The following is a 71,733-nucleotide window of genomic DNA, read 5'->3' as shown; positions in this document are numbered from 1 at the left end:
CGTCTAGAACTGGTTCTGGACGGTTTTGGGTAAAACCGTCCATAAAATTTTGGACGGTTTTGCCCAAAACCGTCCAGAATTTGTCTTTCCTTTTTTTTTTTTTTTTTTTTTTTTTTTTTTTTTCTTTTTTAAATTATAATTATAATTATTATTTTAATATAATTATTGTTCTTATTTTTATGTCCGGTGCAGTGGAGCTTCGTCTACCGGCGTAAATCAGCTCCGGTTCCACCGGAAACCCATCGGAAAAACAAGCTTCCACTGGTCCTTCTTCGACTTCTTCGGTCACTGCCGGAAATCCATCGGTCAAACCCAAGAATCACAAAACAAAGGAAAATTAATTCCCAAAAAAATCCCAAAAATCCCACTGCCACCGTTCCATCAGCTTCTTCTCCAATCCACCACACCCATGCTCTCGTACTACCCATCAGACATTAATTCCAAACCCAAAACAAACACAATCCAAAAAAAAAGAAAAAACAAAGAGAGGGGAAGAGAGAACTGGGCGGAAATCCATGTATTCCGGCCGGATCTCTCTCTGCATTCCGGCCCCAGATCCGGCCTAGCGTGGATTTTGGTTGGATCCGGCCGGATCTGTCAAACCCACGCACATAAACCGGCGTCAGTTTGACAGATCCGACCGGATCTGGCTGAAAACTAATTCTCTCCAGCCGCACATCCAGTCACCGACTCCGGCCATGTCCAGATCCTGTCGTCCCGCTCCCATCGCCTGTTTCAGTCGCCGGACGGAGAGAGAAGAAGAAGAACGAGAGGGAGAGGGAGAGATGAGCACACGAGAGAGAGAGAGAGATTTTTTTTTTTTTTTTTTATATGAAGGGCCGGATCTGATCGAGTCTTTCTTTTAAAATAAAGAAAAAAAAAAAAAAAAAAAAAAGAACCAAAAAAGAAGTTCAGAGACGGTTTTAGGAAAACGTCTAGAAATTTCCATAGTTTAAGAGACGGTTTTAGGAAAACCGTCTCAAAATTTTAAGACGGTTTTTTTAAAACCGTCTGAAAAAAATAATAAAAAAAAAATAATTCAGACGGTTGTTTTTAAAAACCGTCTGAAAAAAAAAAAACAAAAAAAAAATTCAGACGTTTTTTTTAAAACCGTCGGTAAATTTACAGACGGTTTTTTTAAAACCGTCTGAAAATTAAAATTTCTAGACGGTTTTTCCAAAACGTCTAAAAATTTACAGACGGTTTAATTAAAACCGTCGTAATTTTTTATTTTACAGACGGTTTTCAAAAAACCGTCAGTAACTTTTATTTTTCTAGACGGTTTTAAAAACCGTCTAAAAAAAAACCGTCAATAAATGTTAATTTTTTAGTAGTGCGCTCAGAATTAAAGTTGTCGATTTCAAAAAGGAATCTTTTTTTGTTTATATAAACAATAAAAACTTTTAAAATGATAAAAACAATACATAAAACAAAAAATCTAACCTATCATGGGAGTCTTGGACGACTCTTCATTTTGGAAAGAGAGGGTTGGATACCCATTGGGCATTAGTGCAAACTGGACCCCATTTTTGCTTGTTCACCTTTATTTTGTAGATTCAAAAAAATAAATAAAAATAAAAAATAAAAATCTAATGCTCTGTAAGCTATCTCATGATGGTGACACGTCAATGGCTTTTATACAGGTGGAATAATGAGCTGGCACAGAATTAGGCTAGAGTTGATTAGTAGTTAGCATTCTGTTAGTTGGCGGGTGTATAAATAAGAAGACTTGTATTCTGTTAATTCATTATGGAACTTGTAGGTTCATTTGTGAACTTGGAGGCATTTGACTCCTCGAATTGCCAAGGGTTTGAATATAATTGTTCTTCATCTTTCTCCTTTAATCTTCCTCTCTCAAATCTCTCTCAATTTTTCTCATTTCTCTCATAAAATCAGTAACAGTTATTCGGAACGGTTACAATTGATATTAGAGCATCGATCTATACTTTTCGCTATGTTGATTTGATCAATCCAGATGACTCAAACGAATCTGTAACAGTTCCTTAAACTGTTATGGAATTTAACAAGAAATATGGAAATTGAAGTAGATTTGAGAGGGAAGAGATGAACAATTGAAAGAGAAAATCAAGTAGTAATGATAATCGCAAATTCGAGATTGCCGGTCTCCAAAGTTCTAAGAACTCACAATCGCAAATCACTCATCTAGGGGTGTGCAGCGGTTCGGTAGGCAGTTAAATAGGCTAAGTCGGTTCGGTTAACCGACTTGGTCGGTTAAGTCGGTTAATTCACCGACATTTAACCGATAAGGAATATTTTCGAAGTTTTTGGTTAACTCGGTTAACTCAATTAAGGCGGTCGGTTAAGACGTCGGTTAACGATCGGTTAAGGCGATCGATTAATCGGTTTAGGTCAATATTATGCCTTAAAATGGGCCTTTTGGTCCTTCTTAATTTGGGTCTCATTTTTTAATGGGTCAAAATAATTTTAAGGCCTTTATTTGTCAGTATTTGCTAGTAGCCCAAGCTGTCCAACAGGCCTAGCACCATCACACCACTAGTCCATGGTCCACCACAAGCCAATGCCAGTGGCCTATTCAAAATTTCAAATGAAAATGAAAATTATTGAATATTCTTATACTTTGTCAACCTTGAATCATTTTTACATAATTTTTTTAAAAAATAATAATACATAAAAACAGAAAAAAAAAAAAAAAAAAAAAAAAAAAAAAAAAACTGGAAAAGTGGAAAACACAACATAATTACATAAAAAATCCATTTCAGCAAAAAATAAAATGGAATGGAGAGGGGTTAGGTAAGGAGAAAGTGATGAATATATTTATTTTTATTTTATTTTTTTAAAAAAAGAATTGAAACGACGTCGTTTCGGTTAGGCGGTTCGGTTAACTGGTCGGCTAATTGTCGGTTCGGTAATTCGGTTAACCGCTTAACCGACCGCCTACCGAATTGACTAGTTTTCGGTTAAAAGATTCTCTTCCGACTACCGAACCAAATTTTGTCGGTTAAGTCGGTAGGCGGTAATCGGTTAATCTGCACACCCCTACTTGACTCATTTGATATCCCTTTACAACTAGACTTATGGGCTTATATACACAATTGGGATGGGCCCCATCCAGCCCTTTACTAAACTTAGCCCATCTATTATTAATAGAATTATTACGATACCCACCCCTTTTAAGCACCTTGCCCGCAAGGTGCGGCTAGAAAAAAAGAAAAAAAAGAAAAAGTAACCCATTATTATTGGCCCGAGTCTGCACACATTGGCCGAACATCTTCAAAGCCAGCCCATTGGAACTTCTTCCAATAATCCTTCATGACATAAAATCTGCCATGCGTGAGAAAAGCACCAGCGCCTTGGGCCAATTTTTTTATTTATGTTGTAAGCCTTGGATCACTTGCAAGTTGCTGCCAGCTGCAACATGATTTGCAAGTGGTCACCAACTGTTCCGCAACATCCTTCAACTTCAGCCTTTTGATGACACGTAGCATCTTCTACCTGTTAGAAATTAATCAATATATTATTTAATCTAACATGCGCAGCGGAAAACGAATAAACAGGATTCAGGCTTACCTCTAGCCATGTTTGCTCAAGCGTCTCCACGATCCATCTGAAGAACAATAAAATGTTATTTGAGGGATCTTCTAACCTATGCCTATGACCGAATTGCCGTACTGATGGTGTACACAGGCTGTTTATTTATAGGCTAGGTCAGGGACCCTCAAATATGGTAAGTACCGTATTGTTCCTCCCATCAAGGAAACAATATTATTAATTGATTTTAAATCAATTAATCGATTCCATTACGGTAATTTAATTAATTAAATTACCTAACCGTAATACCGTATATACTATTTATTTATTAAATTATTAATAAATACTTCCTTATGTGGCATATAGGCCATATATGGAGATAAAATCTTACATTCTCCCACTTGGCCTTTATGACACATGACTTTATGGCATTAGGTTCCTTAGTTTGGCCAATCACTTATGGAATCCTCCCACTCAGATAAGAAATGTTTCACACGAATCATGGCGGTAAAACCATTATAAAATTAGGTCGTCCCTTCCATGTATCACGATGTAAAACACTCCTTACATGAGTACCTTATGGATAATCAAGCTTTATGAATGAACTTCCTATAAGTCATTCGGGTCCAACTTTATTTATCCTCATGGATAAAATAACAAAATGTGCACAAAAAATCTTTATTACAATAACTTTATGTCTATAGACCAAAAAGAGACAAACCAAGCGAAAATGAATTAATGAGTCTCATATATTCCGCATGACTTTATTCTTTCTTTACCGGTAAACTTTAAGTCATGGGATCCGCAATCATTAATTCAGCACTTATATGCTCAATAGACCCTTTATGTCTCTTAATGTTATATCTCGTACTGAGATACTTGATGTCGATTTACTTCTGCTTCTACTCTTTATTCTTATAAAAGAAGATTATAGTAGAATTACCGCAGAGTATCTTTATGGTCTAACTGTAAAAATCGACAAGATTGAGACTTTCAACAAATGTCTCAACCATCATGCCTGTGTACTAAATTCATAGCACGCTAGACTTTTAGCTTTCTTGGTAGACGTAGCAACTATAGTCTGCATACTGCATCTCTAGGATATATCCTTCAATAAAAAGATATATACCCTAAAGTAGACTTTCTACTATCTACACAATCAGCAGAACTCAAATCTGAACAACTAACCACTTTCAAATGGAAAGTGTATCCTTAGGTTAAGTTGTATTTCTTGGTTCCTTGCATATACCCCAAGACTTTATTTGCAGCACTTTATTGACTCAATATACTTATTGTCAGTCATATGGTTATGTATAATGCAGACTTTTAAAACTTTTCATCTGTCCTTATTCCAATACCTTTGGGACATTAATCTTTATTTGATTGGTCCCTCTTAATTGCTACTGAAGGTACATAATCCTTCATTCTAAATTTTCCCAAAATTTTTTCAATGTAGGGCTTTCGAGACAATGTTAATATTCTTTATGTCTCTGTGAATCTCTATGTCAAAAGACATAAGAGGTTTCACCCAAATCCTTCATTTCAAAGTTTTGTGAACTTTATGTAGCAAACCTGAATCACCACTAGCAAAAATAATATCTACATATTGGACTAGAAAGATTACTGTACTCCCACTGACCTTAAGGTATATATACTAATCAACAAGGTTTTTCTATAAACAATAACCTTGTAAAAAGTATCTTACCATTGAGAGATCTATCACAGCCCATAAATAGAATTCTTTAATTTGCAAGCTTTCTGACTGTTATTTTTAAAACCTTTTGATTGTTTCATGTAAACCTCGTCTTTAAGATCCCCATTCAGAAAAGTCGTTTTCGCATCCACTTGATGTAGCTCTGGATCAAAAATGAGCTACTAATGCTACGATCATCTTGATGAACCATCCTTAGACACTGGAGAGAATGTTTCACTATAATCAATGCCTTCCTTATGAGTAAAACCATTGGCTACGAGTCTAGCTAGACTGTTGAGCAATGGATTTAACTCTTACTTCATGGCACTGAATCTCAATGTGGAGTTTTCTCCACTCATAGCATGTGAAAACAAACTTGGATCATCTTTATGTCCAATGTCAACATCAGACTCTGGGAGATATACAACATGATCACTAAGACTTGTTGATCTCCTTATTCTATAGGATTTTCTTAATTCTACTTCCTCTGCATTTTTGCAATGGGAGAATAGACTTTTGAACCTGTTCTGTATGAGTTGGTTGTTCCATAACTGATTGTGGCTCAGGATAATTAATCTGATTTTCCCTGAATACAATCAATCATCCTCTATTAGGAGGAGATTTGGCCAACTCTAGTGCTTCCTCAAATTCCAATTTATGTGAATGAGCACTCCCACTAGGTTCTGCATCCTCTAGAAATTTTATAATCAACAACCCTAGGATTATATGAAGGATAATAAAACATTAAAACCCTTTAAAGTTTACTAGATAGCTTATAAAAGATCCGCTGGTTGTCCTTGAATCTAATTTTCTAAGGCGAGGATTATAAATCCTCTCTTTAGCAAGGCAACCCCATATGTGTAAATAATTTAAACTAAGCTTCCATCTATTTCATACTTTAAAAAATGTATCTTAAGGACAACCTTAGATGGAATCCTGTTTAACATATACACAACGGTCTTCAAAGCTTTACTCTAAAAGGGTAATAACAGATTAGTATTACTAATCATTTCCTTTTGTGTGTACCTACCTTAATACTCTATGCCTACATTAGATCTTCTGATCTTCATATTGTTTATCTTCTTCTTCCTTATAGGTATTAAAAGCATTCAATACCTCAGCTTTAATATTTGGAAGATAGAGATACATAAACTTTATATGGTCATCACTAAAAGAGATAAAAAATATCTCTGACCATTTAGGCAGTGAGTATGAAAAGGTCAACACCTTTCAATGTACATGATCTCAAGAATCTCAAAATGCTCTCTTTGGCACCTCTAGTGGTCTTGTTGGTTTGCTTTCCCTTATGCAGCCCACACAAGAACCAAAGTCAGTAAATTACCGACTTTTATTTACTGTATGGAGATATATTTCAATCTCCAAAGCCATAACCAAAGCATTTTAAATTCTCAAAGACTCTACTTTACGTCAACATCACTATGCAGAAATAAACAAATAATTTTGTTTAAAAAATTTGGACGTAGGTCAATTTTAAATAGACTTTAAATAAACCCCAACCAATATTCCACCAAAAATAAGAAAAATTTCAAGTTTAAAATAAAATTGAAATTTTTAATAAGCCAAACTAGAAAATGGATTTCAAAAAAGATTATGGAATATAAATCATTTTTGAGGTCAAAATTATAACTGAATTTTAAAATTAACCTATAGATCCCAATAAGCTCAAATTATAAACACGTGTTATTCATTTTAAAAAGACTCTGCAATTGTGTTGACAACATGGATTGTTAAACCATAATCAATCCACAATATATTTGAATGAGTCACTAAAAGAGATTCACGACATACTAGATTTATGAGATTATCTTTATTTTAAGTCATTTCTTATACTTCATGCAATCTTTCTTTATATGCCCTTAATTTTCCTTATTGCATGAGAAATAGGTATCTTGATTGCCATAATACTTTATTGGCACTTTATTCTCATGCTTTAAGTGTTGGACATGATTGCATTTATTGGTCCTTCCCTTAACATGAGTAATCATGTGAACACTTTATAAATTCTCTCATATCCTTGAACACACATGGTTAGAAGTTTATTTACTAACCATTTATCCTTACGTGTGTTACAAGATAAAAATTCTACACTTAGAAGAGAAAATTCAAAAAAATTGAAATAGACCAATAATGACTTAAAAAATCTCAATCTTTAGGGACTTAAGCTAAACTACAATATCCTTCATTCCCATACTGGAATTAGAAACGCTCAAATGAAAAAGTATATTAATCTTTTTCCAGTCAGAAAAATATTACCATAATGTATTGGAATATAAAACCACCAAAGTAGAGTAATATAAACAGCTGCAATAACCAAGAAAATAAAAAATAAAAATACTTTAATGCTATGAAGTAACTTTATTTCAAATTGGCCAATGCCAATTTAAATAGCCAATTTAAATAGTAAATAGTAAATTTCAACCTACCTGTGGGCAAAGGTTGCATCACGCATGAAATTTACTCTTTATTAACAAGACTAAAGCAAATTTAAATATTAATAAATAAAATTATTCGTACCTTTGGGCAACCGAAAGAAATTTTACTTTTAATACTAAATTTGTTATCTCATTCTAATTAAGCCATAAAAATAAAAACTTCCCTTTGGGGATAAGTAATTAAATTTATGAATTAACTACAAGACGATGTTAATTTTTCTATATGAAGTTCATGTGTATGATCCTTATGCAATTATTACAAAATTATGATGCTTTGGCTCTCCCAAAATCATAATAATCACGCTGTAATTCATGAACATCTAATAAATCTTTATGAGGTTCATGCGTGTAATCCTGATGTAATTATCATACAAAAATGGGATGCTTTGGCTCTCCCATAATTATTATGATAATTACGTGTGTGTAATCTTGATGCAATTATTATTCAAAAATTGGGATGCTTTGGCTCTCCCAAAATCATAATAATAATTGCGACTTCATTAACATCTAACAACTTTATAGATGCCCTCTCAATAGCCCCAGGAATATAACAAACCAATACCTAAATGGGGTAAACAGCATTTTTCAAGGTGCAAGCAGATGAGCTCCCAGGAAAGTGAGGGGGGTCACACCGGACACACTTAAATCCCAAGACTTTCCTTGCCAGAACTTTCCTCGACATTGCATTCTTAGATATTACTGTAAACACACCAGTATCTATGGTATTGTTGATTATTCTTAGGTCTAGGCATCAAACAATTTAAATATTTAAACAATATAAATTCAATAATCAAAAAATATTCCTCAATACATGTATTAAATAAACAATAATTTTAATACACAGTACTGTAAATAATAAAGAGAATAAAACTTCAATATGAGGACATAATAAAACACATGGCCTAATGGTTTAGTAAGTGGCCAAGGCCCTTTACACCTGGTGAACCCAGGTTCTAAACACCATAAGGCCTAAATTCCCCTTTTAAAAAAGAACTTGATGGGTTACTAAAAAAGGGTTGCTGTATTGGGTTAACCCACTTAATTTTGGGTTGGGTATCTGTATTGGGCTGACCAAAATAAATCAGCCCACTTGATGGGCCCCTTTTTTTTTTTTTTTTTAATTGCAAATACTGCAATTGGGCTGACCCATTTGGGTCGGCCCAGTGCCCAGTCCAACCCGAAAAAATAACCCGACCCGACCTGGATTTTTCTCAAAATTTGGAACCCTAAATTTGAACCCAGCCGCCACCCCTCCTCCACCCCTGCCGCCGCCCCCTTTTTTTTTCTGCGGCCGCATAAGAGGCCGCCGCCCTGACAACCACGGCGACCCTTGTGGGTCGCCGTGAACTGAAGAAGCAGCGGCCAAAGGGCCGCTGCTGTCTGGGACAGCGGGAACGGCGACCCAAAGGTCGCCGTTTACCGCAGAGGCAGCGGCCAAGGGGCCGCTGCCCGGGTGCTGGAACGGCGACCCAAGGGTCGCCGTTTTCTGCAGAAGCAGCGGCCGAAAGGCCGCTGCTTGTAGCACCGGAACGGCGACCCCAGGGTCGCCGTTTACCCAGAAGCAGCGGCCAAGGGGCCGCTGCTTAGGTGCTGGTAGGCGTTGACGCTAGCACTTTCCGGTGAGGAGGCGCCGCCCATTAGCAGCTTCAGTGATCCTCCCTTATGCAGTGATTCACTGCTGGATCCTTCATGTTGGATTCTCATTGGGATTCTCGGCGAAGGCAGAAGGTCTCACAAGGGCACAACAGTAAATTTCATATATATATATATTTTTTTTTTTTTCAAGTGTCGGGTCACTTTCCAGAATATGTGAAAAGAACAAAAAATTGCTTTACTGTTATTTTCATAAAACCTTTTAGGCAAACTTTGTTTCACTTAGAGCAAATAACATATTTAAAATGATACCGATGTGCTTTTCAACCATATGTGAACAAAAACTTATATTCACAAATATTATTGATTCAACAAGAATTTAATGCTAAGCAAAATAGCACAGAGGTTGCTCTGATACCACATGTTAGAAATTAATCAACATATTATTTAATCTAACATGCGCAGCGGAAAACGAATAAACAGGATTCAGGCTTACCTCTAGCCATGTTTGCTCAAGCGTCTCCACGATCCATCTGAAGAACAATAAAATGTTATTTGAGGGATCTTCTAACCTATGCCTATGACCGAATTGCCGTACTGATGGTGTACACAGGCTGTTTATTTATAGGCTAGGTCAGGGACCCTCAAATATGGTAAGTACCGTATTGTTCCTCCCATCAAGGAAACAATATTATTAATTGATTTTAAATCAATTAATCGATTCCATTACGGTAATTTAATTAATTAAATTACCTAACCGTAATACCGTATATACTATTTATTTATTAAATTATTAATAAATACTTCCTTATGTGGCATATAGGCCATATATGGAGATAAAATCTTACACTACCAACTTCCTATCTATTAAGGGTGCGTTTGGGATTGCGATTTCGTAGAGAAAAAGAGCGATTTTAAACCAAATCGCAGAAAATGAACTGTTTGGAAACTGCGTTTTTAAAGAATTGCGATTTGAAAATGCAGAAAAGTGCTTATTCAAATCGCAGGCAATGTGATGCTTTTTTGAAAATGCAGTATTTTAAAAGGTTAAACTACGATTTTAAAGAACAAACTGTGATTTTGCCAAACATTTAACTGCGTTTTTAAAAATCATTTTTTTAAATCGCACATTTTAAAATCGCTATTTTTGAAATCGCAAACCCAAACGGACCCTAAGCAGACAGCCTCTTCACTTCAACATTTCTATTCTTTAGCTTTTACTCGTTAATAAAGCCAAAACCGAACTCTTACACGACGTTGTAAGAGTTGGATGCATCCTCGGCTTCTACTTGGACCTTTGCCGCAGCTTCCAACTCGTCCTCTTCAGCCTCTTCTTCCACTTGTTTCCAACGCCACCTGTGCTTCAATCCAGCAACATCCACCTCATCTTCCTTCCAGTATGGGGGCACAAAGGAACACAAGGTGTGATTTGAGATTTTCATCACGTTCACACAAGGTCCTGCACAAAGTCCATGTTGATGTGGTATTTTCCGAATTTGCTTTCCAATTTTCGTGTGTTTGAGTTTGAACTTCAAATCTGCCCTTTCATCACACCAGTTCTCTGCAGCTGGATAAAGATCTACAGGATCTGGAAATTTCTTCTCCACGAGAGATGCTGAGACGTGCGGTTGAGGAATCACAATCGGTTCTATTTCGTCGTTGCTCTGCTCTGCTTCTCCTTCCTTGCTATTTTCTAGGTCTTCTACCGTCTCAGGATTTGAGAATCAGACTTGAATAGCTTTAAGCAATTCAATCCAAGTAGAAAAACCATTGCTAGCTCGTAATGCTCTAAACCAATCAGAGCTGTATCTTCCATATGGAATCCAGTTATTGTGAATCTTGCTCGATCGGGAAGATCGTAGAAGTCACAAAATTCTGATGCTTTGGAACACCAGACGTCGGGATCGCTTCCATTAAACCTCAGAAACTCGAGGCATAAAGGCTGAGGCTCCGGTTCCTTGAATTTGCACATCTCCTGCATCTGTTTGAGCCGATCCGATTACTTTTTAAAAAATGCTCCGTTGATCGACGCATCTCATCCTGATGCTTTCATAAATTCAGGAACATCGCTTCCTGATTCTTCCGAAGTCTTTCCTGAATTTCAGCAACCTCCAGTTGCAACGTTGACAATCCTTCTTGTAATTCACGGATTTCATCCGATCTAGTCTTTGTCATTGTAACTGAACAAAAATCAGTGAAAAATGCAGTAGATCGAATGCTCTGATACCAATTGTAACAGTTCCCTAAACTGTTATGGAATTTAACAAGAAATATGGAAATGGAAGTAGATTTGAGCGGGAAAAGATGAACAATTGAAAGAGGAAATCAAGTAGTAATGATAATGGCAAATTCGAGATTGCCGGTCTCCAAAGTTCTAAGAACTTACAACCACAAATCACTCATCAGATATCCCTTTACAACTAAATTTATGGGCTTATATACACATGACCCTACTTACAATTGGGATGGGCCAAGCCCATTACTAAACCCAGCCCATCTATTATTAATAGAACTATTATATGTTTCGTTTGTTTTGACGTAAAATGATTTCTGTTATAAAATGGTTTCAAGGTAAAATGGATTCAAGAAAGTCATTTTTCAGAAAAATTTTTTTTGCTGAAAGCATTTTTCGGTGTTTGGTACATACGAAAAATCATAATTTTTTTTTTTTTTTAAATATTTTCATTCAATCATATTAACCTATAAAAATCAATTTTTATTCATAACATATAAATATTAATATAAAATAATATAAAAATCAACGGTAACGAGATTTTGTCACTGACCGACAGGATTCTGGCTACTATAGCTAGAATTCGAGATAAAGGTCGAAATTCTAACAAATTCGTTTGAATTCGGGTTGGCCGGATTCTAGGGAAAGTGGCCGAATTCCAAAAAATGTGGTCGGATTCTAAAAAATGGCTGGAATCTAGCACAAAACGGTCGAAAGCCAACAGTTTTGGCCGAAATCCTTCCAGAACGGTTGGAATTCTGCACAGAACGGTCGGATCCCAGCTAGTGGGCCGAAATCTGGTCGTTCTGGCAAGCTGTTGGAATCTGGCCGTTTTGGCCAGATTTGGCCATTCTAGCAGATCCGGCCAGCCCGTCGGAATCCAGCCGTTCTTGCCATATTTCGACCAAATTGCTGGAATACTACCAGTTGGGTCGCCGGAATCTAGGTTGACCAAATTTCGACGACAATGGCGGGATGTTGTCGAATTTCGGCACCGGCCAAATTTCGGTGGTGGTCGACTGCGTCATTTAAAAGAGGATCGAATGCACCTCCAAAATTTACTAAGCAATTTTGGTCAAACATAAATTATTTTTCGGATGACTATTATTTTTGTCCCCACCAAACACCGAAAAATACTGAAATCATTTTACGTCGAAACAAACAGAGCATAAATTTTGAAAGAATAAAAGCTCATGGCCCAAATGCACAGAAAATTTGAGAGCCTATGTTTTTCAAAAATGTTTCAGTTTTGGGTTTTCCGGATTAGCATAAAAAGGAGACGTTTCCGCAAGCAAAGAGTGAGAGAAAAAGAAAAAAAAGAAAAAAAAGAAAAAAAAAGGGGGGGGGGGGGGGGGGGGGGGGGGGCTGTTTGGCTGTGTAACGGAGTGAAGTAACAGAAAAGTCACAAAATTTTACCAAACGACAAGATGTGGGTAAACAACGAGAGTTTTGGTTTTACGAGTGAGTTTTGTTTTTTTATTTATTTATTTATTTATAATTTTTTATTTAAAAAAAGGTGTGAGTTTTGACTTTAAATTTCACAATGCACGAGAGAGGAGAAAAAGAGCACACAAGTCGAGTTAATGGAGTTATAATCAATTTTATTGAATGAAGCAAAGCAGTTTCGAAGGAAATATAAAGACTTATCTGATTTGAAGTGGACTTATCTGATTTGAAGTGGAAAATTGAATGTTTGTATTACGAGTTTACAGTCATATGGAAAAATATCTTATTTATCTAATAAGAATATTATTTCTATTAAGATTCTATTAGTAGATAATAATAGAAAATAAAAAAATAGTATGTCCTCTCTAAGTAGTTGTGTATTATTTTTATTATTATCTTTATTAATAATTGCTAGTGATATGATAGTCATAGAATACATCTCTATGTATTAGCGATAGGATATATCTCTATGAGATATGAGAGTAGTTTGTGTCTATCACATTTCTTTGTAACTTTATATAAATTTATTGAATTGATGAATAAAATAAGCAAAGATTATTAATATTTAGTTTTTGAGTTAATTTAGAAGGTACTAGAGTTTTTCGAATTATCTTTATTTATCGATCCGTTACATGTAACAGTCTATTCACCTCATAAAATAGTGGGATTAAGACGGATCATTAGGATGCTCTAATAAAACATTTCAACTGGGATTAGTTTGGTTCAAATACTTATATTTCCAGATTAGGGAAATAATCAATGATAGCAGTCGTTATACTCTATTATTATTTTACTAAAATAACTTTAGGCAACCATCGATTGAACTCCGGTCCCCTCCTCGCCATTTCTCCCCACATCATTGTTGTGATTAAACCATAAAAACTACATTGTAATCAACTATATTCTTACACTATTACAAAAGAAACATTGTCTCTCTCTAGATGCAACATCAGATCTTCATTCAGAAGATGATGAACTCTCCTCGACAAGACTAGATAGCAAAACTATGGAGCATTAGTTGCTCATGTCTCAATTAATGGTATTTGTTTTTAGGCCCATCTACAATTTAATATATATATGTTCCTTTTTTCAATTAAATTTTGTATATTATAGCTTAATGACATTTTTATTTGTTATTGAAAAATGAAATTGAGTTTTATCCCCTTTTTTCAAGAGTACTTTTGTCTAATTTGGCCAAAAACTTTGTCATTACTCGTTAAGAGAAATACATTCTGGATTTTCCTAATTAAAGCTATGAAAAGGTCAATGGTAACAACTTGTAGAGCCATTTATCTTGAATTGGAGCCTGGAGGTGATATTGTTTTTCTATTATTTATATGTTTGTAAGCATAAAATTGATGATTGGATTTTTTGGATAAATTATAAATGACCCTTTTATGAATAGAGATGATTATAATTTTTATAAAGATAAGTCTAATTACTTGAGATTTGTCATTATACCTTGGAATAGAATGGAAATGTTATATTTTCATTTTGATTGATTAATTAAATAAGAGTAATGTTATTTTTTACACGTATTTATTATTCTCATTTTATATTAATTGACATGACGTATTTTAAATATATTTTAGTGGCTGTCATGAAAATTCATTTAAAACAAGCCACATAAACTAGTACAAATGTAATAAAGAGCGTAAAAATTAACATTTATCGTTATATAATGCACTATAAAACATAAAATTTGCCTTTTTTTTTTGGGCCTTACTTGAAATTGGAGACCATTTATTGGGCCTTCAGAAGCCCAGTCCACAAGCTAAGAAAGCAGCCCTTTATAATCGGGTAAGCCGCAAAACGAATACCGGGGCCCACAACAACACAAACCACAAACACCAACTCGATCGGATCGTCTCACCCCAACGATCCCAACCAACCCAAACCACAAAACAAATTTTAGAACCGAAACGGCATGACCCCCGTAAGTAACAACAAGCACTCAACAAGAAAATTGAAAAAAAGAAAAAAAAGAAAAAGAACCAATAAAAAAGGTTCATCAAAATTAAACAGAGACAGTTCACTCGTTGATTTTTGTTTTGTAGCCCACGTTAAGGCCTAGTTTGACGCAAAAACACCGTTCATTAAAAAGAAAGAAAAGAAAAGAAAATTAAAAAAAAAAAAAAAAAAAGGAATTATGGAAGGTGGAATTAGAGTATGGAGAAGGGACTGTTGTGATTTTGCCTTTACCTATTTTTCGTTTGTTCTTTTATTATTATTCTTCTTCTTATTCTTTCTTATCAATCCATTTGACATTTATTATTGGTGGGATTTTTATTTGATATTCGATGATGATAATTCTTGGGCTATTCGCTGCCTTGACTTTTACGTATTCAGTCTTGGGAAAGAGTTTTGGAGAGAGATAAAATAATCGTGTTGTTTGGGTTTGGAGGTCTTGGGAGTTCTTTTTGGATCCCTGAAATTTCTAGGGTTTCGAAGGGGGCTGTCGCTCTGCGATCTCGATCGTCGTCTTCCATGGAGGCCGCGTCGGAAGGAGAAGATCGGAACCAGAGCAATGATCACAATAATAACAATAGCAATAGCAAATTCGGTAATTCCAGTGAAGGGCAAAGCAAGCCCAAGCGCCAGATGAAGACCCCCTTTCAGCTAGAAACCCTCGAGAAAGCCTATGCCAGTACGTACCGCTTGCTGTTTGTTTGTTTTATTTATTTATTATTTTTCTGTGTGTTTATGTTTGTTCTTAGATGATGGTGTTTAAGTTTGGTTCAATTTGTTATTATTATTATTATTATTAATTTTTTTTTTTTTGGGAGGGGGGGGGGGGGGGGGGTTAAATTCATTGATTTTTTTGTTTTCTATTTTTGTTTAATTTGTTTGAATTTTGTTTTGTAATTTTTGCTTAATTTGTTGATTTTTTATTATTTTTTTTGTGATTTTTGTGCTTTTGATTCAGTGGAGACGTACCCGTCGGAGGCAACGAGGCTACAGCTGTCGGAGAAATTGGGGCTATCGGATCGCCAATTGCAGATGTGGTTTTGTCACAGGAGGTTGAAGGACAAGAAGGATGTTCCGGCAAAGAGGCCGCGTAAAACGGCGGCGGTGGCTTTGCCGGAGTCTCCTGTGGATGAGTTGAGAGCAGGTGAGCCGGGTAGTGACTACGGGTCGGGGTCGGGGTCGGGTTCGAGCCCGTTAGGCCGTTTGGAGTTTCGGAATGTGGGGACAAGGAATGCGGTGGATGATGTGCCAATGGTGAGGAGGTATTACGAGTCACCGCAGTCGGTATTGGAGCTCAGAGCCATTGCCTGTGTGGAGGCGCAGTTGGGGGAGCCATTGAGGGAAGATGGGCCGATTCTTGGGATTGAGTTTGATCCCTTGCCGCCGGATGCATTTGGGGCACTTATAGGTATAGCTGACGTGTTTTGTTACTGAATTTGATCTCTTGTGGGATATTATTTTATACTACTCGATCCAAGAATGCTTAGTATCTAGCATTGTATAATGTATAGTCTTTATGTTTATTACTGAATATGCACTGGTGACATTGGCATTGTGTATAATATGTCAAATTTCAGTTCCGCAATTTAGCAAATAACTTGGTGTTTGAAGATGTCTGGTTAATTCATGTACCTGTCCTTTTCAACTATCTTTGTGTTTTATATTCATTTCTCTAAAGTCTGATAAGTGAAAGTATAACTTCCTCTGTAACCTAAATTAAGCTGACTACAAACATGCATAGACCTTTCTCATGGAGCCGACTGATGTTGAGTTGGTCCATGCACTTATATAGTGTCTTCTGACACGGCCTTTTTTTGTTTTTTTTCATGGCATTCTAGTGCTTCTTATCAGTTATCATATTTATTTGTATACAATCCGAAGGCACTTGCTTGGCTTTTGCTTTTAGCAGGGTTAACTAGCTGTTAATTCCTGCCCTTTAAAGATTCTATATACATATGCCAATTGTGTAGGAAAGACGAGCCCTCAATATTTCTTAGCTGATAAGTGATGGAGATAGTGGAAAAATCTGAAATTCTACTGAACATAATTGTTTTTAAAAAAAGTGAAATATTTGAATTGTTGTTGTGGATTGCAGTACTTTTGGGCCTGTTGTAGATTACTTTTGCACTTTTAATTACTTAGAACATATTAATTTTGAAGACTTTCTTGTTATATTAATTTTTGATAAGAAACTTTCTTGTTATATTAATTTTTTACTTATCAAAAAAAAAAAAAACTTATTGTAGATTAGCAAATGGAGTATTTTTTTTTTAACCTAAATATGCTCTTTATGTGAAATAGTCCATGCTTTTTGTGGTTTATGCTTGTGTGATGTTGACTTCAATTTAATGGGTAGGCTTAGTGAGTTGAGTGGAGTTCAGTCGATTTGACTGCTCATGAAATAATAGCTCCTGGTTTTCATAGGGTAAGGTCGGGCTGAAATGATACTTCTTCTCTTCATAAGAATGGGTGGAGGGTCAGGTCATGGGTTCAAGACCCACTAGGTTTGTGCCTTAACTTACTAATCAGAAAAGAATTTTGTGTGTTTTGATCAGGGAAGTGAAATGATACCTCTTCTCTTCATAAGAATGGGTGGAGGGTCTAGTCGTGGGTTCAAGACCCACTAGGTTTGTGCGTAACTTACTAATCAGAAAAGAATTTTGTTTACTTTGATCAGGGAAGTGAAATGATGATTTTTGACGGTCGATCATCGTAATACTTTTTATTTGCTCAAATGACTTTAGAATCTAGATCTTTGTTTCCTTCTACATTTTATTAGTATTTGACAATGATGTCTGCGGGGCATTATCTCATCTGGCTATTGCTTGCCTTCTTTGTTTATAGAGCAGACTTGCCACACTTTGTTGTCCTCTATGGCATGCCTTGCTGGCAAATCGTTACTTACAACATATTATGTGTGTTCCAGTTTGTAAGTTGTTTTCCTGCTAAACCTTTGGTATTGCATGTGAAGCAGCAGTTCCAGAGCAGCAGAAGCGGCCAGGACATCCTTATGAGGGCAAATTATATGAGCAACGTGATGTCAAATCATTTAAAGTTCGTCTCTGAATTCTTCAATTAAATTTGTGTTAAATGCACAGCATACTTCATCACTTTGGCATGCACAGTGAGTTTTATTTATTTATTTATTTTTTTATAATTAATTGAAATTCATTAAAAGACACAACCCAAGTACACAAGACGTAATACAAAGAAACACCTAACGATTAGAAGAAACAAGATAAAGAAAATCATGAAAGCTAGAAACATCATAAATCATTCGTGGTGTTTCCTTTTCTGTTATAAATCTTGATTCTTCATTATGTGTTATATATGTCTGGGTCATCTAAGTACTATACCTCCATTTTTTCTCCTCAATTTCCAAGTTTTTAGTATTTTGAATTTGTTTACATGAAGAAACTATTTTTGTGGGTTCTTGTTTCTTGTACAGTCTGCTATAAGCTTTTCCACTATAAGAAATCCCAAGCTAAATAGAAAATTTGATTGCCTGAAATTAAAAGAGCAAACATATCTGTTTCCTAATACTATGGCCAAGTGCAAAGTATCTTGCTTTTATGCTTTGCTCCTTTTTTTTTTTTCTCCTTTTCATTTTTTTTCCTCTATCAAAATAAGAATTTTTTATCTTAATATATCCATATTTAAATCATTTTACTGATGGTAGCTTGTCTTTATTTGATGTTTGTATTTTGGGTTAAATACACTTAAGCTCCCTGAACTAACAACCGTTTTCAAAAGAGCCCCACGAACTGACAGGCATGACACTAAGATACATCAAACTACAATTTTGTTGCATCTAAGCCACTTTTCTGTCATTATTCCAAAAATACCCCTATTTTCTTTAAACAAATAATTGAATTTACGCAAAACAATTTAAATTTTTATTAAATACTAAAATACATAAGAGTAAGGTTCGATTAGTATAGAAAGAATTTGCATGAAATTTTGATTTTTTAGTTTAGTTTTTTTAAGAAAATAGGGGTATTTTTTGGAAGAGTGACAGAAAAGTTGCTTAATTACAACAAAATGGTAGTTTGATATATCCAAGTGTCACTCTTGTCAGTACGTGATGCTTTTTTGAAAATGGCTGGTAGTTCAAGGGGCTTAAGTGTATTTAACCCTTGTATTTTTAACTGAAAATTGTCTTGTTGGAAGAATATACTTTTGTACTGCCTATTCTTATGGATTAACTTGAAGTTGAATGAAATTCATCCAGGCTAATGCAAGGGTGCTTCATGAATATCCATTTCTTCCAGACCAGCCTGGTATTAGATCTGATGCATTTGGACAAGTTGCCCAATCTCATTTTCATGACTCAATGGCTGATGGTCCAACTGCCAGAACTTCATCTTTTGTGCTTGGAAATGAACAATTGCCCAGGGTTCATGGTGTCCAAGGTCACATATCTCGTGTTCGCCTTTTGTCTCAGCAAGACAGGCAGGGACATGCCTTATCATCACCTCCCAGGGATGATGACCGAGTCCCAGAAAGGGATTCCCTTACAAATGTTAGAATTAATTCTCAGTTTAGTGACCATCCAATTGTTGGACCAGAAGATTCATACGTAGCATCTGATGGGCAAATCTTTCAGAATGATGCTATTGTAAGGAAGGAGAGAAAACGCAAGGTATCCTAAACCAGTCAAACTAATTCAAATAGTTTTTTTTTTTCTGGGTCTTTATCAAGGATTATTTTATATTTTTTGTTTCCTCATTTAGAGTGAAGATGCTAGTGTTGCAAGAGATGTTGAAGCACATGAGATTCGGATGAGGAAAGAGCTTGAGAAACAAGATATTCTGAGGCGAAAGGTTTGAACTTATCAGTCATGAATCTTTGTTCTCTGAAGTTAACCTGTTGTGCCCTTCCCAGAAGGTAAATAGCCTCTTTTTAAACTAATATTATGAACCTTGTTTTATTAGAGTGAAGAAAGAATGAGGAAAGAAATGGAAAAACAAGACCGGGAAAGAAAGAAGGAAGAAGAGAGGCTTATGCGTGAAAAGCAGCGAGAAGAGGAGAGATCAAAGCGTGAGCAAAGACGCGAAATTGAACGAAGGGAAAAATTTTTGCAGAGAGAATATTTAAGAGTAAGTTTCTGTAATGTGAGTTCTTTGGAGCTAACCTCTTGATTTTCTGGGACAAGTGACCAATTCCACCCCCTGTCTTCCCCTTCTATCTTTCCCTTCCCGCTTTCCCCTCTCTGGTTATCCTAAAAGGCTGAGAAAAGAAGGCAAAAAGAAGAGCTCCGCAAAGAGAAAGAAGCAGTAAGACGCAAAGCTGCCATTGAGAAGGCTACTGCACGAAGAATAGCTAGAGAATCTATGGAGCTTATTGAGGATGAACAGCTGGAACTGATGGAACTAGCTGCTGCAAGCAAGGGTTTATCCTCTATGATTAATCTTGATCATGACAGTTTGCAAAATCTTGAATCATTCAGAGGTAGGCATTCCATTAAGAACTTTTGGTTCAGTCTTCAAGCATTTACCTGACTGCTTTTTGCTAAGCCTTAATCTGGTCTTTTAGAATGCTGAGGAAAAGAAAAGATACTGAGATACTAGCTTTTCTTATTCATGTTAGTTTGGCTCCCAGATTATGAAAATCTCACTGTAAAAATAACTTTCTCCCAATCAAATTATACAGCATTTTCCCCTTCAAAGATATTTGAAGACGAGGTCTGGTAAAATAAGCAGAATTGGATTCTGCTACAATTATTAGAGTATCTGAATCTTTCCTTATAAAAAGTTGTAGTTTTTAGTATAATCTTCCTAGAGCATAGCAAAAGGAGAATAGTTCTGGAGCAACGTTCACTTCAATGCTCCGGTTTCTGTAAATACTTCCCATCTTAGCTGGCGAACATCTAGACCTAAACCACTTGTAATGTCTTATGTCTTCCTGTCTTCTCATGTAGTTTTGATTAGGTTTTAGATTTAATCTGAAGTAAGGGTTGGGCTCATGTTTACCTTAACTCTGGTTTCACAAGTAAACTATTCTTGCCCTTATCACCTTTAACTTTTGCATTCGAGTGAATAAAGTGGAATTTCTGAATTTCAAATCCTTTTGTAATGTTGAAATTCTATTTAAACACATCCCAAATGTTTTGATAATGTCCTTTAATATCATATGATTAATTCTTCTGCTAATGAGGTTGCCATTTTCTTATAATTTGGTTTGCCTTGTGTTCTTATCTGTTGTAGTTACTCCTAAATTTTTCTCAGCAGCTCACACACAAGTTTTGTGTTGTAGGTTCTTTGAGTGATTTCCCACCCAAGTCTGTGAAATTGAAAAAACCATTTGTGGTTCAACCCTGGATCAATTCAGAGGAGAATATTGGCAACCTTCTGATGGTATGTCCTCTGGTCATTTTCATTCCATTTTAGATGTGGAAAGATTGTAGTGGTACACAAATTATGACATTATATAGTTGCAAGAGGGATCATAACTCTATATTCTGTGTTCACACTACAGTTTGTAACTAATTGAACAAAAGGTTATGTCTGTGCTTTTGGTTTATATTGAATATTGCCATTTTGCTGCTTTAAGAATAAACCCAATTCTAAATAATAATGTTGTTTATATGCTTTCATCATCATTGTGGAAGTTAGTGGCTTTATGATAACAATTTGCTTCTATGTTTATGTCATACTGAGTAGCAGATATGAATGTACTGCTCTCCCCTATATTTGTTATGTGTGTGTTGCTTTTCTTGAGAGAAGTTTTGCTAATAGATAAAATTAATGCCTCTGATTTTGTCTGAATATCTGGTTGTCTTCAGGTCTGGAGATTTTTAATTACTTTTGCTGATGTTCTCAAGTTATGGCCGTTTACTCTTGATGAGTTTGTTCAAGCTTTCCATGACTATGTGAGTCATTCATGAGGTCTTTGCTTTCAAATTCCACTCTTAATCAATCTTCTGCAACTGCTTTTTGCTTGATTGTATTCATATAATTTTTCTATCAGGATTCAAGGTTGTTGGGGGAGATACATGTTGCTATTCTTAAGTTGATAATAAAAGATATTGAAGATGTTGCAAGAACACCTTCTTCTGGATTAGGAATGAATCAAAACGGTGCTGCTAATCCGGGAGGTGGACATCCACATATTGTTGAAGGGGTAACAATATGTTTTTTATTTTTGCCATACTACTTTTTCCTCATTGTTGCAGAACCTTTTTTTTTATGCCATTTCTGTATTAGGCATATGCATGGGGCTTTGATATACGGAATTGGCAGCGGCACTTAAATCCACTGACCTGGCCTGAAATATTTCGGCAATTAGCACTTTCTGCTGGATTTGGGCCACAGTTGAAGAAAAGGAGTATTGCATGGTCATACCTGCATGAGAATGATGAGGTTCCCATTTTGTCCTATTTTTCTTTTGGCTTTTTCCTTTCTGCTTCGGATTTAAATTCTAGTTTGTTACTCATAGAAATATATGTAATGGATTATACGTCATGATTTCACATGTAGTATGCATTAATATCAAAAAAGGAAAAAGTAAGAAAAGAAAAGAGCAACTGCATTAAGTGCTATATATTACCATTATGCTGTAGTCATAATCCTCGGTTGATCTTAATTATGCTCCATTACTGAAATATGAAATAAAGCTTAGGGGAGTCCTAACTATAGATTCATGTTCGAGGAAATCATCTACTTTCTGATCTGATTTGGCAGTTTCAGAAGATGTCCTTATTTTGTATAGCTGAATTTTAATTTCAAAAGAACCTATCAGATTTGTTATAATTTATCACTAGCAGGGAACGCATCTGCTTTTTCCAGTTCATTCTTGATTTTGTATCTTTTTCTTATATATAGACACACTGATAAAGAATATAAATTATTGAAAGAATAGCATGGACAATGAGTGCACGATATATATATATATATATATATATATATAACAATTTAGATAAAAAATTAGAAAGGTCTTCTTCCACAAACAATGAAGAAGATTGCTATCTGTAGCTGTCAGCTAATCAAGCAACTGTCTCTTTTGATCTCTAGTCAAACAATGATCTCAAAAGCATCTTCTACTCCATCACTGAGAGTTCAATGTCCTCGAGTGTCTTTGCATTTTGTTTGTGCCAAAGCAAACAAAAGTGCAAAGACAACAACTCCACTAGCCAACAGCTCTAATTCTGCTGTAGATGCGTCTCCATCCACTGCAATTTGAGAAAGCTCAGGGAATAGATGTTCCAGTGGAATCTATCTCCCCAGCCAAAAATCAAGCCCAAAGACGATTTTGACTCCGAAAATCCACTATAAATTGATTTCATAGCTTTGTTTTATTGCTAGTCTTAGTGCTTGATAATTTTTTTGGTTGATACTTGGGTTGTTTCCCTTTTGGTTTTGTAAATAGAACTCTTACTTATCAAAGAGAGATTTGTGATCTGCTTAGTGATGTTATAAAGATGTTTATGCGTTGTCTAAGGTGAACTTGGTAAAAATGGTGAAAAGAGGTATGGAATTGAGTTTATTTCTTGGTAACTTGGTATGGAATTTGGGCTTGAGGATTGTCAAGTGCTGAATCTTTACTGAATCTGATACTTATTTGGAGCACCATTAAACAACATAACTACTCCTATTGTCTTAGTGCTTGATAATTTTTTTGGTTGATACTTGGGTTGTTTCCCTTTTGGTTTTGTAAATAGAACTCTTACTTATCAAAGAGAGATTTGTGATCTGCTTAGCGATGTTATAAAGATGTTTATGCATTGTCTAAGGTGAACTTGGTAAAAATGGTGGAAAGAGGTATGGAATTGAGTTTATTTCTTGGTAACTTGGTATGGAATTTGGGCTAGAGGATTGTCAAGTGCTGAATCTTTACTGAATCTGATACTTATTTGGAGCACCATTAAACAACATAACTACTCCTATTGTTGTAGGGAGAAGCACACATTAAGATTTTGCTTACCAGAATATTCACCTGATCAAGTTTGTAGGCATATTATTATTATTATTTTGATAAGAAATCGAAATTTTATAAAAAGCGAAAGGGTGCAGCACAAATAAACAGGAAGTACACAAGAGAGGCATTCAAACATAAAAAGAAAAAGGATCAAGAATACACATGCGTATTATTATGTAGACACTTGTCCAATATAGTGGTTTCTTATCAATTTCATGTTGAAGTTAGAGTGATCTGAAGTTTTCTGTCACTGTTTATTATCTGCTTGAGCAGTTGGGTGTGTTCAGATGTGGAAGTTCAGGGCCTTTTATTATTCTTGTCGTAGTGTGTTACTTCTATTAAATGACACAAGATTTATATGTGATTGCAGGGTAAAGGTTGTGAAGATCTAATTTCTACTCTCCGTAATGGTTCAGCAGCTGAAAATGCATTTGTGATAATGCAAGAAAAAGGTTTATTACTTCCGCGAAGATCTAGGCATCGCTTGACTCCTGGAACTGTCAAATTTGCAGCTTTTCATGTTCTTTCACTAGAGGGAAGCAAGGGATTAACGGTATTAGAACTTGCAGACAAGATTCAGGTGAGTTTAAATTGTTTTCAACTTAAGCTTTTTGTTACTGGCCCTCTCCCTGTTGTCCATTTGCTTTGTGTGTATGTATGATAAAGGCCCAGATTCACAATTCTAGACTTCTAGGGTTGGTAGAGAGAGAGAGAGAGAGAGAGAGAGAGGGTGAGGGAGAGAGATTTAATTCTTTTAATTTAATGATTTTTACTGATATATTTGTATACCGCTAGAAATCTGGACTTCGGGACCTGACAACGAGCAAGACACCGGAGGCTTCAATTTCTGTTGCTTTGACGAGGGATGCTAAGCTTTTCGAAAGAATAGCTCCTTCAACATATCGTGTGCGTGCTGCTTACAGGAAGGATCCTGCTGATGCTGAGGCAATACTTTCAGCTGCCAGAAAGAAAATTCAGATATTTGAAAATGGGTTTTTAGCTGAAGAAGATGCTGAGGATGTTGAAAGAGAAGATGCTGAGGATGTTGAAAGAGAAGATGCCGAGGATGTCGAAAGAGATGAAGACTCTGAATCTGATGATGTTGATGAGGATCCTGAAGTAGATGATTTTGCTACTCCTTCAATTGGAAACAAAACATCCATTCCCTACAGTGAAGGAGAAGCTTGCTTAGGAAGTGGGAATCAAAATATATGCAATAATGTTGCACTCAATCTGCAAAATGAGTTGGAGAAAGATTTTTCATCCATCCCCTTGAGCAGTTCGAAAGATGAAATTTGTCCGAGCATTGCCACTGCGCAATATGTTGCTGGTGAAGATATCAGTGCCAATAATCTTGATCAAGAAAATATGGAGATTGATGAAAGCAAGTCAGGTGACTCATGGATTCAAGGACTTACAGAAGGAGAATATTCTGATCTGAGTGTAGAGGAGCGTCTTAATGCCCTTGTTGCCTTGATTGGTGTTGCAAATGAAGGAAACTCTATTCGTGGTGTACTTGAGGTATACATGTCTTGCCACTTTTTTTGTCTGGAACTAATTTCTATGTTTAGAAAAATCTGTGCTTTTGTTTGTCTTGAATTTGACATCAAAAGTTTTACAGGATCGTATGGAAGCAGCAAATGCTCTTAAGAAACAAATGTGGGCAGAAGCACAGCTAGATAAAAGTCGATTGAAAGAAGAGATTATGAGTAAATCAGATTTTGGGTCGTCTTTTGTGGGGAGCAAAGCTGAAACACAACCTACAAGTACTGCAGTTGGGGGCAGCCAAAGCCCATTGCTTAATGTTGATGATCAAAATGAGGCATCCCCGAGTACTGCTGAAAACCAAAACCTACTTGGTTCACAGAGCATTCAGGATCACCTCAACATTATGCCTACCGAAAGGACCTCTGTTGCTCAAGATTTCTCCACGGGTCCAGATAATTTTCTTGTTCAGCAACTTGGATATGCTTCAAAAAGGTCACGCTCGCAATTGAAATCTTATATTGCGCACAGAGCTGAAGAGATGTATATATACAGGTCCTTGCCTCTTGGACAAGATCGTAGACGGAATCGATACTGGCAGTTTGTTGCATCTGCTTCTAGCAGTGATCCTGGTTCTGGCAGGATCTTTATCGAATTGCAGGATGGCAACTGGAGGCTTATTGATTCTGAAGAGGTAAATGGACTTTAGGGTTATTATTTTTCTGTTTCCCTGATCATATATGACTTGAATCTTAGAGTTTAGGTTTTCTTTTTCCTTTTCTTTTGGTTGTGTATGTGTGTTTTAAGGGGGTGGGGGGGGGAGTTGGGTGGTTGTAAGATTTAGCTTAAACATGTTTTTGAATTTTGAGTGATGAATTTTGGCCTACCCAGTATTGCAAGGAAGCTTACCTCTTGATCACCCCCTGCATGAGTATATGCTTGATTTAAGTAAACCTCCCTTTAGTCTGGGCTTTTCTTTCCACAACTTTTTGATAGCAGCTAACAGATTACTTTAGCTTGAATCTTTTTTTTTTCTTTGTTCTTTTTTTTTTTTTTATTATTATTTTTTTATTGAGTCTATCCTCTCACAGGTACGGAAACTCTTCCTTTTTGAGGGCTTTCCTCCATTCCCAGCCATGTGTGACTCCTATACCATTATGAATGTTATCTTTATTAATGGAATATTTAGTCATGTATCTAATGATTTGCAAGAAGTTTCTCTTTCTTCTTTGAGCTGGAAGAATATTGGCAAATGTCCTTGACTGTTACTTGGTTGCCCTGTGTTCATATATTCGAAATAATTGTCATTGACCCCTTCAGCCACTCAAAATAATGTGGAAGCCAAAACAAAAGGGCTTGTCTTTGCTTCTAGGGCATAAGGTGGGTACTGAAGATTGGCCTGTTGGCTATGGTGCTTATGAGACTGTCTAAGGTTCTTGGGACTTTATGCCTTGCATCTAACCATAGTGACGGCCTGCCTTGCTTGCTTTAATTGAATGATAGATTGTCTTGGGTTTTTGTTTGCTTACTTCCAGTGGATAATTGTCTTTTAGATGTCAATTTACTGGTTCAATTAACTGTTGATTTTTTTTTACCAAGATTAATCTTGATTTTCTCTAGAAGCCTGATCTTTTCAGGTCATCTATGACAGTATAGATAATTTATTGGGTACTTAAGTTTATTCAATCCTTTCACTGATATTAACATAAAAGGTTCCTTTTAGTCAAATTCTTTCTTAGTTTTTTTGGTACACATTATTGTTTGTGATCGTACTTTACATCTATTTAAGGGTTATAATTCTTTTTAATTCATTTTGTGTAGGCCTTTGATGCTCTTTTGATGTCTTTGGATGCACGTGGGATTAGGGAATCCCATTTGCGCTTGATGTTGCAAAGGACTGAGACCTCCTTTAAACAAAATCTTGGGAGGAATGTGCAGTGTGCTAACACAGTAGACCAAAGTGGAATCAGGGTTAAAAACGAAGCTGATGAAATGAATTCTAGTCCAGATTGCCCTGTTGCTTTTGACAGTCCTAGCAGTACCATATGTGGTTTAAGTTCGGATTTATTGGAGACCTCATCTTCTTTCCGGATTGAGCTTGGGAGAAATGAAGCTGAGAAGAAGGCTGCCCTGAATAGGTATCAAGATTTTCAAAAGTGGATGTGGAAAGAGTGCTTTAATTTGTTGACATTATGTGCAATGAAGTATGGAAAAAAGAGGTGTGGACCTCTGTTGGGCGTTTGTGATTTCTGTCTCAGTTCTTATTCCTATGAAGAGTTCCACTGCCTGTCTTGCCACCGGAATTTTGATGATGATCTTAAGCTTTCAGAGCATGCAGTTCAATGTGAAGGGAAAAGGAAGTTAGATGGTGGGAATTTCCGTTTATTAGAATCTCCTCTTCCCCTGGGAATCAGATTGCTCAAGGCTCTATTAAGTTTCATTGAGGTAAGATAGCAATGACCTTGAAGAGCTTTTGCGTTGAAATAATCAGCCATTAATTCCCAACTTTATAGTTGAATATTGATTGCTCCGGGCATCTCATGTATTGGTAGTTCTGGTTAAGCTTGACTTTCATGTCATTTATGCCAATTGTCCTTGGACCAGTTGGTATCTCCTTCCCTAAGTACAGGGTGGAAGGTTGTCACGGGTTCAATCCTGTGGGGGTAGTTTGAGTTATATATGTACCAATCCATAGAGAACTAAACTTGCTTCTGGATAGATGCGTGGGAAACCAGTTACATTTTTTTTTTTGTTGGCAGGTATCTGTCCCACCAGAAGCTCTTCAATCATATTGGATGGAAGACCTTCGAAGAACCTGGGGTGTGAAACTGAACACGTCATCGACTGTCGAGGAACTTCTACAGGTTTCGTTGTTACTTCATTACTTTTGATGGAATCCTATATAACTTTATCTGCTAAATCTGCTGATGCATCCAAGTTTTTCCTGCACACTTCCACTGTCAATTCCTGATGATTAGTATCATCTGTTAGGACATGGCAAATGTTCTACCAAGGAGTTATTTGTTGATTTATATATTAATTTCCATCAAAGGGATGTAATACACTTCGATATTGATGTTAGTGGAAGCATGTTTAATTGTGTTTGGGTTGTCTTTCACTTTTGAAGGTTGCTTTTGCCAGTTGAGATGTGCATGGGTGGTTTTTTTTCTCTGTTATTGAATTGGTGCATGATCTATACCTTAGAGTCGGGAAGACACAGGTCCACTCTTTTGTCTTAATGAGGAAGCACGTAACCATCCTATAATCATCATAAATAGGCACTGAGGTACATTTGTTGTTGCATGCTCGTATAATATAATTCAGTGTCTATATTCAAGGTCCCTCCCTCCCTCCCTCCTCCTCCTCTTCCGGTTCCTTTCTGGTCTAGGTTCTCTTAGTTTTTCTTCTTCGCTTGGGTCTTTTAGTTTTGGGGTTTTCTTCTGTTGGGGGTAGTTCTCAGTGGTTGGGTTTTTCGGCGCCCTCGCGCCCCGCTCGTGACCTCGCCGGCTTGTTCTGGTCCTTGCCAACATCGTCATCTCTGTGGTTGCCACGGCGCTGTTGTGGGTGGTTGTTTTGGTTCATGCGCTTCTTGGGTTGTAGATCTATGGGTTTTGGGGCCTCCTCGCCGTCCAAATGCCTCTCCAGAGGACTATCCGTCGTGGTCCAGCTCTTCTCCGCTGACGACACTGCTACGCGTGGCCATGCGTGTTTCTGATTTTTGGGTGCTAGATATGCGGAGTATTGGACCTCTCCTCCACATCCTCCACACACGTGCCTCTCTGATGGCTTCTCCGGCAATTTCCTCTTCTTTCGGTGGTCCTTCCAGCTGTTTTCGGGTCGCTCTGACGGCGCGTGGCTCCATGCGCCTCTACTTTTTCTTTTTTTGTTCCTTGTAGCTTTGGCTTTTCTTTGAATTTCGAGTTTGGTTTGTATTTTGGGTTTGCTATCTTGTATTTCGGGTTTACTTGGTATTTTGGGTTTGATTTTCATATGTATTTTAGGTTGTGGGTGTTTTTTTGGGAGGGTTGTTCGGGTTTTCTTGCGGGTTTGTTGGGTTGGGGTGCTTTCGAGGCAGGTTTGGGTATTTGATGGGGGCTTCTTCTGTTTTTTGGGCTCTGGGTGTTATGGGTGCTCCTTGTGGGTTTCGGGTTTTAGGGTTGATCCTTGTGGGTTTGTTTGCGTTTTTTCCTTTTGTGGGTTGGCTTTGGTGGTTCCTGTGTATACTCCCGGTGTACTTAAGGGCGCCTTACGCTTTTTAATAAAATCTTCTTAATTATAAAAAAAAAAAATATGTTCATAGATGCATACATATTCTGTGGCTAAGTCATATGGCATACATGCAGCTTAGACTGGTTGAAAAAGCAGTACACATACATGGACATTGCGACTTTGTTCAAGCATGAATTGATGGCAAATTTATAGGAAAAATATGAAATTGTTTTTACTCTGAAATTCAATGATAGAGAGAAGGAAAAGGAATAAAGATAATTTATTGTTGATTTTACATTTAGGTTAAACAAACTACCATGTAATATTGTTTTTTAAAATGGAAAACTCATTATTCCTCATTCTTAATTTTTTTTTTTTTTTTTTTTTTTTTTTTTTTTTTTTTTTTTTAAAAAAAAAAAAAAACTTTCATGAAGACAATGCTTTCAAATATGAAATTGATTAGTCTTCCTCCCCCTCGCTCGCTCTCTCTGTATATGTTTTTATGTATGCAAATGTATGAAAATCATATGCACGTATATTGGTCTTTTCAAATTTACTTTATTTTAATGTGCTTTTATAAAGGGACTATTGTACGTCTTCACTTTGCTCATATCACAGGTGTAGTCAGGTCACTATTTTTTGTGTTGCATACTACTGTTTCTTTCTTATTGATTTTTTATGTTTACTTATTACTGTTACTCTTCCTTTTCTTTCTTTTGGTGCAATGATTTTCTCAACTAGACGACCTTTGTTTCAGATATTGACTCTGTTTGAGAGAGTGTTGAAGCGAGACTTTCTATCATCAAACTTTGCAACAACAGAGGCACTGTTGGGTTCCTGTACTCAGTCCGGGAGTGCTTTGCATGATTTTGCAGATCCTAAATCGGTTCCTCTACTTCCATGGATACCACAAACCACTGCAGCTGTGGCTCTGAGACTTTTTGAGCTTGATGCGTCCATTATTTATTTGAAGCAGGAGAAACCAGAGCCTTGTGAGGAAAAGGAAGTCGGAGAATTTATTGTGAGTTCTATTTTTGTTCTTTTCCTTTTGTTATTCTTTTCATTCTTTGTTTCTTTTAAAGGCGTGCCTATATAAGAAAGTAGGGGAAGAAATTACTTATGCGAAATGTCCCAGTACCCTGCATCTTTATGGATGTAGAGGGTGGAAATCCTAGAATGTGTTTAATTTATGTCATTTGTGGCTGAAATCTCTCACCATCTTGCAAACGAAGTGATCACCTAACTTCTCTTGTCTTGTCTGCAGAAGCTTCCTTCGAGATATGCTCCTCTCAATAATGTGAAGGAGGTTGAACTAACAGAACTAAACCATTTTGAAGACATGATAGAAAAGAACAGTGCTGAACTGAAAAGCTCCCGAAACCGCTATAAACGTGGGCGAGGGGGTCGTGACCAAGGACGTGGTAAAAGGTCGCAGAAAAAAGTCCGTGTTTTCAATTCTGATGCTGGCAAGCGAAATGTTAGGGGCAATGAAAATTTAATTCATGGACTAAGACAGCAAGGACAGAGAACAAATGGTCAAGGGAGTGGACGGGGTCGCCGGACAGTTAGGAGGAGAAGAGTAGAAAAGAGGGCTGTTAATGAGAGGTTGGTGAACCATAGGGCTGACACATATAGCCCCAAGAGCATTGGTGAATCCCCAAGCAACGTGGGTGAGGATTGGGATGATGAAAAAATTAGCATGCTCCATATGGAGGGTGCTGATAATATTATTGACGCAGAAGAGGTGGAATCTGATGATAATGCCCAGGCAGTGGAATATGATCAAGGAAATTGGGAGATAGGGTTTGCTAATGCTTCCAATGGGTGGAGAGGGGGTCTAGTGGAAGCGAGTGACGAAGATGTGGATGCTTCTGAAGATGATAATGGCATTGAAGAGGCAGGAGATGAAGATTCAGAGGTAGACGCAGAAATGAGTGAGGGCTCTGATGGAACAGCGAACAGGATTGGAAATGAAGAAGGCACAGATTCAGCAGTTTCTGATGATTATAGTGAATAAGTTACGATGTTGAAGTGATTGAGTTCCGATGATTGCTTTGCTGCTGCACTTGCAGCAGATACATATGCAGGCTGCATAAAATTTTTGATGTTGCAGCTTCATTCGCGTCAGAACTTGTGTCTCGGGAAGGAAAAGACAGCATCACCCCCCCTCTTTTTTTTTACCCTAATTTATTATTTCGTTTCAATTAGTGGGGTAATAATGATCTTTGAAAGAGTAGTTCAGAATTCTTAAATAGATCTGTCACGATAATTCATTGGTGGCAATTAGGCTCTGTATTGTAAGCATGTTGACAACGATGCTTTTTTATGTTGTATTCTATTTTTTTTTTTTTTTTTTTTTTTTTTTTTTTTAAATATATCAGTAGTATGACAAGAATCCACCAATTTAGTTTCAGCAAGTTATACTACAAGCATCATGAAGCCAAATTTCAGATATGATAAATCCTGCTCTCTATTAATGAAGGTACATTAAAGGTATTCCATCAGAAAGACCTTAGGCCTTTTGCAAACATGACCCCTTTGCTATTTTTCATGACAAGAGTAAACCTTTATCTCTCCTCTCTTTCATCTGGGCTTGACTAATTTCTGCACTTAGCAATGTGGGGAGAGTACACATCTGCACAAACTTTTTTAGAACAAAAATGGTATTGAAAAATGAAGTCTTTGTAAAATGAGGGTTTTGTTCAAATGTCCAAAAGTTAGTCGGAGCTTTTGAACGCTTTAATCAAAATTTTCCAAGTATACACGTAGTATATGATGTCTAAGGATTGGTCAGTGTGAAAAGTGGTGAAAAATGAGAGTTTTGGGGCATATTTTGAAAAATAGGAGTGGTGCCAGAACCCCTCAATCAATCAAAGGATAAGCTAAATCGACCAAGTCCAAGATAGAAAGTTTTGGAGAGCTCTCGACTAAGCTCAAGACATAAAGTTTCAGTAAGGTCTCAGCCGATGCTCGATCAACCGAGCCTAATTAGTACTTTACAAATAGGATTTTCACATGGAAGTCTCATGATTTTCAAGGGTCCCAAAGTATAGATATAAGCATGTTTAATTGTAATATTGAGCCTTGCAAGTTTAAATATTTTCATGATTCTATGAAAATGAAATTATGTTACCATGCGATTTACATGCTTTAAATTAAAACGAGTTTTTAAAGAAAATGACTTTCAAACAAGAAAGAAGTTTAGAAGAAAAAGTGTGATTTTACAAAAAAAAAAAAAAGTATGTGAAATTGTGAGTTAGAAATCCGGTGGTTCAGTAGGTTTATATATTTAGTACCTCAATGCTCGAAGAGGAAGAAAAGACTAGCAAACCCGGTGGTTAAGCGGGAGTAATATGCTTAACGGGTCAGAATAAACTTATTAAGTGTTATATTTTATATGCTTGGATAAGTTGTAATAGCTTTGATTTGACAATACAAAATAGTTAAGTGGGTTTGTACACTTAGTACCTCAATGCTACTAGAAGGGGGAGAAAAGACTAGCAAACCTAGTAGTAACAACAATAGAAGAGGAACTAGAGTAAGAAAATGCAGAGACATTGGAGTTCAAGTAATGAAATAGTTGTTAAGTGTAAGTCGTCTGTAAATTTGGAACAATTTAGAACCATTTCGATGAGGTATAGCTTTGAGATTTGCAAACAATAGTTAGTATATGTTGAACAAAATATTCCTCTAAGCATCCCCTGCTGGGAACCTCTCTCGCCGGACATCGTGGTGGTGTTGCTCTTCTTCGATAGCTCCGATTCAGTCATTTTCAATGCTATCCTCCCCGTTGTGGCTTTTCCAAGCTCTCTTACAATCGTAGTAAGCATCTCTCCAGGCAATCCATCCACCAAACTGCCTAAAAAATGATGATTGAACCATTTATTTAACCCGTTTTCAGATATTTATAGGTTGTATTTTTTACTGTGTGATGATTGTACTGGTGTCTATGTTAGAGGACTCCACCCCTCCTTTTGTATCTTTTTTTCTTTTTGTAATGAAACTTCACTTGCCTATGGGGAAAAAAAAGGGGGGGCTTAAAAGACTTTCTCACAATGCTGGTGAATACCAATGGTAGATAACATACAATGCATTAGAACGTAGAGAGCCTGCATCCCTCACGCGCACAACATTTGTAAGGTAGCATTAGTTTGCAATATATCCCTGATCCAATTTAAGAGAAACTAGTGATACAAATCACAGCCATCTCTCACAAAGGGTCTTAATTCACAATGGGAAGTGGCCACAATCCAATTTAAGGCGCCAAGAGTTTCTTGATTCCAGACCTCTGTTCGGCTGTCAACCTTGTTGGGAATTTGATGTTGAACTTGATTCTTAGGCTACCTCTCTTAGAGGGATCTTTTGGTATTGGCAGACCTTCCTTTGGGACAACCTCCTCATAGTTTGGATGAATTACACTGTTGATGGGAATGGTCAAGTTCCTCCCATCGAGTGTTGTGAGATGGACGGTGTAGCCTGTTAAAGCTTCTGCAAGCGAAATCTTGTAAGTGACAACCAGGTCATTACCATCCCTCACAAATGTGCTGTGTGGTTTTTCATCAATTATGAATACAAGATCTGCAGGAGTGACATTTGGCTGCTCGTTCCCTTTCTCTGGGAAGGTGATTTTTGTTCCCTTTTTCCAGCCAGGCTTAATTTCAATGGTTATGATTTCCTCCACGGGCATGGTTTTCCTGGAGAACAAGATGTAGAGTTAATAAACCAAAACCAAAACCAAAACCAAAACCACCATTTGCAGGAAAAAGAACATGACATGAGATAAAGCCTATCTAGCCATTCAACTGCCACAGCTGCAGCACAAATGGTGAAACTTCATGAAGAGAAAACCACTACAGCACTGAGAGAATCCTAATTATTGTGAGTGAAATTGTGTAGATCTAAGTCCTAACAAGATATTTAATCTTCTGCTGCCACAAAAGCATTGCATTACAATATTACATAAATGCTACAACATATTTACATCTCATACGATTCCTGTCCCCTTTTAAGCTTAATCTCGGAAAGAGACAATTTGAAAATACATTTTAGAAAGTGGACATCTATTTTGAGAAGAGGACAAATATATAATATGGAACTGAGAGAGTAAAAGAAGCAAGTTCATCACGTTACATCTTCAACAACTAACAATTAAACTAGGCATGCTTCGAAGATCAAGCAGAAAAAATCTTCTTAAATTAGTAGGAAGGCCATCTACAGGAAATTTAATCTAAGAAACAAAACCAAATGCATAAAGGCGACCATTCATATTTCTGAAAATGCACAATAAGCACATATGGGAATTCTGCAAATAACAATAATATAACTAAAGATATTAAAAAAGTACAAAATACTTACCCACTCGCATCTAGAATTTCCCTTGAGATCTTCATCTTTTTGGTAGTTCCCCTATATAGCTCCTCGAGGCTACAAGGCAGCGTACTTTCAATAGGAGGAGCCTTTCGCGGACCCTGACTCATAGGCCTGCCCTCCCCAAATGAAGTAAACATATCATCCCCAAACATCCCACCAAAGGACCTTGAACTACTCCTCATTCCACTACCACTGCTTCCCATTCCTCCAAGTGGGCTCGAAAAGCCGAAAAACTCTGAGAAAATGTCATCTGCATTTCTGGGGTTGAACCTGAAAACTGTTGGGCCATCCCCAGTTTGGAAGAAGGAGGCCCCGCCAGGTCCCCCAGCATCAGCTTGATGTGGTGGCACTTGGCCTTTGAGCCCCTCTTCACCATATTGATCATAGATTGCTCTCTTTTGGGGATCGCTTAGAACCTACATCAAATCAAGATATAATATGTGATTAAAAAATGAAGCTTAATTATAAAACAAAATAAAGAAGGAAATAATAAATGGGCACCAGAAAAAGGATAAAATCTTGAATACCCAGAAAAGGTTTCAAGGGGCACCAATAAAGAGGGAGAAAAAGAGTTCTCTTCTATCAGTAACCAAGCAATTAAAACTAGAAACAGCGTAGATATAACATAAATGATCAAAATTTCACTACCTTTGGGACAAGCGTTAATTAATTAATCTGATACAATCAACAAAGATATACTGTATACATGCATGATCCTTTAGTTATGAATAATATCCTATCAGAGCATATCAAAAAGCTATCAGAGAATGCAATTCAAAGAGGCAAAATCAAGGACAAAGTGAGTGACAACATAAGCATACCTCATAGGCCTCGGAGATCTGTTTGAATTTGTTCTCGGCTTCTTTCTTGTTGTTCGGGTTCTTGTCAGGGTGCCATTTCATGGCAAGCTTCCTGTAAGCTTTCTTCAAATCATCATCCTTGGCGTTCTTATCCACCTGCAATAGCTTATAGTAATCCACACCCATCTCCTTCTTCTTCTTCTTCTTATTCTTGTTCTTGTTCTTGTTCTTCTTCAGCTAAAGCTGGGAACTTTGAGGCGAGTCCATAAATACTTGCTATTTGGCAATGGGTAAGTTGGCACTGTTATTGTTGTTGTTGTTCGCTCAGATTGCAGGATCTTGGTGATGAGTGATGTATTTTATGAGAGGAGAAGAGAAAGTCAGAGAAATAGAAGGATTTTTCTGGAAGAGTACGAGAAGGGTGTGGAACTTTCCAGATGGGGAAAATCAAATCAAGTGGCGGTTAAAGATCTGGGATTTGTACTAGTATTAAACGTGGCATATATAGCTGATGACTCAGCATGTGATACGAGTGATTAATCAACCAAGAGAATAAGTACTTCTACGTTTTGGCAAGACCTTTGTGTTGTCCAGTAAGAAATTAACACATCAGCATATTACATCATATCAAATAAACATAAAAATACAGGATTATTCTTTTATTTATTTTTAATAAATACAACATTCATTCAATAAAAATCAGGGTTACAAAGGTAATTTAGAAGGATGAGGGGCTTGTTTGGCAAAGACATGTACAGAACAGAACAAAGTAGTGGGTTGTTAGTTTTTGAAATTAGTAAAAAGTGATGATGTGATATAAAATAAAAAGAATTTGTATAAAAAAGTGAAAAAATTTTGTATTGTAGTGAATTTTTTTATTTGAATAGTAATAAAAAATTATTGATGTGATATAAAAAAGTGAAAAAAGTGGAAATGTTTTGATATTGATTAGTAGTAAAAAATATATAAAAAAAAAAAAAAAAAAAGTACATGAACAGTAATGTAATGTATTGTTCCTTGACAAACAAGCCCCGAGAACTCCAACAATAAACCAAAAGCTAATAAAACAATGTCAAAGTTCATAACACCAATCAGGGAATTGGTGTGTTTTTAATTTCAAAGGAATCAAAAAAATTTCGGTCCTATTTACCTTTGGGCAAAACCAAGGATTGGTCCGCATAAAACGGATATAACACTAAAACAGTGAAGAGCAAGGGCATGACCCTAGAAAGAGCTTTCCAACTTGTCAAGAAACACAACCCCTTTGCGGAGGTTGGGAGGTGGGTACTGAATTGGAAATAGAAACAATAGCCCATTTGCAAGGGTTGAAGAGGAGTAGGCACAGCTAAAATTTGAACAAAAGTTCTAGAGAAATTGTCTCCCACATAGACCAAAACCCAACAACAAAAAATAAAAAGCTCATAAATGTATAAAATAAAAAAACTCGTAACAAAACATCGATCGGTGGCTGGCAGGGCCGAGGAAGGCAGAGGGAGCTGGCAAAGGGGATCTTGTTGCTGAAGCGTGAAGACCACGCGCTGGCAATGGATGTCAGAGGGATGCAGACCACAGGGGGAGACCGGGAAAGGTGGAGAGCAGCACGCGCGGCTTTGGACTGACCACTAGTCGGTGCGTGTGACACACGCACCTGCGAGTAAGATCTACTCGCAAGCGCGTGATGGCTGGACGGAAATACGGCTGACGGAGGAGCGAAGTGGAGAGAGTCTGGATCACGGTGGATTAGCGCATGTGACGAAGAGGCTTCCTGAAGTGAAAAGATCTGATTTATAAAAATCAAATTTAAGAACTTTAAGAAAATGATGAATCCACGATTGAGAATAGTAGGAGGTGCTTGAAACCAGTACATCTGTCGTGCTTGAGCCGACGATGATGTTGAAACGAGTGAATATGACTTTCAAAGAGGCAGTTAAAGCCTCATAAAAGGCAAGAAAGGGGAGGAGGATAGGAAGAGAAGGAAAATGAGAGGAGGGAGCTCACTCCCTCTTCCTCAACAGCCAAAGAGAACTGAGGAGGCTTCAAGAGAGAGAAGAGAGAAAAGAGAGCTTCAGCTCTTGGCGATCGTTTTTTTTTAAAGTCTCGGATAAAAGTAATTTTTCCACAAGATTATTTTTCAAGTATCGCAAAACTCTACTCTGTTCCATTCAGACCTTAACCACCGCTCACCCCAGGGTCCACGCCACCGATCCCACCGACTCTAAGTTTGGCAGATAGGACATGAGAAAAATTGCCACGAAATTTTTTCCTGGGAAGCTCTCCATGGCCAAAGATATATAGAGGCCGGCGTAGCTGTGACCAACCAAAATCACCGCCTCTCCTTGAGGGAGAGAGGCCATGAACTCCATCAACGGGTGCACATGGTCCCAAATAAAAATGACCTCCATTAATTGATTGGAAGGAACAAAATCTCAAACTAATGGCTTTTAAATGATTTAACTGAATATTAAAATAAAGATAAATGTCATATATTTCTTCAAGCTTCATGTAAAAATCTTTATTTCTTGGACAGTATTGGCCATAGATGGATAAAATAATTTTCTCATCAAGAAGATGAATGGGAAAAAAATAAATAAATAAATTGCAACAATGAGTTTTAAAGCCTCAGAAATATTGAATAAGATGAAGCAAAAAGCAATAGTTCTAACAAAGAAGCTATTGCAAGAAAAATGCTCAAATTCCAATTATGTCAGGTACAAACTACCTCAAGGATAAAGAAGAAGAGGTCAAAAGTGATCAAATTTATCATTTCCCAGATTATTTTCTCTCCTACTCAAGGAAAGAAAATATACATGTATGTTTTAGGAAATTTTAATTAAGTTAAATAACGGGTCTAATAATCGAACCACGGTCATTGGACAATAAATATAAAATATAAAATTAGAGTAACGATATGTAGTACACTACTAATGCTCACGTGAATTGTCAATCCATCATTAATTTTTTTTTTCCTTTTACTTAACAATGCCATATCAGCATAATAAAATAATGGTGTGATACATCAATATTATTCTTAAAATTAAAAGATGTCATTGGAGAATAAATAAACTTCATTGAATGACAAATTGGAGAATTGAAAGGAAACAAAGAAACAAAGAAAGAAGAAATTTATAAGCTGTGAAAGTTCAAAATTTTATCAGCAAGAGTTTTTTAACAAATAGGTGGAAACACCACATCAAAATGATCAAGTAAAAGTATGGTAGATCTTAATTTATTTGATAAAGATATGGTAGTTAAATGGAAGAAAAAATATCATGAAATTCGAAATCTTCCTTATTGGCCTAGTCCAAACAGGAGTTACGACACTTTTTTGACAACTAACAAGGGTTAGATGTTCTAATATTAGGTATAATTGCACTATTGGTCTCTGTGGTATGCCATAATTATTTTTCACTCCCTATGGTTTAAAAAGTTCATGGGAGGTCCTCGTGTTATGCAATAATTACAAATCGATCTCTGACGTTAAATTCTGTTAAAATTTTTAACAGATTCCGTCAAAATGCCACGTCAGCGACACGTGTCGCCAATAAGATGGTGACACGTGTCTATCTTAATAAAAAAATATAAATTTATTAAAAAATAAATAAAAATACTTATTTTTTTAAAAAAAATTAAAAACAAAAAAACAAAAAAAAAAATCAGCAAGGGTGCCCTGGCCGCCCTCAGCCACTTGGGGTGGCCGCGCGCCACCCCCAAAGGGGTGGCTGTGGCTGCTGCTTTTTTTGTTTTTTTGTTTTTTTTTTTTTAATTTTAATTTTTTTAAAAAAATAAGTATTTTTATTTATTTGTTAATAATTTTTTTTTATTAAGATGGACACGTGTCGCTGACGTAGCATTTGACGGAATCTATTAAAAATTTTAACAGAATTTGACGTCAGGGATCGATTTGTAATTATTGCATAGCACGAAGACCTCCATGAGCTTTTTAAACCATAGGGAGTGAAAAATAATTATGACATACTACAGGACCAATGGTGTAATTATCCCCCAATATTATGTGGTCTTATACAAAGGCTTAGGGACCCTCTTAAAGCTATTATTAGAGGAATTCAACATTATCCTGGTTGGTTTAACATTAAGCCAAATGATCATTTTCTCAATTAATGATTCTAATTTGGAAGGCGCACTTAGGATAAGAATAAAAATCAAGGGTATAGACATAAAATCAAGTTCTCATGATCTATCACAAAATTATCGTAGACATTTTTCTCTTTCAAAAAAATAAAAATAAAAATCTCAAGATGACATGTTAGCGTAGTAGGATGTGTGCTTGCTAAATAACATTTCTCTTTCATTAAAAATGATAAATAATTTAGCATACTCTCACCCCATGTCGAACCTACTAGACTGAAAAATCAATTAAATATTTCATACAAGTGTAAGAATAATAAATGGGCAAAAATTCTTACAAATTGGGTTGTAAGAAAATTTACTTAAATCCAGTCTCTAAAAGTTTCATTTGTCACTGTACTTCTCACACGGTTTTTTAATAGCATTAATAGAAAAACATGTGTTTTTCAATTGATAAAGAGATACATAACATTTTTAAAGATTGAGTTAGAGGAATTCATAGAATCTAGTTTGGAGGAAATTTATATTCACAATAAATTAACATTATTCATTTTTTAGTTGGATAAAGTTTTATTCCAAACTAAATTGGAGGAACAATGACATGTGTTTGGACAGAAATTTCCTACAAATCGGTTATAAAAATGACACGTATCATTTAACTATGTGAGAATCACATGTTTTTTCATTAATGCTATTATGTAAGAAGTACATACTATTAAAACAATATGTGATTCTCATATGTCAAGAGACACATGTCAATCTTATATGTGGATTATAGAAAATTTCTTACGAACCGATTTGTAAAAAATTTATGTCCCACGAAAATATAACAATGTGAAAACAAACTTTTCTTGACCCGAGAGCATCTCCAACAATGAAGGCAAATGCGTAAAAATAACTAAATTTAATTATTATAATTGATTTTTCGTCTTCAACACAATAGTTAAACTAATTTTTAATATATTTTATAGTGTGAACATTCAATTGGCTCTTTGCCATTTTACTGTCCCACAAATAATTTTTTTTTTCTCTCCTCTCTCTCTCTCGCCCACAGCGGCGCTGGCCTGAGTGGCCTCACTCTCCCTCCTTATTTTTGCGAAACTCAACCGAAAAGCTCTGCACACTTCATCTCAGTTGTATTCAACAGAAAGCTGAACGAGAATCACAGACCGAGAGAACGTGAGAGAATCAGGCGAGAGAGAAAGATTCCGAAACTAAGGTGCGGTTTGGGTTCACCATCGGTGTACGACGGGCAACGACTTTGGTGGTGAACCCGCGATCCAGCTCCGGCAATGGAAAATGAGTAGTGTACTTTTTCAATAGCTATTTTAGCTACTCTTGTCGGAGATGCTCTGAGAGCAAACGATACAGTTTGTTGTGAAGCTCTCAAAGCTGAAAAGAAGCACTTTCAGAAATGGCGGTTCATCTAATTCAATTTCTGTGTCTTATTTCGGCCTTATTCCCCTCTCTCTTCTTCGCTCTCTCGGAGACCACATGTTCAGCTCCGCTTCATAACGACCGCTTGATTTGCGAATTGTACCCACTAAAGCACAAGATCTCTCAATTAGGTACCATTTCAATTTCTCGTCTTATATTCATCGATAGGTTCGTTCATAGCATTGAGTTGCCTCTTACTGAGGTGTTTGCGTTCAATGTAATCTGAACTTTTTCTTTTTTTCTATTTTTTTTTTATAAAAAAAATTGAGATTTAAATTGAATAATGTTACAGAATCAGTTCTTGAAGAAAGCACAAAAAACCTAAATCAGAAAAGCCTTTACCTCAAAGAGCGTGAGGAGGCAATTGAGTCCATGTCACGTAAGATCCACCATATGCAGTCTACTCTAGATGGTCTAAAGGTTCGTTTTCCTTCACAACTATAAATGAAAGCTTTCAATCTATTTTCGTTTTTATGTTTAAATGTTGTTATGGATCATTAGAATATTAATTAAATAATTATGTTCACAATTTTCCATCAACACAAGTTTTTGAAGTAACATATGATTTTTTTTTTTTTTTTTTAAGTAATTGAAATATCATTAAAAATCCAAGGTACAGAGGAAGTATAAAGAGAAGCCACTTAATTAGAATGAGCAAAAAGAACAAGAAGATCATGATAACTAATCACCAAATGAATGATTTAACATGTTATTAGGATAGTGGTATTGAGTTTGAATAAATATTTCACATGTTAGGCTTAACTTATGAAGTACTTATAAAACAATCTTATGAATTACTCACTTATAAAGTGTTAGAATATTAATCAAATGATTAAACTTACCATTTACATGGATTGAAATTCAATCGCAGGGTGAATCATCACGGGCTGATGAAAGGCTTAGTGCTCTAGAAGACGAGGTTTAATTATGTTTATTTACATTTTCAATTTTGATTTTACTTCTGTTTAAGAAAGATGATGTTGATAAGCAGCAATTTTGATTTTACTTCTGTTTAAGAAAGATGATGTTGATAAGCAGCTGAATTAGGTTGATGCTTATATGAAATAAAACTGATTTGAGAAGTTGACTTGGGGATGCTTAGGTACGACATCTTTGGGCCACATCAAGAAAGAACAACTTTGATATTCACAACTTAGAATATAAAGCTCAGGATGCCGAGGACAGGCTGGAAAGGGTTACCTCACAAGTTGAAAATGTCAGTACTCCTGTCCTACTTGTCCATTTATTTTATATTCTTGTTTTGGTAAACGAATCACTAGGGGATTCTCGTTTGAGTATCTTGACTGATGTTTTTGGTCCATCTGTATTGAAGTTTTGGTGTGTATTGAGTGCAGATATGATTTTTCAATGTTTTCTGCCCTAAAGTTTCTATTTCCATTGTATAATATACCTTTCTAATTTTTAAAATTTCTTACATTTTTTTATCAAATAGAGGGTAATGGTTTGGCATTGATCTGTAATGAAGAACTGTGGTTACTTGAAACTGAGATAACATTAGTAGTGTTTTAGACACGTTGCCTATTTGTCTTGATTGGAGGACTAAGTAGATATGATTAGTGCTTATAAACTATATGAATGGGTAGCCTGCTTTGAGGAAGAAAAGATAGTTTCTTGAGGACAAAGGGCTCATTAAAGCAAGTAATGAATTTTAAGCATTTTCCTTACTAGTCTTTTCCAAAAAAGTTTCTAGTGCTTAACAGTGCATCAAATGGTAAAAATTCAAAACAGGAAGCAACTCTGTAGTCGCATCATTTTGGCTAGCTATCATTTCTTTTTCATGAGCTGATGTGGGCCATGTGGTTGCAATCAATGATACAGTATGAAGCTTAACAGATTCTGAATTTCCTTATTAATTGTATGGGATGTTTATATTGCGGTGTTAAACTGTGTGTTAAAAGGATGTTTATATCAAAGCAACATCAGTGATAACTGTAGTGAATTTGATTCCCTAGTGCTCTAAAGATATCGAACCCTGCATCTGATATTACTTCTCAAGAGTCCTTCTGAAATAGGTATTACTTAGATAGTTAGATGCAATGCCTCAACCAAGTATCTTTTATGTTTATAGCTTATATTGGCCTATTGAAGAATCATAGATAATATGCTGTCTGTGAAGACTTCTTGGGTCTCTTTTTGCTTGTTCTTTCTGAATATTTTTGGCTAATAATTTCATTTGGGTTCTGTGCTTTGCTTTAGATGGCTGACATCGTCACGGAGCATTGGATTCAAATTCAGCGGCTTGAGCAGGCTCTTCAAATTACTAAAGTATATTCCATTGAAAGGGGCTCTTTATATGATAAATTCATGAGTTTTTGGAAAGCCTAAATCTATATACAAGTTTGACGGTACTTCCGTAATCCTTTCTTTCTCTCTGTGGTAAATAGATGAGGGCTCGAAGACAAGTAGGCTCTACGAGATGCACATTCTTGAAGGTAATAGTGTACATGCGGTATTTCAGATAGTTTTTTCTTGGTTGATGAATTCAAATTCTAAAATTGTGTGAAATGTTACTGGAACTTCAAAGACATACCTATTCAATATCAGCAGTGAATGCATCAAATACTCTCTACAACTGGAGGCGGTTCTCATATTTGCTTCTTCTTCTTCTTTTTTTCTTTTTTTTTTTTCCGGACATCTAGCTAGGTCTTAATTAAGTTTTTATGTGTTTTGTAGTTCAGCAACAACCTATTTGGCAATCATTTTCAAAAGCTGTTTGGGATGCTGGATCCTTACTTATTTGGAAAAGGGCCTACCTTGAGTTCCTACATCTCTCAAGCTCTGCATAAGTTGAAAAGAGTATTCATAGAAGCTAAAAAGTATCACCATCAGGTCTGTACTAAGTATCTTTCTTGTTATTACTATGTGATGTTCATGAAAGAAATTTCAGTTTTATAATAAGGACTTTGAAGCAATCCATAAAATGAAATGTGATATTATTCTACATAATGGTTGCGTTTGTTTCTACGTAAAATGTTTTTTGACAAAATATTTTCGGCTGAAAACATTTTTAACAAAAACTGTTGATTTTCTTGTGTTTGGTTAACACTTCGAAAATGATTCGGAAACCATTTTCTAATGTTTTTATGTGCTGACAATCATTAATATTTTCATATAACCTCACCTAATTAATAATTTTGTTCACAATAAAATATAATAAAAACTTAAAAATCAATTTAATAGCTGGATAAATTGATTTTTTTGATGAAGAGAACAATAAAAATTGAAAAATTCAGTGGCGTGATAATCTGTGTATATATATGCGAGAGGTGAAGGATTTCTGGAATGAACGTCTTCTAAGAAAAAAACGAGCTTTAATAAATTTTTTATGAAAAAGTATGAACATGTTAATGTTAATATGTCACCGCAATGACAGTCTTCCCTAGGCTCTCTCTCTCTAAATGACTCTCTCTCTCTCTCTACGGTGCGTGTAGGGCACCAACATTCCTAGACCCCACCGAAAAGCTTGATAAGAGACCCCCATTCACTAAAGCAAAAATCCATATCATCTTTGTAACCTGCGGTGTTTGTTCTTAGCTTTGAAGCAGTATCAGGTTTGAGGGTTAATCTGGCTAAATTAGAGCTGGTCCCCATTGGTAATGTCACAAATGTTGAAGTTCTGGCTAGCATCTTGGGTTGCAGGGTCTCTTCCCTTCTGATGAAATCTATTTGGGATGACATTATTGAAAAGATAGAGCGTCGTCTGGCTGGATGGAAGATGATGTATTTGTCAAAGGTGGGAGAGTTACCTTGATTAAATGTACTTTATCTTATTTGCCTACCTACTTCATGTCTCTTTTTTCCCTCCCGATTGTTGTTTTCAATCACATAGAGAAGTTGCATTGTGATTTTTTGTGGGGTGGCATAGGTGATGAGTTCAAATTCCACTTGATGAGACGGTCTAAAGTGTATTCTTTGATCTCTGAAGGAGGGTTGTGGGTCCATAATTTACTTTTGTTCAATTGAGCTCTTCTGTTGAAGTGACTTTGACAGTATGCTCATGAGAGAGGCGCCTTGTGGAAGATGGTAGTGTATTATAAATACAGCAGTTCATGGGGACAATGTTGTTTAAACGAGGTTCATAGGTCGTATAGGATAGGGCTATAGAAGAATATTAGGAGAGGCTGGGGGGAGTTTTCTAGTCATACTAGATTTACGGTTGATGATGGCTCCAAAATTAGATTCTAGCATAACATGTGTTTGGGGGGATTAGACCCTCAAGGCAGCCTGTAAGGAATTGTTCAATTTGGCCCGTAGTAAGGGTGCTTTTTTGGGGTTGGCTTGGGTTATATCTAGTCGAGTAGTAGACCTTTTCGCCTGCTAGAAAGGGCAATTTTGTAGGTTCCAAAATACTGCAATGCGGCAGATGGGCTTCATCTTGCCTTATGTGGTGTTTTTGGGCGGAAAGAAATGATGAGTTTTAAAGACTGCAAACGGATGGTGGAGGAATTGAAGGATTTTTTCTTCAAGACACTTGATCTCTGGACAACTGCCTTTGATTTAAATATTTCTAGCTATCATGTGTTTCTTGATCTTTTTGCTTCTTCTAGCTAGGTATTTCTTTTGTATATTTCATGTGTACTTGGATTCCGCCTTTTGTGCTTTTTAATAAATTGCTATTACTTATAAAATATAAGGGACGTAAAATGACTTACACCTCTTGAGATGCGAAAGTCATTTTACGCCCTAAATGTCTCATTTTCTTTAACTTCAAAAATCATTTATGCTGATTACTATTTTTTGTTTGCACTAAACACTATAAAATTCGGAAAACATTTTCGGTAAAAGCTTTTACATCGAAACAAATGAAGCCTTTATGTGCTTTTGTATCATACTATTTCACAATTTATTGCTTTGCTATCATAATATACTAAAATTTTTATTGTAGTCAAGTAGAATTGTTTTCATAACCCTGAAGGCACAAACTACATAACTTTAGTACTTATAACGTCTCACCCAAATCGATGCTAGGAGTATGGCTCTGTGAAGCTGTGGCCATAAGATTGCAAAGTTTGTCCTTCATTTTCTCTCATGTTGTGGGCTCTCACACCATGGGTTCATGGTGTGAATGTTTGAAGAAAGGCATTTTCCTGTAGGACTTTGGACTTGTATGGTCTCTTCCAACCTCATAAATGATTAGTCATAAAGCTCTGAAATATCATATATTGCATACCCTTATACTGTGCTATTGGATCTCATCCAGCTGGCTGCATTCAATGATTCCTTGGACTGATGTGTTAGGCATGCCTCGTTTGGAAATACTATGACCACATAGTGGCCCCTAGCTTTATTTATTTTATTATTGTTCTTTATTTATTTATTGTTATGTTGAATTAATTCTCCCTTCATCTAGTCCTCTTTGGAGTTGGGTCTTAATGTTTTGTTCCCAATAATGATAACTATTAGGTTTTTAGTGTTGACAATTTAATGTCAAAACATGTTTTGTTGTAAGATTAGGTTTAGGGTTGAGTTGAGATCGAAATGCGTTTGAAGAGGCATCGAAAGTTGATGTTGAGAAGAGCTTGGTCAATCCCTCGGCCTATCTTGATCGACTGAGCATGTGCAACATGTTCCATACAAAAACCCGAGGCACTAGGTCGAAGTCTCGATCGATGCTCGATCGACTAAGGTGATGCAGTGAAGTCCAGTATTAAAGCCCGAGAGGCTCAGTTGATCGAGCATCAACCAAGGGCTTGAAGTCGCAAAATAAAACTTGAAACCAAAAGTGCTAGATCGACTCTGCTTATGCCTCGGTCGACTGAGACCAGTCATTGAGAATTTTAAATTAGACCAACTTTAACCTAAAACTAGCATTTTTTTCCCTCCTCTATATAAGCCCTCACACATATCACGACTTTCATAGACCTAAAGAGACAATATTTTAGTTGTTTTGGACAGGTTTTCCATTGTTCTTGGCCCTAAACAGATCAAACATTTTCCTTGTTTTATTCCCCTCATTCAAATTATAGAAAAGCTTATAGGTACTAGAGTTCTGAGTTAAAACGGACGAGGTTCGTTCGTGAAGGACGGACGAGGTTCGTTCGTGAAGGTGGTCCGTATAGAAGAAGGTTAGAAGTTTTGGAGCTAATGCAATGGGAGGTGAACGTGTCGTTTGCCAGGGTTACAAGATTGGATTTTCGAAATTATAAAAGTTTTCTAAGTACAATTTGTAACATAAATCTTCTATAGGGGATACCTTTAGAGTTGGTTGGCCCCTGGAGTGGGTTTATTTTTGAAGAGTTCTTTAAAAGGTTTCCATTTCGTTACCAAAATCTGTGTTGTTTGATTTTATGTTTTTGTGGATTTTGGTTTTGATAACTGTGGTAACCGATTTAATAATTTGCTTAGTAATCTTGATTGTTTAACAACTTGGGTCTAAATTCGAATTTTCAATAACAATCTAGAAGGCAAAGCTGTGTGAGGCAAATGACTTGGCACCAATACTGTGTGGAAAATTGCAGAAATATTTTGCTCTCTAAATGGATCCACAGCATGTAGATTATAAGGCCCTGTAGGCCATGACATTTTCCAGGAATTTCAAAGCCTTGTAGATTTCACAAATTTTTAATCTTGTATTTCACCCTATCACAATGTACCAATTGTTTAGACAAATATTTGAAGTATATGTTGTTAAATGTATATGGATATTTTGGTTGCCAGCAAAACCGGTATTGTTGCCCTCTGTATAAGGTGGACCTATTGCCTTTTTCATTGTTTGGATAAATATATATATATAGTTGTGGTAATGAATTATGAACTTACAATTTCTTCTGCAGTTGCAAGGTCTCATCAAACAAGAAATGGAAAAAAATGAATTTACTGCAGCTCTTGCCCACAGTGAATTGGTTTTCATTTTGGTATGTTATTTATTTCCGCCTCCATCTTGAAAGTTTTCCTCTCTTAGCTTTTTCTAATACATGCATTCATATCTCACTCTTTTCCCTTGCAACATTACATACATTAATCAAATTTCAAATTTTCAGGCTTCTGCCCTAATCACTTTCCCATTAATGGGTGCCTGGGTTTTGCTCTCATCACAGTTTAGGTAGTTGGAAAACTCCTTTCCTTTAAAAGGGGAATGTTGTTATTCCCTGATTTACCATCCATCTTGGAGAGTATCTTATTTCTGTTTCAACGATTGCCGACAAAAGTAATCTTGGTATCTACTGTGATTAGGAATCAGGATCAATTTTGTACCTGTCTTGAACTGGATTGTGGCTGCAGACTTGTCCTACTAGATATAAAGTATAGCAGCCATAGAATTTCAGTAGAAATTCTAGATTTTGATTGTGTAGTAGTCTCAAGGATATTCCATGAACCTCGCTCTTTTTGAGCTTGATAAACCCATGTATGGAGCACTTCGCAAGAATGGTTAGAGTCATATGCTATTGCCTACTCACTTTTACTGTTTTTAAGTGTAATGACTCAAGATACGAAACATTTGAAGCTAAAATGGATGGAAAATATCGAATGTCACCCACACATGCTAATTATTTTTTATTTAAAATGTCTAAAATATCCTGTATTTTACCTTCAAATAATAAAAAATATTAATATAAAAAATGCAAAAAAAAAAAAAAAACTAGAGAGAGGGGGGGGGGGGGGGGGGGGTGGTGAGGATTGTGATTGGATCACTCCCTCAGCTGGTTTAGCTACCCCAAATGATGATTCTTGGGTTGGTCAAACTGCCTCCTCAACCTTGAGTTTGGTTCGGTTTCCTATTAACTTTTTTTTTTTTTTTTTTAAATAATTGTTTTGCTAATTTAAAAGGGTAATTTTGGACATTTCAAGTAAAACTTTGCACATGTTGGTGATGTTTACAACTTTTCGTCAATTTTAACATCAAACTCAAAGCTATTTACAAATGATTTATCAATTTACGGGGTCAGTGTAACGCTTTCGGTTTGGTAATAAAAAAAAAAAAAATGATAGACATTTGCTCAAGCTATTTTCTCTAGCCCTTTCTAACTCTGAAAAAGTACTCACCAGAAGAAAAGAAAAAAAAAAAAAAGAAAAAAAAAAAAAAAAAGAAAAAAAAAAAGGCTCTATTTTCTGGGTTTCAGATCAGAAAATTGAAAATGCCATAACAACCATACCACAATGTAGTAGTAAAATTTGAATGTTAAGCAATCTAAGTGGTGTGTTTGTTTCGAATAACATTTGGAATAATATTTTATTTTTTTTAAAAGTAAATCATATTTTATTTAATTTTTTCAAATTTTATTTCACAAAGTCAAATCTCATAATTTATACCGTGAATTCGAACTGTCCAACTGCCCGCCTCTTTCAGGCTCTTTGGACTTGTGCAAAAGGGAGAAAAAGTTGGGAAAGAAGAAGATTATATAAAATGTTTGGTGAGCATAACTGAGAATATTATTAACTTCCGCCTTTGTCAGCAATTTTGCAATTCTTGACTATTTCTTGGGCCTTGATTGGTAAGGGAAGAAGAATTAGTAGTGAAAGTTGAAAGTGATAGATATAAAGTAAAAAGAATTTGTATGAAAAAAAAAAAAAAAAAATTTGTTTTGTAGTGAATTTTTTTTATTTAAATAATAATAAAAAATTATTGATGTGATATAAAGTTAAAATGTTTTGAAGTTGATTATCTTTTAGATAAGTGAAAAGGGAAGGGAAAAATTTTATTGCCCTCGCCAAACAAGCCCTCAACAAGCGGCTCAGCCTTATCTTCTACTCTTTCAGTTGGCCAGAAAGACATCAATGGAAGAAGACACAACATGGGAGCAATGGCTTCAAGCCTTGACCCACATCCTAACCAGCCCCACAACCACGCCATCTCTCCACTCTCAGTTTTGCATCTCCACCCAAATCCCCAGCTATCTCGATTGGGAATATCCTCCTATCCTCTGTACCAAGCACCCCTCAACTTTCCTTTCTCTTCACCTAAGGCACCTAAGGTGGGGTTTCTCTCTTTTCTTCAAAAGGGTCAGAAGATTTGGGCTCCCTGAGACCTCATGGAGGTCCAAGTGCCCATTCCAACAGCCTCCACCTTTGATTCTTGCAAAGGGAGTTGAGGAAGCTTGGTGGGTAGAAGAAAAGGAAAGAGTACGTCAGGAAGAGGCTGAGTAGGAAACGACTTGGAAGTGATGTTCACCATTTGATTCCTATTTTGATTCCAAATCTTTTGTTGTTTTCTATTCTGCTTTGGAACCGATTTTCTTATTGAGATTCCCAAGAAATTTATCCCAATTTTGTAATACGGGTCATCGTAAATATAAATTTCCATGAAGTATTTGCATTGGCATTTGGCGGGCACAATATGGTTGCTTTGAGTTTTGGTTTTAAATTGTGATTATTATTATAAGTTGGTATTTTACGATGGGGTCTAACGTGTAACAATGGGTGTCAACGAGCTGAAATACTCGTGAGCTTACTCGAGATCGGTTTTGTTGGTACAGTTTCCGGTATGGTGTGAATCTGCACGTTTCTTTGATGTTCTTCACGCTTCTAAATAACTCTGCAAAACAACAAAACCTAGGGACCCTTCCGGGGGTCCCGCTCCGATGCCTAAATTAGCTTATGTAAGAAAAATAATACTCTATGCATAAAAACTGAGTCTCCGTTTATACCTGGGGTATGGGCCTATTTATAGGCATAGAGGTGGAGTCAAACCTGGATTAGGACTCCTGCTCCTTGTTGATCTAGAACTGCTGTCCGAGTTCTAATTGGACTTCAATCCTTTACTAGACTTCTAATTGGATATCTTCTTAGACTTCCAATCTGATATCTTCTTAGACTTCTGATCTGATATCTTCTTAGACTTCTGATCTGATATCCTCTTAGACTTCTGATATGATCATTATTCTTATCTGTTTGGACCTATTTGACTTTTGAATCTCCTCTTTGGATCTGGTTGAGTGGGATTTATCCCCAACAGTTACCCCCCAATTCCTTTATCCGAAGCTTGCTTGAATAATGGGAATTCCATGTCTAAGGAAACCCGATCTTTGTCTCCTTCTGAAAACCTGCTAACCTGCAAAACCTGAGGGTTAAATCTTACCCCCCATTACTTTCTTGTTTTTCCTTAGGGTTTTCTCCCTGTCTCTTGGAATGGCTAACTCCTGAAAAACCTGCAAAAACCGAGGGTTAAATCCGACCCCCCTTTCTTCTTGCTCTCGGCTAGGACTGATCCAAGAGTTTTCTTCTTGGTCTCGGCTAGGACTGATCCGAGACTCTCGGCTAGGACTGATCCGAGAAGTTTCTTCTTGCTCTCGGCTAGGACTGATCCGAGAGGCTCCTTCTCGGCTAGGACTGATCCGAGAAGTTTCTTCTTGCTCTCGGCTAGGACTAATCCGAGAGGCTCCTTCTCGGCTAGGACTGATCCGAGAAGTTTCTTCTTGCTCTCGGCTAGGACTGATCCGAGAGGCTCCTTCTCGGTTAGGACTGATCCGAGAAGTTTCTTCTTGCACTTGGTTAGGACTGATCCGAGCGGCTTTACCTACAAAATAAGCGATATCGACGGGTTCCCGGTCCCTAGACCGGGAACACTCCGATGCTTAAGTCAGCTTTATTCATTTATTCTGAAAATACTTATTCCTAAAATCTGGGGAATTTTCTGTCCAGTCTGAATTAAAAATAAAAGTCTATTTCTTTGGAAATATAAATGCTAAAAAATAAAAGCAAGCCTAAAATTCCCGAGAGTCCTTTTTATGGGATCACGGGCAGATACTGTTGTTGCCTCGGCTCTCTATGCTGTGGGCTTCTGCTTCTTCGGTCCTCTCTTCTTTCTATGTCATCTCGGGGATCATTCTCTTGATGCCTCTCGCCTAGTTGAGGACGGTCTCGGGGATAGTAATCCCGTGGCTGCTGATCTCGGGGCTGATAGTCCTGATGATTCCGAGGCCTGTTATTTCCTTGCTAGTTCCGTTTTTCTCCCAAGAACCGAACCAGCTTGCCATTCTTTATGAATTCTTCTATTAACAACCTTAGGGTTACGCACCCCTCGGTGTAATGACCTGCTTGTTTATGGAAATCACAATACTTCCCTGCATTCCTATGAGGAGGATTACCTGGTATCTTTTGCGGTTCCCGAAACGCCGGATCTCTCTTGATCTCCATGAGGACTTCTGATATCTCGGCATTGAGAGGTGTAAAGTTGTAATCTTTGAACTTCTTTACCTGCCTCTGCTCTTCCCCGTCAGCTTTTCTGAATTCTTTCCTTTTCTTTTCTGGGGCTGTCTCTCGGGGTAGTCTAGAACTGGCCATAGACTTCAGCGTCTCTTCCTGGTTAATGAATTCTTCTACCTTATCCATGAGGCCCTGCAAGGTATTCGGTTGCTTCCGGATCAACTTTTTCATCAAAGGCTCCTCGGGTGAAATTCCCTGATAAATGGCAGCAAAGATCATATCCTCGGTCGGATCTTCAACCGTAGCCTTCTCTCGGTTGAACCGAGCCATAAACTCCTTAAGACTCTCATTGCCCTGCTGGTGCAATGATAGCAAATATCCCGAAGGCTTCTTCCTTGTCCGGAAAGCCAAGAACTCCGTTAGGAATATCTTGGACAATTCCTTGAACTGATCAACGGAATTCGGGGGCAGCTTCCTGAACCAGTCTCGGGCATTCCCCGAAAGAGTAAGAGGGAAGGCCCGACATGCTACTTCATCGGGTGTCCCGTGAAGGTCTAGATGAGCTTTGAAATTCTCTAGGTGATCCAAGGGATCTCTGTCTCCTGCATAACTTAGAATTTGGGGTACCTTAAACTTATTGGGAAGCTGATAGTCTGCCACCCATCTGGTGAAGGGTGAGTCTGTACCCATTAGGAGCTTGTCCACCATTACGGATCTGCTTTTGTCCTTTCTTTCCATCTCCATGTACATGCACCTTCTCTCCAGCTCATCAATAACTTTGCTCAGATCTCCTTGGCGGTCATCCTCCCTCCGAGGATTAGTGTTGCTGTTGTGATCTTCTTCCTCTCGCTCATCCCTGTTCATCTCGGGATTGGGCTGTTCCGGCCTCCTGCGCAGCAACTCGGCATTCCGCTGTGTTAAGGATTCAATCTGGGCTTCCAACGCTGCTATGCGATCTTGATCTCCACCCCCCGGGGGAGGGTTCGGTGGAGGCTGCTGATTATTCTGAATACCTGGCTCCATTCGGACTATGGGCTCTCGGTTGGTCTGGCTTCCGGAACGTGTGTTCATCACCATGCTGGATCTTATTTTTCTTTTATGAGGAACGAATAATCGTTTCCCACAGACGGAGCCAAAATGTTGGTACAGTTTCCGGTATGGTGTGAATCTGCACGTTCCTTTGATGTTCTTCACGCTTCTAAATAACTCTGCAAAACAACAAAACCTAGGGACCCTTCCGGGGGTCCCGCTCCGATGCCTAAATTAGCTTATGTAAGAAAAATAATATTCTATGCATAAAAACTGAGTCTCCGTTTATACCTGGGGTATGAGCCTATTTATAGGCATAGAGGTGGAGTCAAACCTGGATTAGGACTCCTGCTCCTTGTTGATCTAGAACTGTTGTCCGAGTTCTAATTGGACTTCAATCCTTTACTAGACTTCTAATTGGATATCTTCTTAGACTTCCAATCTGATATCTTCTTAGACTTCTGATCTGATATCTTCTTAGACTTCTGATCTGATATCCTCTTAGACTTCTGATATGATCATTATTCTTATCTGTTTGGACCTATTTGACTTTTGAATCTCCTCTTTGGATCGGGTTGAGTGGGATTTATCCCCAACAGGTTTGAATAAACTCAACTCGTACTCAAATCAATTATTAAATGAGCTACTTATGAACACGAAATTATGTTTGATTATTAAATGATACAAACTCGCATAAACTCGGCTCGACTCGATTAATGCTCGTGAACCCGCTCGTATAAGCAACGACTCATTTATTAAGGCTCAACTCGTATATATATAAAATAAAATAAGTTATTTATTAATTTGTTAATATATATCTTATTTTTATAATATAATATATTAAAAAACAATATACTAAGGATTTGATAATATTATTAATGATTTAGGTATATTAAATTTGTTATTGTCAAACTTCTCTTTACATTTTTACCAAGGATTTGTGTAAATAATGAAAAGGAAAAAAAAAAAAATAAACTTCATTTTTTTTTTAGTGTTTACAGGTTTTTATTTCAAATTATTTAAAGTTGTTGATTAAGGCAAACATTTGATCATGATTCCTAAAGTCGTTGGTTTAACCTTATTTTAAAGTTAAATAAAGTTTTTTTGTTAAAAAAGTTGTTGAGCCGATGTAGTATTGAATTGAGTTACTGGTTGAACCAAAAAATAGTGATCTATTATATTTGTAATTTTATTTTATTTGCATTTGTTTAAATGTAATTTGTAAGGTTTAGTTCATTATAATTATGAAATTTCTTTGCAATTGTTTTTGGAAAGAGTATTAATAAAATTGGTTTGATTTGTTTCTTTTAATGCTAAAATAAAGAATTTAAATTATTTGACTTGGGCCCAGCTCGAGCCGAGTACTCGAGCTTGAGATCGACTAAAATAATCAACCTCGAGCTCGAGCTCGAGCTTAGTAACCCTTCCATAGCGAGCCGAGCTCGAACACCAAATTCAAGCTCGTGTCGAACTCGAGCTTGATACCAAAACAAACGAGCCAATCCCGAACAACCAATACCTATTACGATCAGCTCGTTTACACCCCTACGTATAACCAAATTAATATTCAACAATTTTAGAGCTTTTTTTATACGAAATTACTTTACAAAGTCATTTAGACTCGAACTAGTATTTGGACTAATACTCTGACTTGGACTCTTTCCCACGTGAGATGCCTTATAGAATTGGTTTCCCCTTTTTACAATACTTCTTAATTTATTTCCTGATGTTTTATTTTTCTTTCAGCTCTTGATTCTAGATACTGCGGATGAGTTTGAGAACATGGATCTTAAAGATGATATAAGTTTCATCCTCTGTCACTTACCCCCTGAAGAGGAATAGGTACCTAAAAATAATGAGATCTCACTTGTCACCAAATATTAGAGAAAGTTCTCAAAAAACCTCATGCATTGAGCTCTCTATAATTTTCATAAATTACCTCTTGTCAGAAACTCTCTCCAAATCTACCCATGTTTCTCTTACACTATTCAATAAAATACCATTTCTTTTTCACTTCCTGCGCCTTCTGTCTTCCACACTTCGTTCATCTTTCTCTGTCGCATTCTTCCCAAGCCCACTGTTCTTGTACCCCATTTTTTCTGCAACTTCATTGCAATCCCCAAGAAAGCCCCTTTTGTACTGGTTCTCTTGCCTGTTTTAAGGGATTGCGATTCCCTAGAATTCTTAGATATATTTCTGTGTAGATTTTTGTTTGAAATTTAGTGATTGAAATTTTGCAATATCATATACACAGTAACTGCTAAACTAATAAATATTTACTAATTAAAAGTGACAGTTGCTGATCGCAGTTGATAAGACAAAATATCAACTATTGAATTTCAAAAACAATGGCCGAGATTAGAAGAAATCTACTCGGAAATAAATCTAGGAAAATGAGCGACACATTGGGGAAGCCAAATAATTAGTTGTGGGAAACCATCAATGAGCAAGCTGACATGCTGTATTAATACGAGATTCTGTGGCTAATATAGAAGGCCACTTAAAACACGTCACATCAGCTGATGCTAAATACGTGTGATGAATGGGCCTGAAAAGTAGCATTACTCTCCTACCACATATACCTATAATGCTTTGAGAAAGTGTAAAATATTTAAGAGAACATAGACATGGGCACACAAGTACTTTATAAGAAATGGCAGATTCAGGGGAAAAAACAAAAAAAAAAAAAAAAAAAAAAAAACAATTTTTTTTCACCATATTCATCCCGAATAACATGCCATGAAAATGCACAGCCCCAGCAATGCAATTCAAGTGTTACATCATTGCAAAAAGTATAAGATTTCTATCTTTCTTTCTTTCTAATTGATGTGAAACTGGTGTCCGACAACATGCTGAAGGAATTCATAAAAGTGAGAAATCTTCATCTTCACTGAAGCTCCCCCACACTCACGCTGGGCTGCCATATCAACCAACTCATAGAGCTTCTTGATAGGTATCTACAAAGAGAAATGAAACCAAAAAACAAAAAAAAAAAAAAAAAAAAAAATTACTTTTTGGTAAAATAAAGGAAGAGTTGATAAGAGTCATTTTTTGAAAAAAGAAAAGAAAACCAGAGGAATATGCCAAAAGGGTGATAAAGTAAAACTTACATCATTCAGGGCCTCTGCAGCTGCATTGATATCTTCATCAGCAAAAACATTGAGCAGTTCTAGCACCTGCGATGAGATAAAAATACATTCAAACTTCGAAGGTTAAAGATATTAGAAATAAAAACTTAATTTCCTGTCATAATCTACGCAGCATTTCATAAGTTTTGCAACTCCTTCCAAGAATATAGATATACATATTTGAAGGTTAATATGACTGTTTCAGGCCCTACGAAGTGTACCATAACCACACCAATCCATCCTCATGTCCAAATTAGCAAGTGCACAAGAACTAGACAAATGTCAGCCTCTTATAGCAATTACATAAACCACTACGAAACAATTCTTTATAACACTTCCTTATTATTTAATTTATTAGCATTGATGGAAAGTTGATGCTATCCAGCAACAGAAAGCCAAATAGGAACACCACAACCACAATATATATCTAAGACAAAAATATAATAGCATGAAAATAAAGTTTTTACCTTCTTTGCATCCTCTGTCTTCAATGTAGGAACGCGGTAAGCGAAAGAGAAAGCCTCACCAATACCAATTGAATTTAAGAAGGCGACTTCACTTGTTGTCCCTATAACCAGAAGTTTTTTTCCCTAACAAAAAAGTTCACAAGATGAACTAGAAATGACGACTTCAGCAATGTCAGAAAACTACCATTCACCAAATCATATACCACTTAGTTACTAAAGAAGAAACCATGCCCCAAGATAAAATAAGTTGTCACATATAAAGCTATCTACAAATTCAGCATGTAGATGCTCTTTGCACATATAAAGTTGTTGAGCCGATGTAGTGTTGAATTGAGTTACTGGTTGAACCAAAAAATAGTGATCTATTATATTTGTAATTTTATTTTATTTGCATTTGTTTAAATGTAATTTGTAAGGTTTAGTTCATTATAATTATGAAATTTCTTTGCAATTGTTTTTGGAAAGAGTATTAATAAAAGAGTAATGATTCATTACCGCCTGAAGAAACAACTTTTTACCACATTGCCTATATGGCAAAGTGGTCCCCCACTATTTTTTGAGTATTTTTATTTTTTAAAAATAAATTAAGGTAAGGGACCACCTTGTCACATAGGCAAGGTGGTGAAAAGTTGTATATTTAGATGGTATTGAATCATTACTCTTAATAAAATTGGTTTGATTTGTTTTTTTTAATGCTAAAATAAAGAATTTAAATTATTTGACTTGGGCCCAACTTGAGCCGAGTACTCGAGCTCGAGATCAACTAAAATAATTAACCTCGAGCTCGAGCTCGAGCTTAGTAACCCTTCCATAGTGAGCCGAGCTCGAACACCAAATTCAAGCTCGTGTCGAACTCGAGCTTGATACTAAAACGAACGAGCCAATCCCGAACAACCAATACCTACTCACGATCAGCTCGTTTACACCCCTACGTGTAACCAAATTAATATTCAACAATTTTAGAGCTTTTTTTATTCGAAATTACTTTACAAAGTCATTTAGACTCGAACTAGTATTTGGACTAATACTCTGACTTGGACTCTTTCCCACGTGAGACGCCTTATAGAATTGGATTCCCCTTTTTACAATACTTCTTAATTTATTTCCTGATGTTTTATTTTTCTTTCAACTCTTGGTTTTAGATACTGCGGATGAGTTTGAGAACATGGATCTTAAAGATGATATAAGTTTCATCCTCTGTCACTTACCCCCTGAAGAGGAATAGATACCTAAAAATAATGAGATCTCAATAAGTTATGTAAGAGCATCCACATCAAACTCTCCAATTTGAACTTTTCACCAAATATTAGAGAAAGTTCTCAAAAAACCTCATGCATTGAGCTCTCTATAATTTCTCTAAATTACCTCTTGTTAGAAACTCTCTCCAAATCTACCCCCTGTTTCTCTTACGCTATTCAATAAAATACCATTTCTTTTTCACTTCCTGCACCTTCCGTCTTCCGCACTTCGTTCATCTCTCTCTGTCACATTCTTCCCAAGCCCACCGTTCTTGTACCCCATTTTCTCTGCAACTTCATTGCAATCCCCTATGTTTCTCGAACACTCCCACATCTCTCTCACCCACAAACCCTTGTTGTTTCACTCTCTTCCCCTTATCCAATCTCGTCCTTTCCGCTCTCTCCCTCTCCCTCCCCCCCCCCCTTTTATCTTCCTCCCAAACGCTATCGACAAGAAATTGTTCATGTCATCATCGTTTTTGTCATCGCCGTTAATGACACTATTAGCATATCCTCCTAATTAAACCCCGTTAGAGCTCGAATTGAAACCTAGACCTGACCCGGAGGTAGATGAGTTGAATCTGAGCCCTAACTTGAGTTTACCTTCGTCGTTCGCGTAAACGTTGTTGTTTTTGTTCTCTTGCTTAGAGTTTTGGTCGATTTCCTGGGTGGACATTATGGTGCCGGTGGAGACGAAGCAGATCCTAATACGATTCTGTTTTGGTTGATTGTTCTGTTTTGGTTGGTTTTGGTTGAAATACCTGAAACTCTCAACTCTGAATTCAGCTCAAGCTTTCTCTCCTTATTGGTAAATGAAAATCAAGTTGTTTGCTAGAATTATTTGTTGATTAAGACAATTGATACTGGGTGTAACCAAGATATTTTGCTCTGAAGGTTATGCTTCTTTGCGTATGTACTTGAATTGTGTTATCTGCTGTCATGGATTCCTTCTTTAAGTGAAATCTTTGTGATTTTGCTTCAAGTCTACTTAAATTATTTTGAATTTTCATAGTGATTATTGCTTTGTTGGAGTTCTAGTGCTTATCCTTTTCAAAAATTGAAAAGTGGATGTTGCAATTTTGATATTTATGAAAGTAGTTAATTAAAGTAGTTATTCTCAAAATCATTAAAAAACAATATATGGTTAAAATAAAGAAATATTTAGAAAGTTTGATGTATGAATTACTTTAAAAATATTTGAAAAAATAAGAAAAGTAGATTATTTGGCTTAAATTTGGAGAAAATTTTGGAGAGCTTGATACAGATGGTCTAAGTACAGGAGAAATATTGGATAAAAAAACATTATTGTCAACAACATATTTTCATTTAAAGTTGTATTTGACATTACCAGAAGTAATGATGATATTGAATCACAAACCGTCAAAGAATGTCGACCAAGAAATGACTCGTGAGAGGGGCCAATCGGAAAAGCTTTAGATTGGAGGTAAAACAATTTTGGCTTTTCTTTGACTGAAGTGGCAGTGCGATGTGGCACTGCCACGTCACAAAATTGGATGACATGGTTCTTTCTTTCGAATAAATTGTGCGCCTTTTCTCCTTCTTCCACCGACCAATCCAACTTTGCTTTTATGTTTTAATCCATCCTTCCTTCCTTTGCAAGAAACAACCCAAACCCATTTTTGTTCTTGTTCTTCCTTTCCAAGAAACCAACCCAAACTCATTCTTGTTCAAAACCTCCCAAACTCCATGGCACCCAAACCCATTTTTGTTCGAAACCTCTCAAACTCCATGAACGAAGATCAAGATCAAGAGGAGACTGTGTTACCCAAACCCCCCAAACACTCCAAACCCACTAAGTCCATTTCTTCAACATCTGCCTCCACTAGGGCCGAGCATGGGGTGGGGTGGGGGGGCGGGGATGGGGTTTTTTTGACCCCGCCCCGCAGGGATGCGGGTTCCCCAAAGGGAACCCTCACCCCAGGAAAAACTCCCTGCACCCGTGCGGGAAGGGTGGGGATAAACAAGGCCGGGATCCACGGGTATGCCGGGATCCCCGCAGGTATAGAATAATATAGATTATCAGCATTCAGCACAATTCTCAAATGAAATTTCTTGAACTTGACATTCAGATGCAGTTGTGAGCATCGCATAGAGGGGAAAAAAACAACAAAATGAAACAAAACAAAACAAAGGCTTCCACGCCCAACAAAAGAAAATAATAATAATATATATTTACAAAAAAAAAAAAAAAAGCATACATAGAAAGTGATATTGAGAAGCTAGATGAATAGAATGGGATATGGATGAATTGAAGCTGGGTGGCGTACCGTAAACATCGACATAAGAGCCGGCTTCGCCTTCTTCTGCATCAGGAAGATCTGCGTCCACAAAACACTTACACATGAATACATATTCACCAGTAAAGCGAGAGAAAGAGAGGAGGAAGGACACAATCGTCAATAGGGAGTTTGTGAACGATATCTGACTCATCGAGAAAGACCTCACCGTCATCTTCCTCTTCGTCGTGCTGGTGTGGAGTTGGGCTTTTCATCGCCCCTTTCCCTTTTCCTTCTCTGCTTGGTGGAGTCTTCACAGAGCTAACGTTTGGATATTGCTTTGATGGGCCGTGCGGCGCTGTGGGCAGTGGGCGTGGGCGTCGTGGGGTGCGGCGCTGTGGGTTGTGGCTTGTGGGTTGTGCCATGTGAAGATGAAGAGGCAAAAGACATGAAGAGCAGCTAGGGTTAGCTAAGTTGTAACTTATGTATTTTTTATTTTTTATTTTTTTTTCAATAATATGCGGGGCGGGGCGGGGACCCAAAAATTTTTAAGGGTTCCCCCCGCAACCCACCCCGCCCTGCACGGGTATCTCATTTTAAGACCTGCACTAGCAAAAAATCAACTAAAACCCGAAATTTTAGGGGTGGGGCGGGGCGGGGCTTGCAGGTTGGGGCGGGTTTGCGGGTATTTGATCACCCCTAGCCTCTACCGCCAAGCCCATTCTTGTTTGAAACCTCTCAAACTCCATGACACCCAAACCCATTTTTGTTGGAAATCTCTCAAACTCAGTGGCTGAAGATCAAGATGAAAAGGAGATTGTGTTACCCAGACCCCCCAAACACTCCAAACCCACCAAATCCACCAAATCCATTTCTTCAACATCTACCTCCACCGCCTCACATGTCACGTTCACCCAACTCGGCCTTGCTAAGTGCTTTCTGCCTAGCCTCACAGAATTTTTGCAATGCACATACCCACCCTTGTCCAAGCCCAGTGCATACCCAGAGTTCTTCAGGACCTGAGCTTGTTGATCCTTGCAAACAATGGGACCGACAAGACTGCTTCATTTGTCTTACCCATTGTCCAAAGCCTTTCTCAATGTCCTTTTGGTGTATGTGCACTCATCTTGATGCGAAGATGTAAAATTATGTACGATTTGAAACAACACTTTGATGCTTTGGGTTGCCCCATCAACATTCGGTGTTTTGTTCTGGTTGGAGGAGAAAGCGGCCAGATGAAGCAGAAGTAAATGCCATTGAAGAGGCCTCATGTGGCAATTGCCACACCAGGGGCGAGGCATTTCTAAGAGAGAGCTCTAACATTCCTCCTCTCTTCTCCAACATCAAGGTGTTTAATTTTAATCTTTTTAATTGTGAAGTGACTTCTAAAAACTAAGGGGAATGATCTGATTATAGCAAAACAAATTTCTTTTTTATTGGTAATTTACACGAACAGATAGTGTGAAGTGGTTACTGAGAAAACATCAATTTATAATTTATATGCTATCTAAAAATTATAACCACTAGTGTCACAACACAAGCCTTGATTTACTGAATAATGCTATGCCAAATTACTTTACAAACTCATTTAGACTCAAATTAGGATTTTGACTAATACTCTGAATTTGACTCTTTCCCATGTGAGGTGCCTTATAGAATTGGATGCCCCTTTTTACAATACTTCTTAATTTATTTCCTGATGTTTTATTTTTCTTTTAGTTCTTGGTTTTAGATACTGCGGATGAATTTGAGAACATGGATCTTAAAGATGATATACGTTTCATCCTTTGTCACTTACCTCCTAAAGAGGAATAGGAACCTGAAAATAATGAGATCTTAATAAATTATGTAAGTACAGGATAAATATTGGATACAAATAAAATTGTTGTTGACAACATATTTTTATTTAAAGTTGCATTTGACATTACTAGAAGTAATGATGATATTGAACCACAAACCGCTGAAGAATGTTGAAATAGAAATGATTGGCCAATGTGGAAGTAAGCAATTCAGACAGAATTGAACTTGCTAGCAAAATGTAAAGTATTTGGATCTATAGTCCAAACACCTAAAGGTGTATCGCCTATTTGATATAAGTGGGTATTTGTACGAAAACGTAATGAGACAAATGAAATTGTGAGATACAAAGTAAAACTTGTTGCACAAAGTTTCTTGCAGAAACCTGGTATTAATTATGAAGAAACATATTCCCCTGTAGTTGATGAAAATACATTTAGATTTTTTATTAGCTTGATAGTTATAGAAAGCTTAAATATGCGTTTAATGGATGTGATTACATCATATTTATATGGATCACTTGATAATGATATATAAATGAAAATTTCTGAAGAATATAAAATGCCTGAAGTATATAATTCCAAATCTCGAAGTATTTTATATGGGTTGAAGCAATTCGGATGCATGTGGTACAATCCTCTTAGTGAATATATATTGAAAGAATGATTTGAGAATAATCCAATTTGTTAATACGTTTTCATTAAGAAATCAGAATATGGATTTGTTATCATCGTAGTTTATGTTAAATGATTTAAATCTTGTTGGGACTCTAGAAGAGCTCACAAAAACTACAGCTTATTTAAAAAATGTGTTTGAGATGAAAGATCTTGGAAATACAAAATTTTGTCTTGGTCTACAGATTGAACATTTTTCAAATGGAATTTTTGTTCATTAGTCAACATACACAGAAAAAGTTCTGAAGCACTTTTACATGGAGAAAACTCGGCCTTTGAGCACTGCAATGATTGTTTGATCATTTGATGTGAAAAAAGACCATTTTCACCCTCGAGAAGATAACGAAATAAATTCTTGGTCCTGAAGTACCATATCTTAGTGCAATAGGTGCTATGATGTATCGTGCAAATTGCACACGACCTGATATAGCATTTTCAATTAATTTAGTAGCAAGATACAATTCTGCACCAACTTGAAAGCATTAGAATGGGGTCAAACATGTTCTACGTTATCTTCGTGATCAGAGGAGGATGTATTAAAGGTGATAGAACAAAGCACATTTTATCGAAATTCTTTTATACAAATGAGCTTCAGAAGAGTGGTGGTATTGATTGTGAAACATATACGATCAAGTAACAATTTGGCACATTTATTTACCAAAACATTACCAACTACAACATTTAAGAAGTTGGTGAATAACATTGGAATGCGACGACTTAAGGATCTTTCATCATAAACAATTGAAGTTCTTCATGCTAATGAGGTAAAGTAAAATGATTATGCTGATTGTACTTTTTTTCCTTCGCTAAGGCTTTTCTCACTGGGTTTTTCTTTGCAAGATTTTAATGAGGCAGTCCTAAGCATACGAAGGCACACAAGAATATTGTACTCTTTTTCTTTCGTCACAAGTTTTTTTCCTATTGAATTTTTCTTGGCAAGGATTTAATGAGACATATTCTTAGTGTATAGTTATCCAAGGAAGAGTATTATGATTGCAATCATGCATTTGGTGGATGACCATTTAGTTATATCTCTTGGAATTTTGCATTTATGTCACCTTTTAGAATTTCTATAACATTTATGTAATGCATTGATGTAGTCTTTTGATTCATGTTCTATCATTTCATATTCATTAACCTTCTATTATAATTTTATGTCTATAAAAGGGAGTATTGAGTTGTATGTTGAACACACAATAATAGAAAAGAATCATATATAGTTGCTAAAGAACTAGTTTTGCATATTGTAATCTCTTTTTTGTTTTGTTATTTTCTTTGATTTTACAACAAGCATGACTCATTGACTATACCATTACCCTTAAATACACCAAATTATTAGATTTAACATGCATGTGCAAAAATATAGGCATGCGATGTTAACATTTAAAGAGATCGGAAAACATATGCATCGACCAAATATAATGTATTAATTATGTAATCAATTTAATTTGCATTTGATTATATTGTTGTATTCAGTAAAATTTTCAAAATGGAGTGATCCTGGGATTAGGTCATGTCTCAAATAAATGGGACAACAATGCAGGGGGAAACGAATTTGTGAATGGAAAATGGGCCAGGGTTGGTGGGCCATTCTTGTTTATGGACCCATTAGAGGATCAATTGGACAACCAAGAGCAATGGCTAGAGAAATTAAGCAAATTGAAACTTCATATGAATAGAGGGGATGGAGAACAATTTGGTAGATGAAATTTTTAATGAATGGACAAGAAATAGGCAAAGCAACTAATCAATTATAATATGACGTACTTTTAATTGTATTTTTGTTTATGACAGAACTCGAGATGCAGCTAATCAATTATGAAGTTAATTAAACTTTATAACTTCATAAGGTTCACGCCCATGGCGACATCTATGGGCCTGCAGCCCTGCACTGTCTAAGCACCCATCGAGCATCCAAAATGGTGGCCGGCCACCGGAGTACACCTTTATACCTCCCATGCGAAGAGATCACAATAGTGGCAGTTGGCTTCAAGTCGGTTGCAGCACAGTATGTTAAATCACAACTTTTTTTAAAAGCAGGTAAATTTAATCAATACTTTAATAATATCCTTCACGTGTAAACTCAAACTCATTTTGAATAGGTGAAAGGTCATAAATTCTCTTTTAATAGATGGGGACCCAACATGTGTAATCTTTAATTGAAATGTGGAGAGAATTATGGAGTTAGAGTTAAAACATCTAAAAACAATATTAGATTAACAAAGTAACAAGAAGATTAAGGACCGAAAGCATATATACCAAAACTTAAAACCAAAAGGTGGCTATGATATCACGTGTTAGCATACAAAATAATAATATGCTAGACTACATAGTGGAAAAACTTTAGAATTACCTCCAATTATATTGACTCAAGCGAATCAAAAGAACCTTAGCAACAGATACTTTGAAGAAATATTTTAGTAGAGATGTGTTTTCTAATATATGCCTGATAATGCCATACAGATGAAATACACAAGTCCTATATTTATAGGCTAGATTGGGGACCTTAAATTAAAACTTTTCTTTCGTTATTCCTCTTATCCAATTTCAGTTATGATTTAACAAATAGTTCGTTATTTAGAATAAATTACTAAACGCTTTAATTTGTGTCTAATTAAACCGTATCTTACATGCAGTCCACACTTTAATTATTATGAGATTTCTACCACCTCCACCCATTTTTCCGATATTAATGAATCGATTTCTTATGTAACTCTAAGAGGATCACAATGAACCATTAATATTCTTAGCATAGGAGTTCCTTCAATATATTCTTAGATGGCCAGGATGAAAAACTATAATTTGAAGTCCATTTGAGTCGGTCTCAGCCTTGGGCTGGGCTCCACCGTCATTTTTCAACGGACAAAGTTTTTCTTAAAATTGCACGTGAAAAATATATGCTTTGACGGTACATGTTAATTTAATAGATTAAATTGTAAATAAAATCTTTCAATTCAATTTAGAGAAAAACTTTATCCTAATCAACTCTTAAAGATCGAGTTTTTATAGCATTAGTTCACTGTAAATCTGCCAAAATAGGATTATAATCCTGGCATGTACATGGTTATTTCAACAAATATGAGATTGTTCAATTTACAGATAAAATTAGAGTATTCTTCTTAAACAAATTTTTATATTACTATTTGATTGTGAAAAAGAAAAACCTTACAGGAATAAAAGAAAAACTAAAAGCCAAAAAACTAATTAAAACCCATAATTTGCCAACTAAGAAATCAATCCTAGTATCTATTTCATGTTTTATAATTATAATTTAAAGTACGTTGGTGTATCTAACATTATATATAAAATTAATAATTACACGGTTTTTTTAAAATTTAAATAATATAAAATCACATACATCGTTAAATATACAAGCTTTAAATCTGGACCGTTAACTTCATTTTAGAAGATTCTAGTCCATGCTGCAATCAGTGGCTACATCAGCCCAGATCAGGAATTCAAGCCAAATTTGAAAACAACCTACAATATTCATATATAAAAGAAAAGGCAGACAAGATTTGATCCAAAAAAAGAAAAATCCCCCGCAAATATGAAGTCAAACAACTAAAGACTTTGGATTCTTGTTACTCTTTCTTCTTTTCTTTTCTTTTTCTTTTGCCCTTTCCCTTTCACTTTGATTTTAAGACACAACTAATTGCCGAAAACAGATTATCCTTCCGCTAATCACGCAACAATTTCACATACTACGAGGAAAAAAGAAAAAGCAAAAAGCAAAAAGTTTTACTTGATTGGTCAGACCCCCAAACGTTGACTATAAAGAATTGCTACATAATACCTTCTTCTTTTTCTTTTTCTTAAACGTTAATGAAGTTTACAATGCTACGATACTCTTTTTTGTATTTTTGCTGAAAATGCTACGATATATTCCCTGCGTAGGTGGGCACTGCTAGAAGCTGTGAAAATTTGTCATTTTCTTCCTACAATGACACTCAAAAATTGTGTTTTATTTTTTAATATTTTATTTATCTGTACGAAACAAAAAATAATAAAAAAAAAATAAAGAAAACGTTTTTGTGTGGAAACGATGCAAAATGAAAAAGAAGAAGAGCAATGTAGATAACGTTTTTCTAGGATTTTTTTTTTTTTTTGGTTTAAAAATTGTTTTGATGGGACAAACAAATTGACGTGACTACTAAGTTATTGTTAAGTCATATATATCACATTTGTCACTTGCTATGAATTTGGTGCACCACATACGCAATTGATGGATATTTTAGAATTGAAATTCGTTTGAGCTTGCGATGTTAACAAATATGATTTAAAATAATAATTTAAAAAATAATTTTTAAATATGCAGTTAAATATTTGACAAAATTATAGTTTAACTTTTAAAATTATAAATTAACCTTTAAAATAATGCATTTTCAAAAAAATATACTCTTACCTGAAATTTGAAAAATTAAATTTTTTACATTTTCAAATCGTAATTTTTTAAAAATGTAGTTTTTAAACGATTTGTGTTCTGCAATTTGGTTTAAAATTAAATTTTTTACGCATTGAGATTTTTAGCAATTTATTAATCAAATTACTAATAATTTAGACAATAAATACAAAATAACTCATATATATATATATATATATATTCACATGCAAGGGTAGATACTCCGGCAGCAAATTGTTCCATATCCCAATCCTCACCTGAACAATTTTTGGAATTCTAGAAATTCTCACCCTATTGCAATTTGCTAGGGTGGCACTTGTGGGGTCTTTTCCCCTCACCTTTGCCCCCACTTCCACCGGGTGAAGGACGGCAGAAGGGTGGATTTTGGGTCCCTCCCACCCCTTCTCCACCTGTCCACCACTGTTTTATTTTTGTCACGTTTCAAGTTGATGTGACATTTTGTATATGTGGATACATTTTATTAATTTTGGCATGGTTTTCTACATGTGTGACAAAACTTTCATAAAAGAATAAAAAATTCCTAAGGAAAGGTGTATATATGGAGGGATTCATTTGATAACGACACGAAGGACCTCCCTCATAAATTTGCGATTTTGAAAGGCGTATAAAGCACATGGACATTTTTAGTATTTTTTTTTAATTAAATGATTAAATTTGTTACTTTTCTATTGTCCTCAATTTTTTCGAAATAATTGATAATTTAATATGAGAGCTCATGATTTAACAAAAATCGATATTTTGGAAAAATGATAACAAAATTTATCACCTTACTTGGAAAGGTATAAGAATTATGAACCTTCTAAGTTTGTTCTCCAAGGAACTTTTTATATCACTAGCACCGGTTTTTATTTGATTTTCTTTAAATTTAGAAAATAAAATTATTTTTTGCTTTTCTATCCAAATACACTTCATAATAGTTTTCATTTTTCTTTACACTATTAAAATATTATTTCTTTATAAAATACAAGTTCTTTACTTATTCTCGTATTTTTTTACAAATTCCAACACAATTTCTAATGAAAGCTAAAAAGATGATAGATGAGAGAGAAGAAAAATATTTTATGTTAAAATAATATATAGGCCAGGAAAGCTACGGCAAGTAGGGCTGTGCAAAATTGCAACTACCTGACCCAATCCGAAGCCCCCGCACCGCCTCGCCCCGCCCTATGGAACACCGAATTTTTGATTTTTTGTGCAGTTACAAGGCCAAAACTGGGAAAACTGCACGAGTAGAGCGGGTTGCGGGTCCTGGTATTTAAAAAACCAAGGACCTGCCCCGCACCGCAAAAAGAAAAAGAAAAATTGAAAAACTCTACTCCCACTTAACCTCTAGCGCGAGCACCCCCCCCCCCCCCCCCCCCCCCCCCCCCCTCCCTCCCTCCCTCCCTCCCTCCTCCCTCTTCATTTTTTCATTTCTTTTCTTCCCAGCGCCGCATCCTGCAGGTCCTCTTCCTCTTCTCTTTATTCTTCTAGAGTTTTCTCCCTTGTCGTCCAACTGGTTTTTCTTACCCAATTACCCCTGGCTATGGAGCTCTTCTGTTCTCCCTTCTTCTTCTTCAGCCGGGACGACGGTGAGTCCTTTAACAAAAGAGAGGAAAAATTGTCTGGATTTGGTGGTGGTAGAGGTTCGAGGTTCACAACATGGAAGAAGCCATCTCCGATGATCCTGTCTCGAACCGCTCTTCTACTCCTCCACACATGCTATCGAACCTATACAAGCACAAGCTATAAGAACTCATTCTCTTTTCAGCTTTTCTTTTTGTCCCTTTTCCTGTATTGTGTTTGGTCGTTGTTGAGAATCTGAGATGTAGAGGGTTTCACACAAACAACCGCACTGCCTCGCTGAACCCACACCCCTTTTTTTTTATGCGGACTGTGGGTGAAAAATTCTCAACCCTCAAGGGTGCCGGGGGGGGGGGGGGGGGGGGGGTGGGCAAAAAGGGCGGAAATTCTCCCCGCCCGTGCCCAACCCTAACTGCAAGTGACTTTTTGTAATTTTTTTTTAATTTAAAAAAGAAAAGAGATTAGAAGAAAGCTATTGCTAGTGCTTTTCAAAATGCATACACATGCACCCAAAGGCTGGATTATTGGAGTTTGGAATTATCAAAATTGGAAAAGTTTTACCCTCCCTCATGATTCTTTTAGTTTCGTTTCTTATTTGGTTGTCATCATGAAATCAAAATTTTTACATACAATTTTGGCTAAATCTTTCTTCTATAACGACAAAATCTGAGCAAATTAAGGCTTAACAGTGGCTGGCCACCCATCCAATGGGTGGTCGACTAGCCACATATGGCTTTGAGGGTGGTGCGACCACCCTCGATGGGCTTCGGCTCCTGGCTATTTCGTGGGTGGTTGACCATCCATTGTGGTTGTCGGCTAACCTATAGTTTCAAATTTTTGTTTTTTAATTTAAGTTTATATATATATATATATATATATAATGTGGGTTTTTTTTAGTAATTTTGATTGTATTCCAATTAATACATATGAATTGTTACCAAACTAAAGATTAAAAATAACTATTCCATTCTATCACTTCTATTCTTATGAGTAGCTATTCATTTTCCTAATAGAATAATCATTTTACAAACCAAACGAGGTCTAAATGTTACGTTTTCTTTTGTAAAGCAACTCAAGTTCTGTTTGTTTCCGTAAGATTCTCGTTCGAATTCACCGGAAACTCTAACGAAAAGTCATTGAAATTTGTCAGAAGTTGCCGATCATTTTTTTGTTGTCATCAGTTATAAACCGCCGTTGTTATTTTTCACACGGGCCAAAAGGAAAAAAAAATATTTTCCATGGAAAGAAACAGAAACTTAAGATCCATTAATGCTCCGTTTGTTTCGGCGTAAAATGGTTTCCGTTGTAAAATAATTTCGGAGAAGTCATTTTTCAAAAAAATATTTTCCGTCGAAATCATTTTTCGGTGTTTGGCGCGTATGGAAAATTACAAATATTTTTTATATTTTAATTTAATCATATTAATTTAAAAAAATTAAATTTTATTCACAAAATAAAAAATATTAATATAAAATAATATAAAAATATTTTTTAAAATTTGGCATATACAAATTCCGGCAAAGTTTGCCGGAAACGACCGGATCCCGGCCAGTTGACCGGAAGCCGGCCGTCCTGGCCAGTTTCCGGCCAACTGGCCGGAGATTCGGCCAGAACAGTCGGATCCGGCCAGATGCTGAGGGTTCGGCTGTTCTGGTCGGTGATCTGGCGTTCTGGCCGGATCCGTCCAGGATTTCGGCCAGATGGCCGGATCGGGGCCGGGATCCGGCCAGTATCCCGGCCAGACGGCCGGATCCGTCCAGGATTTCGGCCAGATGGCCGGATCGGGGCCGGGATCCGGCCGTTTCGGCCAGTTTGGCCCGAATCCGGCATGATATCCCCGGAATCCGGCGACATCTGCCGGACGTCCCCAGATTCCGGCTTAATTTGTCAAATTTCGGCACCAACCGAAGTCGGAATTTGACTTGTCGAAATTCGGCAATAGTCAACTACTTGAACGTAAAGATCGACTGCATTGTTTAAAAAAGAATCGACTGCATCTACCATTTACGGAAAATGATTTACGCTTTTAAAAAGCGTAAATCATTTTCCAAAATTTATTAAGCATTTTTTGTCAAACAGAAATCATTTTTCGGTTGACCATTATTTTCGCCCCTACCAAACACCGAAAAACATCAAAACCATTTTCCAGAAATCATTTTACGCCAAAACAAACGGGACATAAGTTTCAAGATTTCTCGTATAGATTTGACACTAATCGCGCTTCAAGATCTCTCCACGGTTTCACTGGTCTGGACCAAGTCAAAAATAAGCTTTTGCTTTTGGAAAATCAAGTTCTAGGCTCTTTGGAGGGAGGGGAGGTGGTACATGCACAAGGCATGGAAGCTTCTTTTGCACTTCTTTCCTTTAAACGACGGTTCATGAGTCAGCCTCGATAATTGAACCGTACGGACGAATGTGGGACTCATTCCATCTTTCTACTTTTTTTTTTTTCTTTTCTTTTCTTTTCTTATTCCGTAATGCAGAAATGGACAATGAAAATTGTGTAGATCATAAATCTACATAATTAACTAAGTGGACCTCCAAGTAGTTGGGAATTACGACTAGAGCTTATATAAACACCAAACCAACAGATCCGGATGAGATTATGCAGCACTGATCGATGGTTGGGACATAAATTGCACTTAAAGATCTAGCTAGCAGCCGGTAGTTATTTATTTGTTAGACCTAAAGATAGAACACGTACCAAAATGGGTTGTATTTAATGTTCTTAAATTGCGTTATAATAATGTCGCTTTTCTTAAGATGTACCTTATTTTTGCTCTTATCAATTCTAATAAATTGGTGTGTACTCATGAGTTATAACATATTGAATTAAACTTGGCAAACTATTGTGATAGCATAACCTTAATCAAAC

The 71,733-nt window shown here is 36.4% G+C and overlaps 3 protein-coding genes and 1 pseudogene across 7 annotated transcripts; 3 read left to right on the top strand and 1 right to left on the bottom strand.

Annotated features, from left to right (window-relative positions):
• Positions 1-15,052: 15,052 nt before the first annotated feature.
• Positions 15,053-31,854, top strand: LOC133869457 (homeobox-DDT domain protein RLT1). 4 transcript variants are annotated; one of them, XM_062306461.1, is made up of 18 exons: positions 15,053-15,575; positions 15,855-16,304; positions 17,868-17,950; positions 19,128-19,538; positions 19,630-19,719; positions 19,831-19,995; positions 20,125-20,347; positions 21,152-21,252; positions 21,681-21,767; positions 21,866-22,018; positions 22,102-22,257; positions 24,183-24,392; positions 24,608-25,333; positions 25,434-25,991; positions 27,119-27,742; positions 28,057-28,161; positions 30,264-30,527; positions 30,774-31,854. In XM_062306461.1, the coding sequence occupies exons 1-18, from the start codon at positions 15,416-15,418 to the stop codon at positions 31,521-31,523; spliced, it is 5,316 nt and encodes a 1,771-aa protein (XP_062162445.1). In that variant the 5' UTR covers positions 15,053-15,415; the 3' UTR covers positions 31,524-31,854. The 4 variants fall into 4 exon arrangements, with proteins under 4 accessions (XP_062162445.1, XP_062162446.1, XP_062162444.1 ...); XM_062306462.1 differs by having other exon boundaries at positions 15,054-15,575; positions 17,874-17,950; positions 30,771-31,854; XM_062306460.1 differs by having other exon boundaries at positions 15,054-15,575; positions 17,871-17,950; positions 30,771-31,854.
• A 1,698-nt stretch (positions 31,855-33,552) lies between these two features.
• LOC133869845 (uncharacterized) lies at positions 33,553-36,154 on the bottom strand. The gene is made up of 3 exons (XM_062306935.1): positions 35,698-36,154; positions 34,862-35,292; positions 33,553-34,200 (listed from the first exon to the last, which is right to left on the bottom strand). The coding sequence occupies exons 1-3, from the start codon at positions 35,860-35,862 to the stop codon at positions 33,762-33,764; spliced, it is 1,035 nt and encodes a 344-aa protein (XP_062162919.1). The 5' UTR covers positions 35,863-36,154; the 3' UTR covers positions 33,553-33,761.
• Positions 36,155-40,782: 4,628 nt separating this feature from the next.
• Positions 40,783-48,616, top strand: LOC133869699 (uncharacterized). Of its 2 annotated transcripts, XR_009900502.1 has the most exons (10): positions 40,783-41,330; positions 41,492-41,619; positions 42,071-42,118; positions 42,302-42,415; positions 43,417-43,485; positions 43,605-43,652; positions 43,894-44,049; positions 44,755-44,953; positions 47,994-48,074; positions 48,201-48,248. XR_009900502.1 is itself a non-coding variant. In XM_062306763.1 (9 exons), the coding sequence occupies exons 1-9, from the start codon at positions 41,177-41,179 to the stop codon at positions 48,264-48,266; spliced, it is 864 nt and encodes a 287-aa protein (XP_062162747.1). In that variant the 5' UTR covers positions 40,785-41,176; the 3' UTR covers positions 48,267-48,616. The 2 variants fall into 2 exon arrangements, 1 of the variants encoding a protein (XP_062162747.1); XM_062306763.1 differs by lacking the exon at positions 44,755-44,953 and having other exon boundaries at positions 40,785-41,330; positions 48,201-48,616.
• A 1,283-nt stretch (positions 48,617-49,899) lies between these two features.
• On the top strand, positions 49,900-50,508 carry LOC133867650 (uncharacterized; annotated as a pseudogene).
• The last annotated feature ends 21,225 nt before the right edge of the window (positions 50,509-71,733 follow it).

This window comes from Alnus glutinosa, chromosome 5 (assembly GCF_958979055.1).
Source record: "Alnus glutinosa chromosome 5, dhAlnGlut1.1, whole genome shotgun sequence".
In the NCBI taxonomy this organism is placed as follows: domain Eukaryota; kingdom Viridiplantae; phylum Streptophyta; class Magnoliopsida; order Fagales; family Betulaceae; genus Alnus; species Alnus glutinosa.
The sequence above is the reverse complement of the archived record's forward strand: the minus strand, read 5'-3'. Positions and strand labels throughout refer to the sequence as shown.

Coding starts and splice junctions, on each gene's coding strand:
- LOC133869699 (XM_062306763.1), top strand. CDS start 41,177: ATGGCGGTTCATCTAATTCAATTTCTGTGTCTTATTTCGGCCTTATTC. Junction 41,331..41,491: donor GCACAAGATCTCTCAATTAG/GTACCATTTCAA, acceptor ATAATGTTACAG/AATCAGTTCTTGAAGAAAGC. Junction 43,486..43,604: donor AGGCTCTTCAAATTACTAAA/GTATATTCCATT, acceptor TGTGGTAAATAG/ATGAGGGCTCGAAGACAAGT.
- LOC133869457 (XM_062306459.1), top strand. CDS start 15,416: ATGGAGGCCGCGTCGGAAGGAGAAGATCGGAACCAGAGCAATGATCAC. Junction 15,576..15,854: donor CCTCGAGAAAGCCTATGCCA/GTACGTACCGCT, acceptor CTTTTGATTCAG/TGGAGACGTACCCGTCGGAG. Junction 16,305..17,867: donor TGCATTTGGGGCACTTATAG/GTATAGCTGACG, acceptor TTGCATGTGAAG/CAGCAGTTCCAGAGCAGCAG.
- LOC133869845 (XM_062306935.1), bottom strand. CDS start 35,862: ATGGGTGTGGATTACTATAAGCTATTGCAGGTGGATAAGAACGCCAAG. Junction 35,293..35,697: donor AGATCTCCGAGGCCTATGAG/GTATGCTTATGT, acceptor GATTTGATGTAG/GTTCTAAGCGATCCCCAAAA. Junction 34,201..34,861: donor GAAATTCTAGATGCGAGTGG/GTAAGTATTTTG, acceptor CTTGTTCTCCAG/GAAAACCATGCCCGTGGAGG.